Source organism: Coffea arabica, chromosome 2e, assembly GCF_036785885.1.
Source record: "Coffea arabica cultivar ET-39 chromosome 2e, Coffea Arabica ET-39 HiFi, whole genome shotgun sequence".
Lineage (NCBI taxonomy): Eukaryota > Viridiplantae > Streptophyta > Magnoliopsida > Gentianales > Rubiaceae > Coffea > Coffea arabica.
This window is the reverse complement of record NC_092313.1, coordinates 66,958,828-67,021,248: the sequence shown is the minus strand read 5'-3', so window position 1 is coordinate 67,021,248 and position 62,421 is coordinate 66,958,828. Positions and strand designations below refer to the sequence as shown.

Here is a 62,421-nt window from a genome sequence, read left to right as displayed (position 1 = left end):
TGCTAGCAGAACATGTTCCATTTCCTTGCACAATATGGGATTCTCATACATTTCGATTCCTACTCGGTTCCATCTACATCAAGTTCTCGATTTGATTCACACATTTTGTTACCAAAAAACAAAGGTCAATTACAACTGCAATTCACATCAATTTTTACAAAATACAGTTTCAATTTCTCAGTAAACCAATGTCACTTTCTGATCTTCTTCTGCAAAAACAACAAAATATCACTCCAAACTCTGCAGGACTTTGGATTTCCTTCGCTTTTGCTCCTCCAACTCAGAACCAGCAGGACGACCAACATCACAATTATGCTAATCCAAATTTTCTCCCTCTTGCGCATTTTTTTCAACATTTTCTTTAATCTAGTTCACCTTTTTCAGTAAACTAGGTATAAGAACTCTTCCTCTTGCACACATTGGCTCATCAACCCACTTAAAATACTTGCATATATATTCGATCCCTAAAGAAACAAAACAAGAACATTTTTCCCGAATTAGACAGCAAAAAATCAAACAAGCACTAGTATGTTCATATCACAAATATTTCTTACTGACCATAGAGGACAACCAATGAACCTTCTCCCTTGATTTTCATCGCGCCAACAAGTTGTTAATTTTGTTTGCAGCCCATAATCACAGAAGCCTGCTGATAACATCCAATCACCAAAATTTGGGTTAATTCCACTTTGTCCCCCCAAACTTTGGACGATTATCCACTTCAGTCCCTAAACTTCAAAATTGGACACTTAAATCCCTGAACTTATAAATACCTCCCACTTAAGTCCCTAAACTTATAAAATGGAACACTTAAATCCCTAAACCCTTATAAAATGGGACACTTCGACTACCAACGGCATTCAGGATTTGTTAACAATTTTCCTTAAGTGGGAGGTATTTATAAGTTTAGGTACTTAAGTGTCCCATTTTTAAGTTTAGGGACTGAAGTGGGTAATCGTCCAAAGTTTGGGGGGACAAAGTGGCATTAACCCCCAAAATTTGGGCTACTCATTGCTTGAGACTAATTTCTCCTCGGCGTCCTTTATTGCCACTCTTCCTGCCGGCAAATTGAGGATTGAAGATGCTATGGGAGTGGCTAAGAAGAGAGACCATAAGTGAAGAAGGAAGAGAAATAATAAGGGATTTATTCACCATTTAGCTGGCCAAAATACGATGGCTAACGAAGCCAGCAACTCTCCATCCAATTTGGTTTGATTTCTGTCAATTGTCCTCAATCGATCGAAATTGAGCAAGTTTGAGGATAAAATGTGTTTGCATCAACACTTTGAGGACGAAATTGGTCGTTATGCCAAATTTCGAGGATGAAAAGTATATTTTTCCCAAGATCTAATTACTCAACTTGCTCAGAAGTGGCTTATAAATTGTTAAATTAAAGATGATAAACTAAACTCTGTTAGCTAAATTGAGTTCGCAATACTTGAAACAACATGATACATTTTGGGGCAGTATGGTACTTAACCAATATGGGGATACTTCTAAAATCACATTTTATATGAGTGTGAAAATGCTTCACATGTTTGGAGAAGTCCACACATTGACATACAATTCAATGGGGACTAAATTGACATAAAAATGGAAGTCAAACGATTAATTAGCGAGATAAAGAAAGTATAGGGACTAAATCTGTTTACTAGAAGAGTTGGAGGACTAAATCAGCCATTTCCCCGGAAAAACCAATGGGGTTTATGGACTTCAAGAAGGAATATGTTCTATGTCCCAGGAGGGTTTTTACCCACCCAGCAACACCAGGAATTCTCGTTTTTCAAATCCTCATTTGAACAATTTTGCGTCTAATTACTTCATTAAAATTTCAGAAACCACTTAGCCAAGCTGGGAAAAAATGGTGGCGAAAAAGAGTGGCAGAAACCGAGGAGGCGGTGGCGGAGGAACCGCCGCTGCAACGGAAGTTTCTGTCGAGGAATTAGCACGTGTTCCCTTGCAAGCCATCCTCTTAGCTGATAGCTTCGCCACTAAGTTCCGCCCGATAACCCTTGAGCGCCCGAAGGTAATTCAATTCTCTATGCATCTTGAAATTCAAGTGAAAATTTCCTGTTAAATTGCTGCGTATAAGTTGTTTTTAATCTGAATATTTATGAAATTGAAGGTTTTGCTGCCGCTAGTGAATGTTCCGATGATTGATTATACTTTAGCGTGGCTAGAATCAGCTGGAGTTGAAGAGGTTTTTGTGTTTTGTTGTGCTCATGCGAAACAAGTGGCTGAGCATTTGGAAAATTCGCAGTGGTTTGCACAACCGAACTTTTCTGTGACGGCTATCGAATCGAACAATGCGGTTGGTGCTGGTGATGCTTTGCGTTTGATATATGAGCAAAATGTGGTATGTTGATTTAATTGGATGTTTTGTGTTGTTGTAGCTTTGTTACATTATCAATGACTGTTTTTTCTATTAATGAAACCTTAGGATGTCGAAAATTATGTCAGTCAGCAAATCAGTGTGAAACTATAATTGTTATTGTCTGCCAATGCTTAAAATCAAAGGGAAAATGAACCTTAGGGTGAGAAAAAGATCCATTTTGGGTTTAATTTTATTTGATAGATTTAGCTGAAGAATCAAGATAGCATTCTGAGTTGTCATTGATTGTTCACTATTGTTGATTTTATGTTACGTGTGATTATCTATGGAAAAGCTTCTGTTCTCTCCTTCCAAGTAAAACGGAATTATATTTCAATGTGTTGTTTGCAATCTCAGCAGGATGAACAGTCAACTGGCAATATTTGCAGCGACTTGAATAAGGACTTGAGAGTCTCTTGTGGAGTTTTGACATTGCTTTTTGTTCTTTTATGCTCACTTTCTGATTAGAGGACAATTTACAGTCTGGACTTCTACATTTATTCTGTCTGACTTGGATGGGTGGAAAGTCATTTTCTTGGAAGTTTGTAGGGATTACTATACTTTTTGTCAAAGTAGCCTTGAAAAAGATGTTATGTGAAAAATATGTTGAAAAGAAAATTATACCCACTTGATGCACCCTCCATCAGTAGTTCATTTCAAATACAAAATTGAACTTTTGCTCTCTGTTTTTCCTTGTCAGTCCTGTTCTTCCAATGGTCTGTACTTTGCAAAGTCTCTCCAGGAAAGGAGGAAAGGAAAGTACATATTTGTTTCAGTCATTAAATGCTGCCAGCAGTTTAGGAACTTGACTTGATCGATGTTATATGTAATGTATCAGTAAGCTAATTTAGGTGCAATATACCATTGTTCTCTGTGACTAGGATAGTTCATGTATTTGGATCTTCTTATTTATTTATTTATCTAAGTTTTGCTACTGCTTTCCGCCTGTTGTTTATCATGTGATGATTGGCTTTACTTTTACCTCTGTAGATACGTGGAGATTTTGTCCTTGTTAGTGGAGATACAGTGAGTAATATGTCTCTTGCAGAGGCACTTGGAGAACATAAGGAGAGGAGGAGAAAGGATAGCAATGCCATTATGACCATGGTCATAACACAGTCAAAAACATCTCCAACAACACGTCAATCTCGTCTTGGAACTGATGAGTTGTTTATGGCAATTGATCCTGATACAAAGCAACTCCTTTATTACGAGGATAAGTCTGATAAAGGAACAGTGTCACTTGATAAGACATTGCTTTCTGATCATCCATCTATTTATCTACATAATGACAAGCAGGTTTGTATTTTGAGTTATTTTTCACTTGCCTTTGGTATTGTTTGTGCTTTCGACAAAGTTAGTTTTGAGATTTGCTACTTAACGTGGCTTTGCAATAGAAACCGAAAGAGAATCTAGTGCTTATTAATGGTCATTATCAAACTTACTGAGTTTCTTCATCATCATCATCATCATCATCAACTTTTTCCCCTCTTTTTTGGTATTTTTTTGTTGGGGGGGGGGGGTAGGAGGGGGTCAGTTTTCGTCATCTCTGATGTATGGAAGTGCAGCCTGCTACTTCTTTTCTGTGAATACTTTTGTTCTCTGCCACAACATGAATGGATTTCACTAGTTTGCTTACTGCTTTGATATGTGGACATGGATAGACTTGATCTTAAGCATATTCTTATCAACTTAAAAAACTCACTGCTGGGGCAGTTCATGTGGATACCTGTACTTTTAGTTTCCTGGGTATGGTTTATGGTGTCAAAATTGATAACTTTTGGTAATTTACTTGCTAGACAGCCTTGTCAAATCATTAGAGATTCCCCCAAAGATACTGTCTTTTTTTCTTCGTCATTTTCCCCCAGAAAATAGTTATGTTTTTGGGGCGGTGTAATTGGATTTTATGGTTTTTTGCAGGATTGCTACATTGACATTTGCTCTCCGGAAGTCCTGAGCACATTCGCTGACAATTTTGACTATCAACATCTACGGCGTCATTTTTTGAAGGGTTTGCTTGATGATGATGTATGCCTTGCATCTCTTGGCTTATTTCTCTCTCTCTCTCTCTCTCTCACACACACACACCTGCACATGCACAGGAGCAATTTACTGCCTAAGCACTCCACCAATCAAAGTGGGAAGTGGTAGATAAAGTATTTGATAAGGCCTATGAGTAACTGCAGTCTTGTGGATCTCACTGCATTTTAGCTATGTATACAGAGTACTCTGGTCTAAGTACATCTTGTGATACAGTGGTGTGAGTGCATGTCCAGGTGTTTTCTTTGAAGGCTTGTAGTAGCAATGTCTTTATTTTTTGTGTTATTGAAGTAAATAGAAATCAGCTCTGGAAAGAGCTTCTGAGTCAGTGTATTGGAAAAATTACTTATACCTCTTATTCTGGTCTTGATTTTATGTTTTCCTACATTGTCTTACTAATTTTCTCTTGGGTGTGCATATGGACCATTTATTTCTGGAGCTTTTTCTCATAAAGACTCTCTGTAGAGTAATTAATGGGTATTTTTATTTTTAAATCAAGCCTAGGTCTAGTTTGAGATAATGTGCCTTCTAAAAGAGTTGGGTGACTGCATTAATTGATTTGATTGAAAACATGCTAAGCGGAAATCAAATAAATGTAGTGAATTAGTTAGTTTCAGGTGTTAGGTGTATGGGTGGTACTGCACAAGCATGGGAAGCAAGAGAGAGAGAGAGTTATCTACAGGCAAAGAAATTTCACCTTTTGCATCAAAGAAGCTTCTGCTGTAGACTAGCGTCATTGCCTTAAGCAAAAAGCTATTTTCTCCATGTTTGAAAGGGACACTAGGCGATAGTTTGATGGATAAATGAGACATATGACAAAAATGGTGCACCACAATCCCATGCTAATATAGAGAGGGCCAAGCAAATGAGAAATGAGAAATGCTAGCTTAAGAATCTTAATTCTTCTCTCTTAGGGAGGGCCAAGCAATGGTCTTAAAATAGGGCAGATGTTGATGAGACATTTGGTAGAAGCCTCCTGGCCACAAGACCTCTGTCTTTTCAGAATTTTGTGGGAGGTATAGTAACAATCAATTAGGTCTTAGTGACTGAGATGTATTTGTGATGTATCCTGTCATAGATAAATGCATGAATTATTGGTGCCCTTTGCTGACCACTATAGACTGAAGATGAATGTAGAAATGGCATACTTGGAAAGCTAATGTGCACATATAGCAGATATTGCTTTTGCAGATGGTGTAGAAATCTCATTATTAGCAATGCTAGTATGAGTAGTCAGCAGCATGAAACTACATGCTTGAGCAGGTTGCCCATGAGATATAGTAAAATTCAGCATTGCATGATGTAGGGATGCCTGCATCATGTTATAAATGCTTTGTGAAATTAATTTTTTAAACTAACCAAGTAAATCCTGATGAGCTGGATGTTCTTGCGGATATGAGGTTAGTAAAGGTTCCATACAATTGGAAAAAATTAACTATCTTCAATAACAACGAGCCACCATTTTGAGATACCCTTGAACAAAGGTCCTCTATAGTTTCAAAATCAATAAAAGTCCTCTGCAGTTCGTGCTTGAAATTTGCTTGAGCTGTTTTATGGTTGACGGGCATGTCATGCCATGTTTAATGGAAACCTTCTTTTGTGTGCTTAGAAGTATATCAGTAAGCCTTATCTCTTCTTGAGTAACTAAAAGCTATGGACAGGACAAACTGAATGAGAACATTTTCACCACTGTTGGACTAGTTTGACCAGTATAGGAATCCTGGAATAGTATGAACTTCACTCATCTGTGTACTTTTTAGCTAATGTTATTTTTATACACTATCTTTTATATCCTCTTCTTGACTCTAATGAATTTGGAAATGCATGGCATTGTTTTGATCTTTCTTAGAGCTTTATCCATTGGCTGGATTTATTGCAAGAAGTTACCAACATGTGGAACCTTCTACTTTTACACCGAACTACTTGTGTGTCAGAAATATGCCTCATTAATTATTTTTAATGCATGATGTTCTTGCATCTAAGTATGATGGGAGGATTTCTTTTCCTCTTCCTTCTTATATAGTTGCTTTAGATATAAATCCTCATAGTCAATCAGTCTTAGAACTGCAGTGTGCTTGCTCAATATTTGATAGCTTATTGTTTTACTTCTCATCCTCCTGTTCCTCTTATAATTTGTGGAATGTAAGATCTGCATTTTCCAACATGCTTACAACCTCAATGTATTTGCTCATGATATGGTATAAAGCTTAGATGACCTTTTGGTGGTGCAAGAAATGTTGCATCTTTGATTTTATTCTTTCAAGTAGCCAATGCATGCTCAGTGATATTTTGTCTACCTCCTTAAGTTGGTCCTGTGCTTAGGTTTTAGTGCTAATGTTTGGTTTGTTTATCTTGGTCATAAAAGTGGAACCTTGTGATTAGTATACTTGGCTATGCAATCAAGCAAGCCTTTGCAAATTCCAAGTCTTTAAAATCTCTTTTGGTTGATTGACGCATGTATCCTCTCTCTTTCTGATCTTTTGTACATCTTTTCTTTGTTGTCAGATAATGGGTTACAAGATTTTCACTCATGAAATTCAATCAAATTATGCGGCTAGAATTGATAATTTCCGAAGCTATGATACTGTCAGCAAGGACATTATTCAAAGATGGACATATCCATTGGTGCCTGATGTACAATTTGTTGGAAATTCTTCTGCTAAACTTGACAGACAAGGAATGTACCGAGCATCAGGTAAGTAATGTGCTTATTAGCTGGCTGATTGATCTTTTATGAGTTGGTGTCGAAAGAAGTTGATGATGGTGCTTTAGCGTCCACCTCCTGTATTTGATCACTCTGTCAGAGGAGGTGGAAGTGCATCAGATGACATAATGCCCATCTGTTGTGCTTTCACTATTTGTTTTTTCTGAAAATTTAAAAATTAACAAAAATGGATAGAGAAAAATTGGAAGATGTTGATATGGAGGTTTTCTTTATGTTGGTTCTCCATTATTTGTCCCCTCTAGGTGCTGGTCATGGGAGCTAATCTGTCACATGGTCCTCTCTTGTCTTGTTTTCTGTATTAGGTTGCCCTACAAATGAATGTTATGTTACTTGCAGGGTGCACTTATGGGAGCTCTGTCTATAAGCTGATATAGTTTCAATGTTTTACCCTATCTCAGTGACTTTCTTTGCGAGCACGTAGCTGTCACGGCTGCTTTTGACATAAGATATTTTTAATTGACCAACAGAATTGTAGGAATAGATTTCCCATGTTTACCTTGTGTTTCTTTTTATTTTAAAGAAATTTTACTAATATTGCAATAGATAGGTTGCTTTGACTGCAAAAGAATCCATTTCTTAATTCCAGTCACCTTTGTTTATCTTATGTATAATGCTGTAATCTGTTCATAGTTAACCACTGCCCTCCCTTTTAGTTTCCAAAATAGCTAATTTTTGTTGGATTTTCTTAAAGTTTGTTTCTTCTTCTTCCTTTTTGTTCTCCTGAATGAGCTGCTACTCCATGTATATCTTGTAATATGGTCTCCATACTTTTTTAAGTGGAAGCTAATGCTCTGAGCGAACTGGGACCATTATCTTTTAGTTCCTTCTGATGCTGTCACTTGATTATGTTCAGTGGTGGGGCAGTCACGTTCTGCGCAAGTTGGGCCATTTACCGTTATAGGAAGTGGCACTACCATTGGAAGCCAGTCTCAAATTTCAAATTCAGTAGTTGGTGAAGGTTGTAAAATTGGTGCAAATGTTTCAATAGAGGGTTGCTACATATGGCACAATGTTACGATTGAAGATGGTTGTCAACTAAAGCATGCAATAGTGTGTGATGGGGTGGTAATAAAGTCAGGAGTGATTCTGGAACCTGGTGTAGTCTTGTCATACAAGGTTTTCCTTTTTAACTAACGTTTCAATTTCAAGTTCTCCTAGAAGTAGAAAAGAAGAGAAACTTCATAAAATTTTCTGTTGTATGTTATTATTACTCAGCAAACAGCATCCTCTTGTTTACCTGGATGCAGTTATTGAACTTCATGTTTTTTCAGCTTACTATGAAGGCTATGAACATTATCCTTCAAGTAATGGACGAGCTTAATTGGCTGCCGATTTTCTGTGACAGAAATCTTTTTAAGTTTCTGACGATTATTATGTTTCATTGGCATAGGGAAATAATGGTGGTTGACAAAGATCCTTGTGGAAAGATAATATTTGATAGCTCAAGTGTGTGATATTTAACACATAAAAATGCTTGTCCATTAGCATTTGGACAGCATGCTTGTTTTTTCGAGCATGCCAAAGAATTATATCTGTATTCTTTATTATATTGTATAAGATATCAATAGCATGTGTGCTGGTGGGAATACCAAGTGTGGCCTCTTTGGGTGGGTGAAGCTGGTTTGGTTCTAAGAGTGGCAGGGGTATGACTTACTGTTGGCTGTTCTACAGAGTGTGCTGTTTGGGATCGTATTTAACATAGCACCACATATAAGCAAAAGTATTGTATTAAGGTGATGTTTCCAATAGTTTTAGAAGAGAAGGAAAATGAGAACAGTAAAAGGGTATGATGCAGTACATTACTCAAATAATTGTCTATTGATTTATAATTCTCAAAATAATACGTTGAGAAGTTGACATTTCTACAAATATTTGCTTATAAAGAAATGTAAGCGGGATGTTCCAAATAGAAAGTCTGACAAGGTCAGTGCAAAGGAGGGCATATGGTTACGCCATTTTTTGCAAGGCTTGTATGCACTTTTTAAGGATCATTGTGATTAGATGGATTCAAAATGGTACATAGAACTTCTTTGTGGTCTTTTTTGAATGTTTATATGGTGTAAGTGTAAAAAATCACTGTGAAATCTTCATAAGCTTAGTGCCTAACATAAAAACTATGCAGTAATTGTGGCTTTGAAATTTATCCTCTATTGATTAATTTCATCTTTTGAAATCATACCAAGTAAGTTACACAATCAGTAACATATTTGGTGAAATATTCTTATTGCATTATCACGTTGAAGTGCTTTATACGTGAATGATGAATCTTCTGTCCTGATACTCGTTGCTTAATTTGCCAATTCAGATGTGTCGTGCACATATATATTCTTATATGCGTATTAGTTTTTTCGAGCATTCAGAAATTTAATTGGCACCATAGATCTAAGCTGCCGCTTTTTTTTGCCATCAGGTTGTGGTAGGACAACAGTTTATTGTTCCTGCATACTCAAAGGTATCCTTGTATCAGCAGCCCATCAAACAAGATAGTGATGAGGAACTGGAATATGCTGACAGCAGCAGTGGATTCATGGATGCTTCATGTAATTACTTACCTTCAACTATCTCGGCTTGTTTACAGCATGAAATGGTATAGATTTCATATGGTCTATAGCATGAAATGCTAAGGTGGCAATCATGCAACAAGCAAGATATTCCTTTAAGGGAACAAAAATTATATACAGCTAGCTGAGATGCTGAACTCAAGCTTAAGCAAAAATTTGTTTCAATTAGGATAAGCAAAAGAAAGAACATGACCTTGTTATATAAGTGTGATAGATATGTGCCTGATAATAATATCTAGACAGTTACTGTAGAAGTGAGGGGGAGATATTGTGGTCATTTTGCAAATCTGGGGCATGAGCAGATGGAAAGTGATTGATCAAGGGATTTTTCCTTATCAAGAGAAGCAAATCTGGGGGCAGAGCCATTTTGAATATCTGTAGTTTCGGTTGTTTGTGCTTCAAATAGCTTCTGGGTTGGTAGCAATTTTACATTGGAGAAAATCCAGAGATGAGGGAATTGATTAGAGTTGATAGACATCTGGGTGCTGCCATATCAAAGTTTTAACTGGATATCCCGGAATCTCAAATGTTTGGAGCCTACAACCAGGTAGAAAGATGTTGTGCCAAATCAAGTCGTTGATGGGCTTATTCATGAATTGGGGTTGTAATGCTTGGGTGATGTCTGCTCCTGATAATGTTAATATACACTTTTTAATTCATTCACTTTTTTTTTTTTTGGGCTAAACAACCTTGTTATCCTTTGGGCCCCCAAGTATTATGCCAGGTCCATCCAAAAGTCAAATTACTGCTTCATTCGATGGGATTAATGAGATTAGTGTAGTTTGGAACCATCTCTGTGCAGCTCAGCCTATAAAGATCTTAGCTATGACAAGCTAGTTTGGAGATCTTGATATATCCTGTTTTAAAATTGGACCATTTTGAGAGATTCGTTATGAAGTTTCTGCTGTCTTGGTCATTTTGTTGGTGTTATCAAGCCATTAGTATTTGTTAACAGTCAGTAGACTGGAGATCCCAAAGGTGGAAAAGAGAGCTGAAGAACATTGCAGTCTGTGGCTTCCAATGTAGCTGTCTTTTAGATAATGTTACTTCAGATGGACTTGTAGAATAAGTTAGCTAGTGATGCTAATGCATAGTTATTTGTTAGTTTGTTTATTCATGTATTTGTTTATTGTGTTTTTCTTTGTGTTTGGTGATTGCTACTTATTTTAGAACAGACATATTTAAGTTATCCAGGAGTACTCCTGATATTAGCCATTTGTTGTGCAGCACTGTCTGGTTTGCCAGATAAGTTGAAGGAAGAGTCAACTATACAATTATCTGAGTCGCAGCTGCAGGCTGCATCTGAGGTTTGGTTACCAGTTCTATCAATTTGTAACTTAGGTCATAGTTTTTTGTTTTGAATATTTAGATATCTTCTTGGTGATTTATGCATCTGTTATATTCCAATTTTATCGTGACTCGAGGAAATTCTTGTTTCTGTACTTTTCTTGACATGTTATTCAACTCTTGACAAGCGTAACGCAGATGCACATTATCTGTGAAAAGTTCAGAAATGTTTCTTGATTTATCACATTATCATGGTTTCTATTGGTGAACTTGGTTAAATGAGCTGTAAAATGCCCAAGAGGCAGGATTATTGTTTCATGAGTAAAGCAGTCATCTTAGGGGTTCTTTGTTTTCATAAATCCACAGTATGCTTGGTGTAACTTCTCCAGGAGAAAACTTCATTAGGGCTTTTGAAATGTACCATAGTATGATATCGTGGGTAGATGTTTTTAATAAGTTCTTTTGATGCTCAATAAAGTGCCCTGGCATAGCTAATTCTGGGGTTCTTTATCATGTAATGGAGGATACTACTGCTGATTCTGCTGATTTCATGCAATAATAAAGTGCCCTGGCATAGCTAATTCTGGGGTTCTTTATCTTAATTTCGGGTATGCTTGGCTTAGCTTCTCCAGGACAAAAACTCCATTAGGGATATTTAAAATTGTTTATACTGCGTTTTAAAAAGTTTTGTTCTTTTAATGTAAAAATGTTTGTTTTTAAAATGATATCTTCTAGAATGATTGGTGAAATTACACAGAAGGCTCTCTTACTGTATCTTCTGTCTCATCCTAAAGAATGACATATCTGGGTAAGGTACTCATTTGAGTGGAAAATCTTATACTCATTAGCCATAATATTCTTTAAATTTCATGGTCCGTTAGCTTTCTGAGCCTTGATTGATGTGTAATTTAGAGGACTCAGTACCGACTAGTCTATATAAACCTGAAAAGAATTTTTATAGCATGCATAACGAGCCATTTTGAATCACCAGGTTGGTAGTGGTGGGGTTGGTTTCATTTGGTCCACAAGTGAGGGCAGCCATGAAGAGGAATGGAGGCATTCAGTTGCACCTATTCCTGCAGCCAAGCTTCTTGAAATTATGCACACCTCAAACAATGAACTTGAGGTGGTGCAACAAGATGGCAATCTTCCTCCTTCAGGGGAGCTGGAACGTGATTCTGTTACTGCTAATTCAAATGATTATGATGATGATGATGTTGATGTCAAAGATGACTATGAGGTTTTTGAGAACGAGGTATTTGGTTATAGGCATACTGTCCTTTAACGGTTTTTGTTGGACCCAAATATGAATTTTGCATTTACGCTTGCAGGTTGAAGCTACTTTTAAACGGGCTCTAGAGGAGAATATTAAGGAAGACGATGTAATATTGGAGGTCAATTCATTGCGGTATGTTTTACGTTGTTTTAGTGCTTAATGGTGAGATGGTTTCTACATTTATGCAAGTTAAAATGCTTCTTTCTTTAATTCCTGGGGATCTTTAGTTAGCAGAGTTGAAGATATGTCTGCATCTCTAAAAGTAAGCTCCCAGGGAATATAAAGTGAGATGTAGTGATGTTAATTTTGTAGATAGAAGAACAGGAACTATTTTGGTGATGTAGAATCTCTCATGTAAACCAAAGACATGAGCTGTTTATTTAATTCTTGGGAGTACAGTGTACGTAGTTCTGTTGCTGGATTTTCAAGGTAATTTTCAAAAGCATGCATTAAATGCATAGATTTGGAAATTTTACTCCAGAAAATGGTTTGGACTGTTCTTACTTGGCTGCAAAAGTATCATGATACTGGATGGCTCATTTGGTTAGTTGATTGGATGAAAGACGAGCCATCCTAGGATTAATTATCCTAAAATTTCTCATCCTCTTTAAAACAGTCATCAACCATTAGGTTCGTCATTATTGTTAGGATTGAAGATAGTACAGTACTGTAATTGGTTAGTATGAGATAGCTGCTGGACTACTGATAATAGTCAAAATGAGTACAAAACAGTCACTCGACATTCTTGTCCTATCAAGTTGTCATCTGGGTAGTGTCATCTATGTTCACGGGATAATTTTCTTGAAATGGGATGATAGATCCCATGCTTGAAGATGAAACAAGCATGCCAGGATTAGTTTCTCAATGCTTTTGTCATGACATGAATTGGATGAGTTCTAAAAGTATGAGTAATACTTCTATATTGCTGAAAGAATGAGTTAAGTAATTCTAGCCACTTAAATAAAAACTACAGGCAAGTAGTGCTGAATAATTAACGGTCCGTTTGGATTGGTTGTTTTCAGGAAACTTCACTGTAGAAAGTTTTTAAAAAAGTTTTTGGACGTGTGTGTTGTTAGATGTTTTTTCTGTGGTGTTCTTCTCTCTCCCCTACTTCCAAGTACACCACCTCTACCCACTCTCCCAATTCCACCCTGATGCATCCACACCTCTGCCCCCTCCTCCTCCTCCCTCCTCCACCTGTCCCCTTGCCCTCTTTTCTCTCCTCCACCCCTGCTCTGCTGACAGATCTGGTCTGAACCTTGGTTGTGACTGAATCTGGTCCTGACCGCAACCAAAATCTTGGGAAAAGAGGGATGAAGAAAAGAGGGGAGAGGAAGAGGAAGGAGGAAGGAGGGTAGAGGTGGTGGTGGTGGGAGGGCGCAGCAGTGTGGGTGGGTGGGGGTGATGGTTTTGGTTTTGGGGAGGTAGAGGGATGAGAGGGGTGGGGTGGGTGCTGGGAGTGAGAGGGTGCTGGGGGTGGTGGAGGAGGAAGAAGAGGTGATAATTTAGTCTTGGCATGTTTGTTTGGGGTTGTTTTTTGGGAGGTTGCTGTAGATTTCATTGGAAATTGGGGTGGTTTGGTTTTCTCTAAATTTTGTTGGAGATGTTTGTGCCTGGATATACATAAAGACGTGACAATAGAGGAGTGTAGAAAAAGGGTATTTGTGTCCTCCTGGTGAGTTAGATAGAGATTGAGTCCATTGACGAACCTGCATGAAACTTTATCGTATTGTGGTCTTCCTTCTCAAAAGAACTTCTAAATATTTTGGGAAGTGAAACCATAAATTGAGGAGACTCAGTCATGCATACTTAATTGACATTAAAGAAGATAATAATGAAGTGCTGACTTTTTATTTTTATTTTTTTAAATTTTGGGAAGGTTTACATAGTATGTCTTTGTTTGCAGTGCATATTTATCTATTGCATTGCACAAGAACACAAAAACACCTCACTCATGCCACAGAAACACAAAAACACACCCTGACACATTGACACACACAGAGGCACCTCTATATTTGCATACATGTAGGTTTATTCTTTAAAACTAAACCATTCGCTTTTAGTCATGTGGAATCGTTTGTGTCTAATTTAAGTATTCCAATGAAACAATTCTTGCAAAGAACCTATATATTGATGACTGCTTGATCATATCTGATAGCTTAATTTTTTATGCATCAGGTTGTCGTACAATTTGGCAACTGCAGATTGTTCTGGTGCATTATTCTATTCAATGATGAAGTCAGCACTCAGTGCACCACATCCATCACCTAGTACAGTCTTCTTTTGTCTTCTTGTTAACTCTATTTATCTGCTATTATTGTTTGGTTAATTTTCTGGATGTTAGGAGTAACTATTTACTGCTGCTACTGCCTGTACATCAGTATCATTATTTTGTTTTGTTAAGTATATCTCAAGAACATAGTTGGATTTTTTCTTTACACGTTTCTATTTGAAGAGTAAATTGGGTGTACTTTCAGTTGAATTAAGGCCTGAAACTGGAAACTTTTTAAACCAGAGTAACTTGATAGACTTTAACAAATTGCTTTAGGACCTATTAGATTGCTTTTTGGTTAACATATATAGTAATAAATGCAACCTGTTGTATCATGCTAATATATATAGTTGTTAAAACTAAAGCTAGTTTATGAATCAATTTTTTTAAAAAAAGTAGGACTAGATGAAACTAGCCTCATCCTGGGTGATTGAAGTTTGTTCAGAATAAACTGGCCCATTTTTTTTTTTCCAGACTGAGCCTTAGCCTTGTTTTCTGTCTTGATTTTATAACCAGTGCATCACTTTGTATTTAAAATCAGAAGAGAGAGAGAGACAAAGAAATAGGGATAATCAACCAGCAAATAGTATCTTGAAATGTAGTAGCATCATTGTGTTGAATTTTGTTGTTTAAGTGACTGAAGTTGGTACTTCCCTCTTTGTGCCAAGTAACTGAGGAGGATATGCAAATCTTTGCTTGTGTAAAAGCTTGTTTATGCTTCATTGCAGGTGATTTGGTGAAAAATGCTGCAACTGTCATTACAAAATGGAAAAAACTTTTGAAGTATTACCTGCCAAGTATAGATGAAGAGGTTGGTCTATTGATCTCTTCATCTGATCCTGATGAGGTGTTTTACTGCTCAGTTTGATTTGTTATTGCATTGTGTAATTTTAGATTGCAGGCTTTTGGCTGTAGAGAAAGTCTCAACTACTTTAGGCTCATCTTAGGTCCAATTCCAAGCATCCCTTTTACAAAATTATTGTCTTAATGTTCTTCAAAGCTGTGGCCATGGTAGCCTTAGGCCTAATATCTTGCTTCCCCTAAGATCTGTGTCTTTAACAAATGCAAGTAGTACATTTTTGGGGATGTATTGCAAGAAGTAATTGCATGATATTTTTTTCTATGACAAAATGCTGCACTTGTGAGAAGCACAGGTTCCTGTAGATAGTAAAACGCATTGTCATGACTCTTTTTATGAGAGATCTTAGTGATGTCTGTGGCATTTGATGTATTGATTGACAAGTTCTTTAATCACCTTATTGCAGTGATATTCACTTGGAAATTTAAGTGGGTATAGGTTAAGTGTATGTTTCTGTTTTTGATTATTAACTAAAGTTTTGTTATACTTCAGATCGAAGTGATACTGAAATTTGAAGAAATGTGCTTGGAATCTGCAAAGGAGTATTCAACAGTGTTTGTACAGGTATGTTAATCTCCATTAAATTTTTAATTCCAAAAGTTTTCTTAATAGTTTCATCAAACTGCAAATTGATGTGAAATCAGAAAGTTTTTCATAGAAGCTATTTAGAATATTGGTCTCCTTGGATGCTGATAATGAAGTTTATTAAGTGTACTGAGAATCCCAGTCTTCAGAGTTAATGATGTCTTCTTCTTTGCTGCAAATGCTGATTACTCTTATTCTCTAATGTGATCTATGGCTTGAAATTGTATCTTGCATCTCCAACTCTTTTTGCACACATACAAACAAGCACACGTCTTTTACGGAGTGATAGATCTCATTTTGTAGACATTCCAGTTTATACAATCGCATTCTTGTTTCCAACCGACATAGATTCTTTAGTAATTTATGATATAGAAGAAGAGTAGGTAAGGATGAATTTTTACATCTGTGTCCATGAGCCTTCATGTTCGTGTGGACAATCAGGTCATACTGCATTTGCTAGTTGAAGGATAAGTAGTGTAACTTAGCCAAGTAATAGTTGAAAATTAAAGTTAATAGTCATGAGATAATTTATCATATGGTTAGATGACTTCTAGCTGTCACATCATGTGCAGCCATACAATAGTGTAAATGCTTAATTGCTTCAAACATTATGTGAAGTTTTCAATGCTTCTTATCAAGGGCCAACTTTTTTTGCCTTATCAAGTTTTTATGCCTTATCAATTCTTAAAAAAGTTTTTATCAACTTTTTATGCTTCAATGCTTCTTATGTGAAGTCTTCAACTTCATACAATGGTGTAAAAATTAATTTACGAAGTAGTCATGGTTATGTTAGAGATAATTCTATGCCTTATCAAGTGATTCTTCCAAACTTTTTTTAGAATATTCTTCAGACTATAACACTACCAGAACCCGTGCACATGCATGGAAATTTTATTGTTTATTTCCATGAGAAAGGTAATAGGAAAATGGTGAAATAACATATGAACTAAACTATTTTTGAAAAGCTAGGACTTTTGTTTTTGGATCTGTTTTCTTTCAAGCCCATACATTAACAAAAAGAAAAACACAACACACACACACAAATAAAGCTTGGAGAGATAAAAAAACGAAAATTTGTCCAATAATATGAATAGAGAAGTAAAATAACGATTAAACTTTTGCCCTGTAATTTTCAAGTCATCCTTTGACCACTCTTGCCACAACTTTTCTTCTATGGCTATCCTTCATAGCGCGCTATTTCTCCTTTTTTTTTTTCATTGTCAACAACAAAAACAAATTAATTAGTTAATAGAAACATGGATAAATTTGGCAAGCAAAACTCATTTGTAGAGCATATTTTGCTAGGAGATGAAACAAAATTTTGCAAAAAGAGCACTATTGAACTCATTAGATGAAAATCCAAAATTCATTCAGCATTCTGAGACCATCGGGTTGGAGTTCTTGAACGTTCCCAGAGCCTTCCCTCTTTCATCTTCATCGAAGTCTCAAAAATCCTGTTGTGTGATAACTTTTTTCTGATTACCCATCCTCAACCTCATGTTTATACACCGTGAATTTTGGAATCCTTAAAATTAGGCAACCCCATGAAAAATTTGAGATTAGGGGATAAAAATATCCCATGATAGATTTGAATTAAAATGCAGATTATATAATCCTATTTTTAGAAGATAACTTTTTTCAATATGGCTAAAACTATCTCAAACCGCTCTTCTTTTGGATTTATGTTGAAAATTAAGAGACCAATGTGATTAGGACTGAATTTTATCCGTTTGATCAACAGAAACGGGTTTTACCCAAATTCCAGATGATCCATACAAAATCCGTAAATGCTGAGCGATTGGAGGTGCCACGTATGAAAGAGAAAATTTTCTTCTAAATATAGTACTTTCACACACACACATATTTACATATTTATATACGTATATACTTTCTATATATATCTATACATACATATATATATTAGAAATTTCCTTGCTAGCTTTTTATCTTTTTATTAGAACAAGTAGCCTCACATTGAATGCTAGGTACCAATGGCATACTTTCAAACCAAAGTTTGTAATTCACAATTTCATGTAATTGCCTCTTTGCATATCAATAGCAGCAAATGTGTCTTACTTTGGACTTGTTCCTGGGTTCTAGAAGAGCAAGATAGCTGTGTGTTACATTTGTTCTTGTTTCCTACTAGTTTTCTTTAGTTACACGTCCACGTTTGTGTTCTAGCCTATGCTCATTCTCATTTGATGTGACATATTCACTAGTTCTCTGGCGTGGGACATTGATGCTCTTGTTTTTTGGAAACATTTAAGAGTCCCTGCTTATTGATATTTAGAATGGAAAGTTGAGTATTGTTGTGACTCTCCAATTTGGTACAACCTCTTAATTGGAGGAGGTGTTCCCTGCATGCTAATCTACTGATATGCAACGGATGTAGAAAACTTTCAGTTTTGACTGGTTTAATTGCAAGGCTTCTTTGATTGTAAGTAGTTCTATGTAGTAGCCTTCATGTAAGACCAGTTAGGATCCAAACTTTCCACATCTTTTCCATTTTGATGTGAGGAATTATACATTGTTAGATTTGTTTCTAATATATGAGATTTGTTTCTAATATATGCTGCGTGAAGTGAATGACTTTTTACTTTTTTGCTATATAATAACGAGGCACCAACTTTTTTCCTATAGATTCTGCATCTTCTTTATGACAAAGATATCATACAAGAGGAAGCAATACTCAACTGGGCATCTGAGAAGGAAGGTGCTGATGAGACTGATAAGCTATTTGTCAAGCAGGCAGAAAAATTCATCCAGGTAAATAATTGTGTTTGAGCAGACCATTTTGTTTAGCGTTAAAGTATGGATCTCGTCAGATCTGCCTTGTTCGCGTAGTTTTGGTGAATTTTCCAAAATTGTAACTACCTTCTGTGTCAGCATGCTCTAAACTAAATGTTCTTCTTATACTTTTTCCTTGTCACGCCTTTGCCTTCCTTGAGCTTTGAAGGGTTCCGAATGATTTCGATTATTGTTGATGGGGGAATTTTATTCAATGTGATAGAAGACCTAAAGGGTTTTCATGTAGTTTGGAAAATATGTTTGGGGAGGGTAGAAGATATGTTGAGCATTTTTGCTCCCTAGCGAAGTAATTAACAATCTCAAGAAGCTTTGCATGGTAAGTAAGCTATCGCTATCAGAGCCTGCTTAATGACCAATCTGCTACCATGACTTGTTTAGTTTTCTTTCTACTTATGGGAAAAGAGTTAAGTAAGATATTTAACTTCTTGTGATTTCCATTAAAATAAGTTTTCTCTTATCTAAGAAATTTCTCATCACAAGGACACAATATTTGAAAAGGTACTTGAACTTGCCTTCCTTCCCCCACCCTTTGCATCTTTCCTAAGACGAGGAAAGCAAATTGTTTTTATATACCGTCCTAATCTCCCGATAAAAGTAGATCGACATGCCTGCCTTTCTTTCTTTTCTTCTCTTCTTATATGTTGCTTCCAAAGCTCCCAAATATAGTTTGTTCTTAGCGGAGTTAAATGACCGCAAGTGCTTTGTGATCCTTTTCCTGTAGTTGTGCTTGCCAGATGCTAATCTCTTAAACATCTGTACAATTTGGCAGTGGTTGAACGAAGCATCTGAAGAAGAGGATTGATAAAATGTTTAAATCAGGTCACCGATTTTCAAGATCTGTCTATCAGAACTCTTCGAGTATCATCATCAAGTGCTTGAGATCATCACCCCCTTTTCCTCTTACCTTGATTGCTTGGAGGCTGTGTATATGTTCTAGAACTTCATGGAGGTCTTATAACCTGTCTGCCGGTCGTGCACGATCTGACTTCTGGCAACTGCTTCCATCTGCAATTTTAACATTCTGTCTGTGGTCAGACAAATTGCTCACGAGCAATTTCCCATTTTTGTCCATGAACTGAAGGATTATGGAGTGAGTATTAACTTTGAAGGATTATGCTGAATGGAAGTGTAAATTTTGGGTTTTGCATTGTAGTAAAGAATATAACACTAACAATGTAAATTCATTGATGAAAGGCAGTTCATTGCTAATAATCTGTTTTGTTGTCTGTTGTTAAGTGATTGGGGAATTTGTACCCCCTCATCCCTTTTGAACAATTATGCAGTGAATTTAGTTCATCCTCGCCTTTTTTGCCTCAAGGTGTCCGCAGTTTAAAATTGTCTTTTGCGTTTAGAAGGAAGATCTGACGGAATGGAAATCGACTCATAGTGCAAGCATTTTCGAACGAGTTTCCTAGTTGCTCAGTTTGCAAATCAGTTCCAGCTGATTATTATTTATTATTATTATTATTATTATTATTATTATAATACTATCCAGTAGATTCTAATCTTGACCTTGCCTTCTTGATCTCTGATTGACTGAAATGTGTCATGCCTGTTTGATGTTTACCATTCCCTTCTCATGGAAAAATCAAAGATACAATAAAGACATGCTTTATTTTAAGTTCACATTTTTGGCAGATGCTTTAATTTAGTAATATTTGCTAAGCAAATCTTGAAAAATCATGTAGTTTTAGTTTGTCTACATTATGGTACTTTGGGACTAGTGAATTGAAGTCTCAAGTCTGTCAGTACCGTTGTACCGTCATTCAGATAGTCCCACCCAATCCCCCCTGCCATCCCCCTCTCATTTAGATGGGTATGATAAAAGAAAATTAGTCTGTTTGGATGACGTGTTTTTTGAGTATTTATATAAAATTTTACTATACTTTGTTATAAAATTTGTAGAAAATTTTGTAGGGAAATTGAAAAACATTTTAGTGGTTTTGCTTTGTGCTAGTTTACGACTGTCTCCATTTGGAAGGGGGTTACAAATTCCTCTTATTTTGTATGCATATACGTAATAAAGAATTTTTAGATCAGTAGTATCTTTTATATCCCTAAGATTGATATGAACGATACAGATTTTCATGATCTTTAATAGCCTAAGGAAAAGGGATGTTTTTTAATGTCATATTGTTTAAGAAATCCACCCAAACATTAGTTTTTAACGAGACCGTTTTTAACGAGACATTCAAATGAGTCGAAAGATTGATATATGCTACGTTACTACCATTAAGTGAAAAAACGAAATGGAAGAGAATGTAATAAAGAAGGTTCATGATTTTTTCTAAGTAGTAATAATAATAATAACAAAAGTAAGATTGTTGCCCCATTATCACTCAAAACAGTAGAACAACATGATTAGGTATTCCTGGTAGATTATAAATCATGTAAACGCAGGAGGCATCAGCAAGGTTGAAGAAGCAGCTTATAATCAAGGCCGAGGCGGTCCGATTGGTCCAGGCGGCCGCATTGGACCACCAAAGCAGTCTTGTAGCTACCAGCAGCAGCACAAGATACTTAAACTGCAATTTCAAGTTGCAAGATGTACACGAGACACATATTAGGTGGTAATATATGAAATTTTGGAACCCAACCAATAAAAATTAAGAAGATATTGATAATAGCAAACTGACCAATGAATCCTTTACAACAACGAGATTAGAAGCACATTCAAGAATCAAGACCATTGAGATTTAAGAGTAAATGTCAATGTTCAGCCATACAAGAATGAATGTAATGCATTAACTTTGACATCACCAAGAAGTGTTGTAACAAATATACTCATTTCCCACGTCTGAATGCAGTGTAGTCACCACTAACCAAGATGCTATGCAATTGCACAAACCACCAAGAAAGCCTGGCCCTGGAGGTGGTGGTCGCATTCTTTCACAGTGGCCTTTTCTACAACAACATTGATAAGTATTTGAGGTTTACTTTCGAGTATCGTGGTATTTGTAGCCTCAGTTTGCTTAGCCTAGAAGGGCTCAGCTTAAATTAGTTAGTGCTTTATCTGACATTTTCACTTTTCAACAACCATTCTCACTGCTACCAGTCTAGCAGTTACCTTTCAATCCATTACTAATTTGCTCATACTTGTATAATTAGTTGTTGGCATGTTCGTCTTGTAGGGTTCAAAAGTACATATTGCATGCTTGCCTCTTCAAACTGGATTTGAGGACAGTACACTATGGGAATTTCATTCAAGAATCTATTGTTTTATATATTCAAATCATGTTTTAAAAAGATAAGAAAAAATGGAAAAGTAATCCATGCTCTATTGATTTTCTTTTTTGTTTTTGTAATTCTGTTTTTGAATGGTCATAGAACTACACCTATACAAACAGATGTCAAATTGTTTTACTTCATAATTTACCTAACAAAAAACCAATGACCACCTAAGTTCCCAAGTTACAGATTGTGATGCCAGTTAATATTTTCCATACAGCAAATACTCGAAATTATTGAAGTTGTATGGGAATGGGATAAACTGGACGTTGTTGCACGCTATATTTTGAATTTGGACCTAGTTGCGATTTGGTCGAACTTAGGGGTCAAGGATCAATGGTTTGCTGGATTCAATTGAATGACGTCATAAATGCTTATTTAATAATAGATAATCAAAATAATATATAATTCAGTGCATACTTACAAGTTTAAAGTTAAATTTATGGACAACATTTATAGACTATGAAACATTTCTAGGTATGTTGACAGTTTTGTAACATTCGAGGGCATTTATAGACTAAAACTTAAAGAGCGTCTTACTCTAATTCCTTATTCTGTTGCCTCCATTTGCCAGCCGTTATAGTCTGTTTCTTACCTTTCGTCTTCCTTCTCAGCATTGGCCTTCCTATTTGTATCTTCATCAGGTTTGAGGAGATCCTGATTTGGTTCCACAACCCTAAGCAAAAGGTGAGAAAAAACCTTTCATCTTCCAGGTTTCAACTTTCAGCTCTTTTCTCTTCTATAAAGAACAATCAAATCAGCAATATTTATAAATATTAGAGAAATAGATTTTCAAAAATGGTATGTTATAGTAACTATAATAGTAGAGCAATTTAATCATGGCATTTTCAGAGGACTAATGAACAATTATTAGCCGCAAATGGAGAACCTCTCCAAATTAATTATAAGCTGTCAAAAGTTGTAATTTGTAATGATGAATACTGTTTTAGACATTCATTCATAGTAGTTAGTAATATTTATCAAGATATTATATTAGGAACTCCATTTTTAATTCAAATATATCCTTTCTCAGTAGATTCAGAAGGAATTAATACTAATATAATGGGTAGAACAATTTTCTTTCAAATTTCTTACCACCAGTAAAACAAAAGGAACTTTCTTTATTACAATCTTCTTCGATCTATAAGCAAATTAATCTTATGTAACAAACAATAAAACAAATTAGTTTCTTAAAGGAAGAAAAATCCTATTTACAAATTGAGAAACAGCTTAAAAATAGTTCTTTTAAAAAAAATAGATTTAGAAAATCTTATTAAAAGTGAAGTATGTTAAGATTTACCAAATGCATTTTGGGAGAGAAATAGGTATATGGTTAACCTGCCATATGCAAAAGATTTCTCACAGAAAAATATTCCAACAAAAGCCTGATCAATACAAATGAATCATGAATTTCTAGAATTCTGTAATGAAGATATTCAAACTTTATTAGAAAAGAAATTAATAAGACCATCAAAATCTCCATGGAGTTGTGCTACCTTTTATGCTATGAATCAAGCTGAAAAAAAAGGTCTTCCAAGATTAGTAATAATTATAAACTACTTAATAAGATATTGCAATGGATAAGGTATCCTATTCCAAATAAAACAGATCTTCTTAATAGATTATATAATGCAAAAATATTTTTAAAATTTGACATGAAATTTGGATTTTGGCAAATCATTATAGCAGAAGAAGATAGATACAAAACAGCATTTACATCACCCTTTAGGCATTATGAGTTGAAAGTAATGCTGTTTGGTCTAAAAAATGCTCCATCGAAATTTCAAAATATTATGAATGATATATTCAACCCTTATAGCACATTCATAATTGTTTATATCAATGACGTATTGATATTTTCAAGCTCTATAGACCAACCTTTCAAACACCTAAATAGTTTCTTTAATATTGTTAAGCATCACGAAAACAAAATGGTATGGATTTCTAATTTGTGTTTTCATATGATAAAAGTATTTAATAGAGTGCATTTAAGTAATTGTAGAAATTCCAATACCAATTTCGAGTTTGTCGTAACGACCATACAAGTTATGTATTTTAGGCATGGCTAAACTGTAGAGTCTTTTGCATATCATATTAAATCCATCATTGAATGGTGTGAAATAAGTAGTTCTGACCATTTGATTGTAACAATTTAAAATTTTTAAGATATAGACCGTTATCTTTATTGAGGGATACATATTGGTGGTTGCAGCAGCACAGAGTAATTATTTCTGCTATCTTCAAAAATACCCTTAAAAAACACATTACAAACTCTAAAAATACCACATCAAAGGTCTTATTAAAACACCCATATGTAGTTTAAGTTTAATAAAAATACCCCTAAAAAATTCATGTAGATGACCCATTGTTTTTTGTGCGCCAAAAAGCCCTCACTATGGAAGTAATATTTTGTTATGTTGTTTAGATCCATAAAAAACTCCTATAACTTCTCTTTGATTTTCTTTTCAATAAGGATTTTTTTTTCTCTAAATTGCATGAACTTAATGACACACCCTTAGAATTATAGCCGTTGCCCCACACAAAAGCAAAAACATTTGTTCCTAGCGTACCAATAGTAATCTTAATGTCAAAACTACTCTTTTATGGAACAAGATATAGAATTAAATAAGAAAGAATACCAAATAAAGGTATCGATCAAAATACACTTTACGTAGAAAATGTTTGAAAAAAACATGAATTGTTTTTTTTTCTATTTTTTTTCCAGTTTTTAGTTAGCTACTATTTTATTGATTCAATTTTAAAGATAGCATATCATTCCCTTTTGAAAAAAATTAGTTTCTTTTTCGGTAAAAAATTAGTTCATCAAAAACAGATCAAATGATTGGTTTTAAATACTTGAACTATAGATGTCTTTCCCATATAGTTAGAACAATAAATCCCTTTCAATTTAAATGTTAATTACAAATATTAGACCTCATAAAAGCCTTTCATTAGGAATTCTCTTTTTACCAATAATTCAAAAAGAAAACTTTCTTTTGTAAGATGAACAAAATAAATAATACTAGGTTTTCTTTTTTACATAGGGCTCAAATCAGCTAAATGTTCAACATGGATTTGTCACAATACTAAACTAGTTTCGAAAAATTAACCATAGACCATGTAATAGTTAACATTCTCCAATTTATAGAAAATGGAAGTTTAAAAATTCCATAATCTTGTCTTGGTTTATTCAATGTGGACCAGATTTTTGATTAATTACAAAATGTACAAATTATCCTAGATGAGAATAGATAGAAAATATAATTTATGAATAAATAAGCCCTTAAGTACCCTGTTGTTATTTTGAACTGTTTCCAACTATTTAATTTTTAAATAATACATTCATGTTTAATATCATAAGTCTATCTTAGTGTTGGTAAGATTTTGAAGCTTAGTAAGACGGTTGGCAAGTCCAGGATAGGATATTCCACGCATAGGCTCGATTGTTCCCATTAGGATAAATGATATTAAACATGGCTGCATTCTTTAGACAATTAAAGATAGGATCTAGTTCAAAACAATCACACATAGTACAGAGTCATGAATATCATATGCCTATAAACAATTCAGATTGAACTATTCCTGAAGAAAAAATAGAACATATTTATGGGATAGGAACTCTAGATCTCAAAACAGCTTTATTTGTTAAAACACATGAAGAAACCATATCTATACAAGAAGAATTTCAAACAATTCCATTGTTGAATCATACTACTATTCAAAAATATTTAAGTAAAGGTTATAGATATATTCACTTTGGATTAATTCAAGTAGCAGTCAAACCATTAGTTCATTTAGGGGTAGATGCTCCAATTTATCTCGCATTAAGAGATAAGAGGTTAAAAAGATATAAGACTTCATTACTAGCTATGATTCAAACAAATGTATGTAATGGACCAATTTATTTCACTTGCACCGCTGATTTCTCAGTAGATATAACTGATCCACATGTTTTGAATTCTATAGTTTTAGATATTCATTTACAAGGAGATGAATTTGAAAGACATACAAAAAATTTTGCTGTAATTTATAGAATGTATTATAGACCATTGTCTTCACAATTAAATCCAAAATTTATAATGACTCCAACTTTAAAAGATGAAACCACTATATTGCAAGTAGAAGCAGATAGACCAACTATATACACACCAAAGAGATTAAAATGGAACGAAATACAGTACCTATTGAATTTCAAATACAAAATCCACAAGTCCCAGAAATTTAGAAAGAACAGAAGTAGAAGAAATGATAGAAGACCATGATGCAAAAAATTTTATTAAAATTTCCCTCTTTCAGAGAAAGACAGTTAACCTCAAGCCATTCCTAGTTACCAGCCAAAAGATCTAGTTATGAGTCTATTGGCTTTAGTTCTCCCATAGAAACAAATTCAACCTTCAAGTTTAAAACCCCAGTTCCAGAGGTAATAAATGAAAATCAATCTAAATATTCACAAACACATTCACAGATGAAAGCAGAAATAAATGTAATAAATAAAGGTAATTTTCAAATAAATTATAAATATTTACAGGAAGATTTTGATGATGAAGAAAATATAGAAAAAAGAATTTGGTTTTTTCAATGGGAAAATCATTCAAAACGTCCCTCACATTTTGTAAAATGACTTTTTTCATCCCTTACTTTTAAAAGTGTACTTTTACGTCCCTTACAAATTTACATTGGTCAAATTTTGTCCCTATCTAGGTTTCTGACTAGTTTTTGGCCGGAATTCATCACATGCCTTGCATGTGATTATTTATTAGGGGCAAAATTGTCAAATCAAAATTTACATAATCCATCTATAGTCCCTTACATTTCACAGAATGAATTGTTTCATCCCTCACATTTCACAAAATAAATTTTTTTATCTCTCATTGACCACGTTTACGAATGTTTTTTTAATTCATGTATATATCTATTTGATTTCATCTAAACAGTACAAATAATATGTAATATATCTCTATTTGATTTCACCTAAACAGATCGATATATACATGGGTTTAAATCTAATAATTTTTTTTAAACCTATATATATGTGACTTCACCATATGAATCTATTCAATATCTGTAGTCTTTTCTATTTTAGTAATAATTCATTTATTGAGTTTTTTAATAAGAGTATCTAATTAATAGGTGTTAATTCGAATTCTATAGTCATGCTACAAATTGCAGTTTAAATTTGAAATTTTTATTCGCTATTTTTAAAACCAACAGTTGAATTTCTTGCCTTATGATTATTTTAAAATTTGAAAGTGTCAATTACTTACTTCTTTTTGTCATACTTTTCCTTTATTTATTTTTTTTTCTGTCTAAATTTAATTCGATATAAACACTTGATAATGTTTAGAATTAAATGTCTTCTTTTTTTTTTCAATTTTCAAGTAAAAGAAATGAACATGAGTGAAAAACTAATAATTTTTTTTAAACCCCTGTATATATCTATTTTAATTTCACATGAACAGTACGTTCAAGAGAAATCAAATAGAAATGTATTACATGCTATTCGTATTATTTATGTGAGATCAAATCGATATATACATTAGTTTAAAAAAAATTTATTCATACACATGAATAATGAGGGACGAAAAAATTCATTTTGTGAAATGTGAGAGACTATGGATTGGATGATGTAAATTTTGATGTAACAATTTTACTCTTCAAAAATGGTCACGTGCAAGGCACGTGGTGGATTCCGACAAAAAACTAGTCAGAAACCTAGATAAGGATCAAATTTGATTAATGTGAATTTGTAAGGGATGTAAAAGTATATTTTTAAAAGTGAGGGACGAAAAAAGTCATTTTACAAAATGTGAGGGACGTTTTGAACGATTTTTCCTTTTTCAATTATTACCCGATTGTAAAGAAAAATTAATAATAGAATGGAAAAAGGAATTAGAAATAAGAAAATTTGATTTTCCCTTCTTTACTTGGCTATCATTCTATATTTCAAAAATAGGAATAAATGATGTATATAATACACCTCAAATAAATGTACAAACAAATTTATATAAAAACGGAAATTAAAAGATGATCAAATAGTTACATCAATACATCCTCCGTTACAAGAAATTAAAATAAACATAGGACAAGGAGAAATAACAGCATCACCTTTTTAAAAAGGAAGAGAAGCTAAAACAAGTACTAATAATAATGTAAGTATAGAAGATATTAAAAAATTATATCAACAGAATAACTATGCAAATCAAATACTTCATACAATATCACAACATATAGAAATAGTAACTACAAAAATTGATAGTATACAAAGACCAACTTCTAGACTCCCAAACGATATTTCAGCTCCTCATTTTCTACCAAGAAGCCTTCCAAGAGAAAGAGAACAAGAATTAGTACAAAATGTTAATTCAACAGATACAATTTTAGGTAGAATATCTCAAACTTTACAATCACTAACAATAAGTACTCCTAGAATAAATACTTTAGATGAAGTAATTATAAATGAAGAATCAACATAAGAACCTAGGGCAGGAGGCTCGGGCAAGATGCTGAGGAAAACTTACGACAGCGGCAGGAGGAGTTTGACGCGGCTCGTGATGACTTATCTAGGTTGAACCTGGGGGAGGCTCGGGCAAGGTATGCACAGGCATTAGGCGTAGAGTGTGAGTACTGGAAGCAAAAATCGGCACTTAAATGGATTCAGTAGGGCGAAGCCAATACAAAATTCTTTCACTCGTTCGTTAAGTAGTGGCGAAGTGTTAATTTTATATCAAGGATCAAGGATGATGCGGGCTGTTGGCTAGAGGACGAGGAGGAGATCAAAGCTTCGGCAGAGCAGTTCTATGCGAAGTTGTTCCGGACGGAACGGGAGGGCTGGGCTGCTCCAAGCTTGGAATTCTCGCTCCCCTCCCTGACTTGTGAGGACAATATGAAGCTCCAACAGTTGCCAACGCTACAGGAAGTAAAAGAGGTGGTGTTCTCGATGTCAAAAGATAGTGCACCGGGACCGGACGGCTTTGGCGCAGGCTTCTACCAAGCCTGTTGGCCAGTTATTCAAAATGAGCTACTGGAGGCGGTTCACGACTTCTTCAAAGGGGCTCCTAAACCAAGAGGCTTCTCCAGTGCACTGATTGTGCTAATCCCAAAGGTACCGGGAGTGACTAAATGGCAAGAGTTTATACCTATCAGCCTGTGTAACCTAAGCTCCAAAATTATTTCCAAAGTTCTAACGAACCGACTCAATCATATGCTTCCTAAACTGATCTTGCCATGGTAGGCAGGTTTTGTTGCGGCCAGGGGTATTGCAGACAACATCCTCGTAGCACAGGAACTGGCAATGGATATTGATAGGAAGTTATGATGCCTGAACTTGATACTGAAGCTGGATATGGAGAAGGCGTCTGACAGGGTTGAATGGAGCTTTCTTATCTTTATGCTCTGAAAATTTGGGTTTCACGAGTGGGTGGTGGATCTGCTCTTCTGAAAATTGTCAAAAAATTGGTTCTCGGTGTAATCAATGGCTCTCCAGTGGGATTCTTTAAATCCTCAAGAGGGGTTCGCCAAGGCGACCCGCTCTCCCCGGCTTTATTTCTACTGGTGGCAGAATTCTTGGGCCGAGGACTGCATCATTTATTTTGTCAAGATGAGAGTCGTTTCTTTGTCTTCTCTGGGCTGCGTATCCCTTACTTGGCATTTGCGGATGACATCTTGATCTTCACTTGCTGCTCCGAGGGTGGGTTGGCCTCCTCGAAGTTGTTCTTCGACTCCTACCAGGCTTTTTGGGATCAGAAAATTAATACCCATAAAAACTGTTTCATCTTGTCGGCTCGAGCGTCCGCTGAACATGGGGCAAGGGTGGCCTCGATGTTGCAGTTCCATCAGCAGTACCTTTCGTTCACGTATTTGGGGGTCCCCATTTTCAAAGGCAGAACGACGTGCATTCTATTTGATTCCCTGGTGGCTAGAATGCAAGGCCGCCTGTTCCACTGGAGCTCACGGTTACTATCGTCAGGAGGTAAATTAGTGTTACTGAGGCATGTTCTTACCTCAATGGCTATGTACTTGCTGCAAGTGTTGGATCCTCCCCGGGCAGTTTTGCTAAAGCTGGAAAAGGTATGTAAGGCCTTTTTATGGGATAAAAATACTGACTCCAAAGGCATTCATTGGACGTCTTGGGAAAAGGTCAGCTATCCAATGGCTGAAGGCGGGTTGGGTTTTCGCTCCTAGGAGGACATGTGCTCAACCTTTGTTTGCAAGCTCTAGTGGCGGTTGCAGAAAAACGATTCATTATGGGCTGCTTTTATGCACGCCAAATATGTTAGGGGTACACACCCGTTCCAAGCTCAGGTAGCTAGACCTTCCCCTTCATGGAGGCGGTTGGAGGGAATTCGAAGGGCAGCAGAGAGTAACATCAGATGGTGTGTGGAAAAAGTCTTTGAGGTCCTTCTGGTGGACTTGCTCTCCATTAATGACCCACCCCACATGCTGCTCGCGGAGTTCTTTGATGACAGGGGCTGTAATATAGAGAAGCTGAGGCACTGGGTGCCTGCTTATCTGGTTAGTCAGATTCAGAAAATTCAAGTGTTCCCAGAACAACACGATCGTATGGTTTAGGTGCGCTCGCCTCGGGGGAGTTCTCAACCAAGGCTGCTCGGGAGAGCATTCGATTGAAATGCAACACCTCACTAGTGGACGATTTCACTTGGACCAGCTTAGTGCCATTGAAGCTGTCTTTCTTTGCATGGAAGGTGATGCGTAATCTGGTTCCCCTGGATGCGACCCTGAAGTGTCGGGGAGTCCCCATGGCATCATGTTGCTTATGTTGCCACTCGCCGAAAGAATCACTTGTTCACCTCTTCATGACAGGCCCAATAGCAATAGAGGTATGGAGCGCTTTTCGACAGAGGTTTGGAATTATTGATTCCCACTCCTCTTCGGTGTCTGGGATGGTTTTGTCTTGGTTTAGCTCAACTTCACTGGTTACACGGGACCACATAAGGACTGTGGTCCCGCTAGTAATTCTGTGGTTCCTATGGAAGTCCATGAACAAGGCGCTCTTCGAGGGGGCGACGTTTGCGGCTTGTAGGGTTATTGCTTTGGTTGACGGATTTGTGCAATAGCTGGGAGTGGCAAAGATACTCTCTGCGGACCATTTTAGGGGAGATGCGAGAGACCCTTGGGCACGGTTGAGCACCCGATTGGCGAGGAGGAAACACGCACATGCAGTGTCTTGGAAACGCCCTCCGGCGCATCATGTCAAGTTGAATATGGACGCTAGTGTCTTTCACAAGCGAGCTTTTGGGGGTGGTTTACTCCGAGACTCTGAAGGCCGCTTAATCTTTGCTTTTTACAAGGAATTTGGGGAGATGGATGTTGTGACAGCCCCACCTTCCCCTAAGGCGTACCAAAGGGGTTAGCGGACTGTCTGCCCAACTCTCGCCAGAACTACTAGCACGGTTACGTACAGTCTAAAATGTTCCGGAAGGTATTAGCGCGCTCAAACGAAGCAAAAATTACGAAACAAAAAAACGAAAATCGAAACGGAAAGTGAATAGCGCCGGCCACGTCACAATCCGACCAGGACCCAATCGAATACAAGTAACTTCATATAATCCTTGAAATGGACTTATACAAACCAAATATAACACATGAACATGAATACACGCTTATCTAAACCACATTCATTTTTTTACAAATCAAAAGGGAACATTAGAATCCAAGTGCAATTAGGGTTTCCAACCATTGAGGAGCTATACAAAATATCTAAACTAGCTCGATTCATGCTTCAAAATCACAGTTTCAAAAGTGGTTCCCTGTAAGGAAAACAAGGATAATGGAACGGGGTGAACTAGAAGCTTAATGAGGTACCAAAAGTATAACAGTGGAAATCATGAGAAAACACTTTTAGGGCACATATACACATCAAGTAAGAGAAATAAACGAACACCACAATTTAAAGGATATAGGTGGCCCTCAGGAGCCAAATCCCCGTTGCAATACTTGATCCAGTCTCGTTAACTCTCCGTCAACGTTTAATAACACACTCGTGTCCGTAGATCCCTCTTACGCCAAAATCCCGTTCACCAAACATACCCCTTACCGGACCCGAACATCGAACAGGAACAGTAATGGTAATACTCGAGTATACCGGAATCAAGAGTCTCAATACCCAAAGATTCCCCAGGAACAGGTACCCATGGATTGTCAATTACCTCGACCAAGCCCTTGCTGGCTCGATTTAATTAACTCCCCATGAGGTTGAGCTCAAGTTTAACAGGAAGATCATTGGACACACTTCCAAACGATCTCATAACAAGTGCAAGTAACAAATTCAAGTACATAACAAGTACAAATAACAAGTAATAGATTCCAGTTCATTCAGTACAGGCAAGAGAACGAGTGTGATAAAGTACACCCTCGTCTCATTCAGAATAACACAGTTCATAGTTATCCATGTCACACATTTCAAGTATAGATGAACCGAGTAAACAACAATTCAGGGGAGTGGTACACTCACCTATGAAGGCAAAATAACGTCCAGAATATCTTTCCGGGTAACATTCTCAATCATCGATGAACCCTAAGATTAATCAGGAGAAAATATTACAGTTCCTCCAGCAAAAGTTAGGTGAATCGAAGACAATTCAAATACTACTAGTATAAAGTATAAATATGATTTTGAAAGTGAAAAGAGTACATTTAAACCAAAGGACATGAGTAAAATATTTGGAAAACTTATGCTCGCTCCTAAAACTTTGAAATATTCATTTGAGTCGAAGAAATGAAGAAAACGTATTTCTATTAGTCGTAAATTTTATTTTTTCAAGTGTACAAGTTTCGGTCTGATTCGAACTTATATACCTTGATAAAAGAGGGCACAAATATCCTAGATGGTTCATATGGTATTCGCTCTCAAATCGTTACCTAATTCTCGAGTGTAAATTTGGGCAGCACGCCCTTTGTATTTACCTATTTTCCAGCCATTTATGGCTTCATTATTTTCCTCAATCAATCCCTAAGTCGTACACAATATAAATTCACTACAACAGCCATTCAATAGGCTCAAAGTCATTCAAGTACAAGATTTAGCTAGGAAAATGACCGCAAATGAGCTTTAAGCTAAGAAACCAAAAAGGCAGATTCACTGCTACTTAGCATATCGGACATAACCGAAACTACACTTATTGGATTGAAGTGCAAGTTATACCGTTTCAAAGCTAAGACAGAGGGTTATAACTTTGATGAAGACTACTTAGTCCAGTTCTCACCCTAACTAGGTCAAATTTATCAAAACAACCCCAGATTTTCCAGTTCGAAGCTCATTGTGAAATTCAACTAGCAGTCCTGATTCATTCAATCATATCTCAGCACACACAACTCCGATTTAGGTAATTCCAAAGCCATCTGAAAGATAAGATACAAGTCTATAATTCTTAAGAAGACATTGACAACCAATTCGGTTATATTCCTGGTCAAACTAACCACTTACAGAGGCTGATCATCATTTTTGACAGAAACAGGGCAGCAGGGGCAATTTTGTCATTTCACAAGATACCCTGCTCCGATTGAGCTGAAATTTTGCAAGCAGCTAGTTAACATCATTTTCTACAACTTTTATGTTTTATTCTAAGCCTAATTCGGCCTCTAACATGCTCAAATAAAGCCGGACAGAACAGGGAAAATCGGAACCCTAAAGCTGAAATTTTCGCACAAAACTGAAAATTTTCGCAAATAGCTACAATTAACACTCCATAAGTTCATTCTAAACCATACCAAGCCATCATCCATGGCCAACTAAGATTAAACATATAAAAATAGAAAAATTATGAATAAAAATAAAAATTCATCAATCGCTACTAAAAGTCATGAAATAACCCACAAAATCACCTCTTTAACTAACACAAATCACTAATTCAACATTAACAAGACCAAAGAAAGCATTCCTTAGCTACTCACCTTACCAACTCAAGGAAAGAGACAACTTAGCACTTCTCCTTTCCAATCCACTAACTACCTCAATACTACTTAGTTAAGGGGGTTTTATGGAGTAATTTCAAGTTTGATCGGTTGAATTGGAATATTGAGCAAGATTGAGAGCAAGAGAGTTGAAGGTTTCCTTTCTTTTCCTTCTTGAGAGAGTCGGCCACAAGAGTGAAGAAAATGAAGATTTTTTATCAATTTTGGGATATTAGTAAAGTGCATGAATAGTGGTCAAAGTGCAAGATTAAATCACAAGGTGACACTTATCACCTTTTTGGTTGATAATTATCTTTTTGTCTCTCCTATACTAATCCATCTAGGAAACCTCTAATTATCTCTTAGCACCTAGTAAATTACTCCCGATATACAAAACTTAACCTAATTGACCGAATTTTACCGCACTTACTGCACTAGCGGGTCTCACATTCGGTATTCACTCTTAATTTCTCAAAAACTAACGGATACTAGAAAAATAATTTAAAAACTATATTTACTCATAAAATTTATCTAGAAAATTTCCTAATAACAAAAATGTAGAAAAGGCATGCAATTAAATAAAATAAAGCCTAGAAAATTAGAAAATGTCGGGTTCTCACAGATGTCTTGAGGGTAGAGAGTTCATCTTTGCTACATGGTTTTCACCTGTGTAAGGATCTAGTTAGGGGACCCCTGCTGGTGGAGGTAGACTCTAAAAGCCTGGTCAGTCTAATTAATGCGGGAGCGACATCTCGGTGGTCCCTTTGCAATACGTTGCGACACATAAGAGCGCTGCTTTTCTCATTTTCGGCTTCTGTAACACACGTTTTCAGGGAGGCGAACTCTTCAGCAGATGAACTCGCGGGATTGCGATTATCATCAGAGTTATTCTGCACTTCGTTTCAACAACTCCCGAATCTAGTGCGAGCATCAGTAGTCTTAGACAATCGGGAATTCACTTCCCTGCGGTGGCAGTCTATAGGGTAGTAGCTCTCCTTTGGCTAGTTCTGGACCTAGATGATGTCTGATGCTTTATGTACGTTGTTGTTTTGCCAATAAAATCTTAGTTTTGATTAAAAAAAATACATAAGAAGAATCAAGTTATTCAGAAGAAGAAACAGATATAGTTACTTCTATAGAAAAACAATTAATGAAAAAGAAGGTAATCAAATAAATAGAATAAAACGAAGAAAAAATTTTAAAAACAGAAAAGATTGGCAACTAGTAAGCACAAGAAATTATTATCCTAGACCCAACCCCCCTGATATACAATATGAAGAAAGATCGAAATTTCATACTACAAAATATGATGGAGATTCAATATACAAATGGAATATAGATGGAAGAGCAGAATACGAAGTATTAAATACTTTGCAAGAAATGGGAATGACTAGATTAGCATATAAGCTAAAAAGTATTTAAGAAAGAAACATTGCAACCTTATTAGTTTCTGGTTTTACAGGACAATTAAAAAATTGGTGGGATAATGCCTTAACTCTTCACGATAATTATCAATATTAGGTCATACAATAGAAATAGAAGATGACCAAGGAAATATTCAAGTACAGTCAGATGCTGCAAAATTTTTAATTGTAACAATAGTAATGTATTTTGTAGGAAATCCAAAGGAAGAATTAAATGCAAACAAAACCTTTTTAACAAATTTAAGATGTCCAACGTTGTCAGATTTTAGATGGTATAAAGATATATTTTTGACTAATGTATTAAGAAGACCAGACTGCAATGCTTCATTTTGGAAAGAAAAATTTATAACAGCATTACCAAGTTTATTTTCATAAAAAATAATGGATAATTTACAAAAAGAAATGGGAACTGAAGTTATTTCATTTGAAAATATTACTTTTGGGCAATTATTTGCTTTTGTTAAAAAAGAAGGTCTAATTTTATGTTCAGAATTAAAACTCCAAATTAAGTATGGTTCAAAAATAAAAGAAGAAGGATCAATTTGCGAAGCTTTTGAAATTAAGAAAATAGAATCCCCCTCAGCATATAGAAAGAAAAATAAAAAGGAGAAAATATAAAAAATCTAATAAAGAATCTTATTATGAGAAAAAGAAAAGTAAAAAATATAATAAAAAGAAAATTATTTGCTGGAAATGTGGGAAAATAGGACATAAAGCAGATAAATGTAGACTAAAAGCGAAACTAAATGAAATATGTCCAGAGGAAAAAGATATAAAAAATAAATTAATTAGTTTATTAATAAATGAAAAAGATCAAGAAACAGAAGATGATTATTATAATGATATAAGTAGTTCAGAAGATCAAGAAGAATATAATTGTTTAAATAATCCAAAATACCTAAATATTATTACCAAAAAAGAAGATAAAGAATTTTTATTAGATATAATTGATAAAATAGATGATCCTATAGCTAAGAAAGAATATTTAGAAAGACTAAAAAGTTTAATAATACAAGAAGATAAAATGCCAAAAATCATCGAATCATTTAGTATTTCAAAATTAATAGATAAATATTCTAATATAAATAATATAAGAAAGGAAACTACTAAAGACCTTCAAACAGAAATTAATAGTCTAAAGGTACAAGTAAAACAATTACAGCAAGAAATAATTAGTTTAAAGACCAAAGATTTAGAAATAGAAGCAAAAATGTCACTAATAAATAATAAACAAAATATAGATGAACCGTCTACCTCAAAAACAAATGAAATAATAATTTCTGAAAAGCCAATAGACGAAAAACAATATTTAAACATAATAGAAAAAATGACATTTCAAAAATGGTATGCTTTAGTAAAAGTAATGGTAGAAGAATTCAAAGAAACATATGTAGCCCTATTCGATAGTGGAGCAGATTCAAGCTGTATAAAAGAAGGACTAATTCCAACTAAATATTGTGAAAGAACTAAGGAAGAATTATTGGCAGCAAATGGAGAAAAATTGCAAGTAAAATACAAATTTACTAAAGGATCAATATGCAATTATAATTATTGTTTAAAACATAATTTTTTAATAGTTAAAAACATAAATAATGGCATGATATTAGGAACACCCTTTTTAATTCAAATATATCCCTTCACTGTAAATTATGATGGAGTTTCTACAAATATTATGGGTAAGACCATTACATTTAAATTTTTAACACCAATCAAACAAAAAGAATTACAAATATTGCCATCATCCTTTATGTATAAAACAATAAATACTATTCAACATGTTAAGCAAAGCATAAATTTTATTAAAGAAGAAAAATCTTATTTAAGAATAGAAGAACAATTAAAAGAAGTAAACATGAAAACTAGAATTACAAAATTAGAAGAATTAATAAAAAAGGAAGTATGCGCTGATATATCCAATGCATTCTGGAATAGAAAACAACATATGATTAATCTAACTTATGAAAAAGATTTTAATGAAAAGGATATTCCAACTAAGGCTAGACCAATACAAATGAGTTCTGAATTATTAGAATTTTGCAAAAAGGAAATACAAGCTCTAATGGATAAAGAATTAATAACACCATCAAAATCACCCTGGAGTTGTGCAGCTTTTTATGTGATGAATCAAGTTAAAAAAGAAAGAGGAGTTCCAAGATTAGTAATTAATTATAAACCATTAAATAAAGTTTTACAATGGATAAGATATCCAATTCCCAATAAAAAAGATTTATTAAGTAGATTATTTAATGCTAAGATATTCTCAAAATTGATCTAAAATCAAGATATTGGCAAATAATAATAGCACCAGAAGACAGGTATAAAACAGCATTTACAACACCTTTTGGACATTATGAATGGAAAGTTATGCCTTTTGGACTAAAAAATGCCCCCTCAGAATTCCAGAACATAATGAATGATATATTTAATTCATATAGTTCATTTAGCATAGTATATATAGATGGCGTATTAATATTTTCTGAATCATTAGAACAACATTTTAAACATTTAAATATATTTTTAAAGGTAGTTAAGAAAAATGGATTAGTAGTTTTAGCATCAAAATTAAAATTATTTCAAACTCAAATAAGATTTCTAGGACATGACATTAATAAAGAACCATAAAACCTATAAATAGGGCATTAGAATTTGCAGATAAGTTTCCAATGAAATTAAAGATAAAAATCAATTACAAAGATTTTTAGGATGTTTAAATTATAGTGTTGATTTTTTCCCCGAACTAAGACAAGAATGTTCGATATTGTTTAATAGGTTAAAAAAGAATCCTAAACCATGGAAAGAAGATCATACCCAAAAAATTAGATATCTTAAAGAAAGAATTCAAACCTTACCATGCCTAAGTCTTCCTCATCCTAAAGCTTTTATGATAGTCGAAACAGATGCATCAAAATTAGGATATGGAGGAATATTAAATCAAAAATTAGAAAACTTGAAAGAAGAATTAGTTAGATTTGAACATGGTTAGGACCTCAAAAAAATTATTCTACTATTAAAAAGGAAATTTTGTCCATAGTATTATGCATATCAAAATTCCAAGATGATTTGTATAACAAAAAGTTTTTATTAAGAATAGATTGTGAATCAGTAAAAGAAGTTTTACAAAAGAATGTTCAAAATATAGTTTCAAAACAAATTTTTGCTAGATGGCAAGCTATTTTATCAGTCTTCGATTTTGAAATAGAATTTATAAAAGGAGAAAATAATTCTCTTCCTGATTTTTTAACAAGAGAATTTTTACAGGGAAATGAAGCAAGAAATGATAAAAACCATTAGGAAAAGACTTTATGAGGAAAATCAACTTCAAAAATATGCTCGTTTATCCTCTCGAAATCTCATTTACTATACCCCTCAAGGGAGAATCCAGCCATATCATATCCATAGATATGATGAAGTCAAAATCAGAAGATCAAAGGCAATTCTTAATCTTAATGAACAATGCTACATCAAGAAGAGAATGATTGATCAAATCATTCTAGCAAAGAATTGGGAAGAACAAAATAGAAGAGATTCTGGAGAATATCAAGTTCTGATTCAAAAGAAGAAAAAAGAATTAAGGTCTATTATTTGTTGAATTGTGCAGGAAAATGAATTCAAAAGCAGAAGGTTCAGGCTCAAAACCAAAGACTCCAAAAGATTATGAGATAAGTCTTACTCAAATTCCTGTAACCCCAAATAGATTCCAAACTCTTCAAGATTTCCCAGCATTAAGTTATATTCAGGCAGCCAGAAACCCTGCCAACACTAAACCCAATCAAAACCCTTCAAAACCTCTAAACCAATATAAACCTAATGAAAACACCTACTTCACTAAACCGTTCACTCAACATATTACTTTGACCAGATTCCAAGAAATACCTCCCTATAATGCACTCATAAATCTCACTCAAAGATTGTTTCCCTCAAAATGCTTTTGGCAACTAGATGATTCTGCAAAAAAATTAGATTATTATGAATTGATCCTTACGGATACTCAATCCATTGAAATTTACCCCATTCCAGATAAAGAAAAACCAGAAGTAATCAGTCATTCAAACCGTATCATTAGAAAGGTTTGTTCACCAAATGAATGGACTTCTTTATATTCAAAAAAGTCTTTCTCAGTAAGATTCATTCCAGATGGATTTACATATCAAGATTACAAAATGGCTTGGTATCGTGCCTTTCTATTTAGGCCATTCAATCACGCATGGTTCTTTACATTCAAAGAAAGTTGCAACAGAGAATTTCCAATTTGGTTTCATCATTGGTGGAATTGGTTCGGTCCTCAAAAAGAAATTCTACCTCCTAGAGCATTAATAGGATTTCAAACATATCTCAAAAAGGCCAAAGGAGAAGAATACTCAAGACCAATCCTATTTCATATAGAATTTAAAGTTCCATGGATATTTTGCTGGAGTTTCAAGATTCAACAAGAATTAGAAAAACCACTTCCAATGTCACTAGTTCGAGAATTCAAGATTAAATGGTGGGCAGGATTCAATCTAGATCTATGTGATCAAGAAAATATTCTAAAATTTCTCGAGACAGGAGAAAAACTCAAATGGTTAGTTCATGAAGCCTCAAAAGTCAGTACTCCAACTACTCCCCAAAAGAAGGAATCATCATCAACTTCAACAATAGAAGCAACAGCTAATGAATTTCTACTCAAAAAGATGATGCAGAATCTAGAGATGCTCAAAGAATTCATGAGTTATCTTCAAAATCAAGCAAAAGGACTAGAACAAAAGACAAAAGAGGCATCAAGCTCCATGTCAGATTCAACATCAGATTCAACTTTTGATCCTTTTGGAGGGCCATGTGTTCAAGACCCAAATATCTTTTAAAGATGTCGGCCACATTTCAAATAAAGATGTCGGCCACATTTCAAAGAGATAAGGTGTCGGCAATCAAATGCAAATGAAATTCAACTTTGTAACATCTATAAATAGATTGCAAATCACGAAGAAGGCATCGGGTTTTTTAGAAAGTAGATTTCAGCCTAGAAAAAACTTCGAGTGCTCTTTCTTATTTCTTCCTTCCCTATACTCCCAATTTCAATCCTTGTACATCAATGATTCAACAAGTTCGAATTCATTAAAGCTTCTGATTTTCAAAGACTACTCTGATTACTGTAAGTTTTATTACTTTATACTACTCTGATTATTGTTCGTTTTACTTATTTAAAGTTTTAACATACCCTGGGCTTTATCTGTTAAAACACATGAAGAAACCATATCTAACAAGAAGAATTTCAAACAATTCCATTGTTGAATCATATTACTATTCAAAAAGATTTCAGTAAAGGTTATAGATATATTCACTTTGAATTAATTCAAGTAGCAGTCAAACCATTAGTTCATGTAGGGGTAGATGCTCCAATTTATCTAGCATTAAGAGATAAGAGGTTAAAAAAGATATAAGACTTCATTACTAGCTATGATTCAAACAAATATATGTAATGGACCAATTTATTTCAATTGCGCCCCTGATTTCTCAGTAGATATAACTGATCCACATGTTTTGAATTCTATAGTTTTAGTTATTCATTTACAAGGAGACGAATTTGAAAGATATACAAAAAATTTTGCTGTAATTTATTGAATGTATTATAGACCATTGTCTTCACAATTAAATCCAAAATTTATAGTGACTCCAACTTCAAAAGATGAAACCACTATATTGCAAGTAGAAGCAGATAGACCAACTATATACACACCAAAGAGATTTTTATATAAGGTGTATTATATACATCATTTATTCCTATTTTTGAAATATAGAGTGATAGCCAAGTAAAGAAGGGAAAATCAAATTTTCTTATTTCTAATTCCATTTTATCATTCTATTATTAATTTTTCTTTACAATCGGGTAATAATTGAAAAAATCAAATTCTTTTTTTTTGTATTTTCTTCATCATTAAAATCTTCCTATATATATTTATAATTTATTTGAAAATTAGCTTTATTTATTACATTTATTTCTGCTTTCATCTGTGAATGTGTTGGTGAATAATAACTTATTATAACTTAGTTTTCATGTTTATCTAATTAAGAAATAATTTAGTTCTTTCTATATTGTCTGATTAAGAAAGAAATGTTGAACATGGATTTGTCACAATGCTAAACTAGTTTCAAAGAATTAACTATAGACCATGTAATAGTTAACATTCTCTAATTTATAGAAAATGGAAGTTTAAAAATTCCATAATCTTGTCTTGGTTTATTCAATGTGGACCAGATTTTTGATTAATTACAAAATGTACAAATTATCCTAGATGAGAATAGATAGAAAATACAATTTATGAATAAATAAGCCCTTACGTGTACCTTTTTTCCCTCAAGGCTGTACCTTTTTCTCCTTTTCTTGCAATCTGTGCATCTTAGTGACAAAATCAGATTCAGTTTTGGGGTTGTCAAGTTAATTGGGTGAAATTAGAAAAAAACTGAAAAACTTAGGCTACAAATGGATCCAATTGTAAAACAATCATGGGGAGAAAACGAGAAACAAATATTTTATGAGGGGGGCACTTTGAATTACGAAGAAAACAACACTCAGTCACCGACTATGAGATTCCTCTGCTTATTTTGAAATGCCCGACCGTTAATTCTCAAAATACCATCTCCTTATATAAACCCTCATATTCTCCCCTTGCCTTTCCTCCCTTCACTTCTCTTATCAAAGCTGATATTCACCATCTCTCTCCCTATCTCTCTATCATTTCAAAATTTTTCTACTTTATTTGATATTTTTTCCCAAATTATAACATTCAAATTGCGCCCAATTTTATATTTTTTTCCTAAGATTTTCAGAGTTTTCTTTGAAGAAATTCTTGTTTTCGACAAATTATTTGTTTTCCAGAAGAGATTGGTATTGGGTGTGTGTTTCTGTGTGTGAAAATGGCGGAGAAAGTAATACGCAAATTCAGGCTTTTTTATTTGTTCATACGCCAATTGAAGATTCAGGTAAACTAAAGCTATTCATTTCACTAATTTTTTGTTTTTCTTTTTGAAATTCAATTTATTTTTTGTAATAAATATTTCATCGGAAATATTTGATACAAGGTTGGTTCTTTCTAAGGATGAACAAGAGAATAATAGTTGCAGAGTTCAAGGATATGGTACATGCAAAGCTGAATGTAAACATTACTAAACCTCAAGTTTATAAGACATTCATGACAGCAAAAATTTTGATCCATGGGACCTTCAAAGATCAGTACAACAGATTGTGGGATTATTGTGATGAACTAATGAAGGCAAATCCTGGTTCTACAGTGTACATGAAGACTACATTAGATAAAGATTCCGGAAAACAAAGATTTCAGAGACTTTACATTTGCTTCGAGGCACTGAAGAGGGGATTTAAATCTGGTTTTAGGAAGATAATTGGAGTTGATGGTTGCCACTTGAGAGGTCCACATCCGGGTGCGTTATTAACTGCAGTTGGAATAGATCCAAATGACTGTGTTTATCCAGTTGCATACGCAGTAGTTGAAGCAGAAAATAAGAGGTCATAGAAGTGGTTTATTGAATTCTTGAAATATGACCTATCCATCAACGATCAAAGAAATTGGAGCTTCATAAGTTATAGATAGAAGGTGAATAAAATCAGATTACATTGTTTGTATATGTTTATTGCAGATATATGAATTCTTACTGATTGTTTCAAACCTGCATTTGTCTTTTTTGCAGGGTTTAGGATCTGCAATTCAAGAAGTCATTCCTGATGTTGAGCACAGACATTGTGTAAGGCACTTGCACAACAACTTCAAAAAATATCATCTGGGTGAAGCATTGAAGGAAAGATTTTGGACATGTGCAAGGTCATCGTACATGAGGATGTTCGAAAATTAGATAGAGTGTTTAAGGGATTATGATGTAGCTGCTTGGAAGTGGTTAAATGACAACACCTCTCCCTATTACTGGTCAAGATCACACTTTCGAGTGACTGCCAAGTGTGATATTCTCCTTAATAATTTATGTGAAAGTTTTAATTCGGTCATAATGGATGCAAGGGAAAAGCCAACCCTTGGAATGCTTGAGACTATCAGAATCTATCTAATAGAAAGGCTTCGTACGAAAAGGGAGTGGATGAAAAAGATGAGTGATAAGATTTGCCCAAAATTTCAAAAGAAACTGGAGAAGGAAAAAAATAGAAGCAGCTGCAAACATTGCGAGATGGTCTGATCAAGATAAATTTGAGGTTACACACATGTATGGAGGCAAACATGTGGTGGACTTAAAGCAGCAGACCTGTAGCTGCAGGAGATGGGAGTTGACTGGATTGCCATGCTGCCATGTGATTTGTTGTATTTCTTTAATAGGTCAAGAGCCAGAAAGTCTTGTTCATCATTACTACTCACGAGACAGTTACTTGAAGGCTTATGGGCCAGCAATTGCTCCTTTGAGTGGGCCAAATGTTTGGGTGCAATCGGATAAGGATCCTGTCTTATCACCCTTGAGGTTGAAGTTACCTGGTCGGCCAAAGAAAGTAAGAAGAAGGGAACTAGAAGAGCCTAGGCCTAATTCAAAGGGGTTTACCAAACTTTCCAAATCTGGCCTTGTTAGAATGGCATGTAAAAATTACAATCAAAAGGGGCATACAGTGAGAAAGTGTCCACTGCTGGTACCTTCTAATGAGCTTGGTGCAAATGCACGACACTTGGCCATAACAAGAGAACTTGTCCACAAAATCTTGAGACAAGGGAGAATGCTACATGTGAATTACCCCCAAAACCTGGTAAATTGACCTATCCCTCCACTGGTTTTATGGTGTAATACTTAACTAATGGTGCTTTGATGAGTATAGATCAAGTGTTTGACAAGGAGCCGACTGAAGTACCTCCAGAATCTAGCTCAATGCCAGATGTTCCAACTGGTCAGCAATAGGATTTTTCCATGTATTTGTAGTTCATAATAATTTTATTCTTGTACTTGTTAACTGTTTAACTTTATTTCATGGTCAGGTGATAAAGCACAGGCTGCTATTGATGATGTATAGGTTATTGATTTACAGCCATAAGCTCAAGAAGAACTACCTGAAGTGCGAAAGAAATTCACCAAGTGTTCCTTCTGTCATGGCTTAGGACATAATCGGCAAACATGTGGAACCTGGCAAGCTCGAGCATGGAGAAAAAGGAAGGCTGCTATGACTGTTTTTGATCCATTCCCTCTATCAAATGGAAAAATGACTAGGAAAAAGGAGACAGTAAGTTGAAGTAATTTATAAAGTTAACAGCATGTCTTGCACATTTGCTGGACAATGATTTTGACATGACTTAAAAGGAGACTGTTTATGGCTTTTGACATGTGATTTTTTTGTGCAGGCACATAGGCTGTTGGATGAAGAAGATGATATTGTTGCCGGTCAACTTAATGCAGCTTGGGAATAAAAAGCTTCTATTTTGCGGGACATGCTCTGTTTTGTACATTAAGAGCTTTTGTTTTGTCATAAAGTACTAATTGGATTAACGATAGGAATTTGATGTATTTTGGTTAATATACATGTGTCAACTTCTAATGATCTGATGTGGCTGCATTTTGTCTAAAGAGAATTAATGCTTTTGTAAAATTCAGCCTGCTATATTGGCAATGTCGCACCTATGTTGATGACTATGAACTTCTATTGGCACTCTTCTTGTACCATTTACTTTGACTTTCTTCTTGTTGTTTAGCATTTTATATGATACATTTGGTAATTGTGCCAGTAGGGATTGTCAAAATTTAAGACGAAACTCTATCAACTTTGTTATACAACTTGAGGTGAATCTCTGGTAAAATTTTAACAAAGACGTCTTTCAAGGTAATGTCCCCAACAACTGACAAAATCTCTCAATCATTTTATAAAGATATTGTTGGAGATAATGTGCCCAACAACTTTGACAAAATCTCTCAATCATTTTACAAAAACACCAATCGAGACAATGTTCCATTTTAGTACATAAACATGTTCCATACACCAATGTCTACATTCCAACATTACAGCATTCAAATTACATGAAGCAATTACTCAACTTTTAACTTCATACAATAGGATCTAATGTAGCATTTTTAAGTTGACATTCCTTTCATTGCCACTGGGTAATAGTACAGCAATAACCATAATACATATGCAACCCACGACCAGCATTAGCCACTTCCTTGCTGCTTTCAACTTCCTAATTTCACTTTTGAGCACCTTGTTCTCTTCTTCAAGCTTACACATTTCAATTTTCATGAAATTATTTTCTTCCTTAGCTTTCCTCAAATTCTTCAAATTTCTCGCCATCATATTTTTTGTTATCAGTTGCATAGGTGGATCATACCACAGAAAATAATTGCAGGCTTTTGGTGTCTACAATGACCATTAATTCCAGCCATTAGTTGTAGTAAATTATATAATACATCAAATATACAAGCAATATGTTGTGATTAATTGTAAAAATTACCCCGTAATTTATGCATCCATGAAATCTTTTGCCTGGGTTCGCCAATGTCCACGAAGTAACAATTCTACATTCTTCACGGCAATGACAAATTACTGCCTCATCCCCATTGTAGAATTCTACCCTTTCTCCCTTCACCCCTGTCAATTGCCCACTTGCTCGGCTACCTAGATTTGAGTGTTGGCTGCTATATAAACTTGAGGCGGAGTTGTCCAAGTTTCTGGTTGATTGCATTTCACTTGCAAATATCCAAGTTCAGTGACTTGCCCTAATTCCTATGAGCTCTTCTCTCCCAATTTTCAGAGGTTTCTTTTCCTTCATGATGTCAAAGTTGCTATTATAATCCCTATAATTAGACAATTAAACCTGTCATTCCAATTATACCCTTGATCCGCCGTGGAAAATACATAAAATGTGTTGGCGCCTCCCAATAAGTCTTACATTGAACCCGATAAAATTGTTTGAGAACTAAATTGGTGAAACAAAATCGTAAAGAATGAAATTGGTTTAAGTGAAAAAGTTTAGAAACCAAATTGGCGATTTCCCATTCTCAAAATACCATCTCCTTATATAAACCCTCCTACTCTTCCCTTGCCTTTCCTCCTTCACTTCTCTTATCAAAGCTGATATTCACTATCTCTGTGTCATTTCAAAATTTTTGTACTTTTTTTTATATTTTTTCCCAAATTATAACGTTCAAATTGGTCCTAATTTTATATTTTTTTCCTAAAATTTTCAGAGTTTTCTTTGAACAAATTCTTGTTTTCCAGAAGAGATCGGGATTGGATGTGTGTTTCTATGTGTGAAAATGGCGGAGAAAGAAAGATGCAAATTCAGGGCTTTTTTATTTGTTCATACGCCAATTGAAGATTCTGGCAAACTAAAGCTATTCATTTCACTAATTTTTTGTTTTTCTTTTTGAAATTCAATTTATTTTTTGTAATAAATATTTCATCGGAAATGTTTGATACAAGGTCGGTTCTTGAACTTTCCTTTTTTCACTTAAATAAAAATTCCATCCAGAATGTGTGATATAGATTTTTGGGGTTTTTACTTTATTCAGATAGTGGTTCAGCCTCTGAAAAGTGCAGCAAATTCATGGACTTTGACTAGTTAAAATGTTAGTGGAACATTCAGGTGAATAATGTCTACTAATACCTTTAATTTTTTTATTTTTCTTTTCTAAATGGTGTTTGAATTTTATCAATTTATTTTCTCGATATTGCTAATCTTTTATGACTAAATGATCTTTTTTGCTTTTTTTTATGTACGAGTAACTTTTTTTTATTTGTTTTGTGACAGATTTATGGACTTCAGAATTTTGGGAGATAGGAATTTAGTTTATTGACATAGAACATTTTTTAGAGTAAATTTGAATTTATAAAAATCTGGATTTAAAACTGCTATAGCACAGAAAGTCTTTCAGGGTTAAATCTTGATTAGGATTTTCCAGGATCTGTAACTTTACTTGGAGGATTAGGTTTTTAGGGTTAAAGCTTGGTTAGGTTTTCTAGGATATGTAACTTTACTTGGTAGATTAGGGTTTTAGAGTTTGTATGGTTTTCAATAGCTTCAAATCTGAGATTTTTAATGTGCCTTTGATCACTTGATTTGTTTGATAAATTTCGAAACCAGATCATATAGAAGGGGAAGTTATGTGCAAAATATTTTGTTTTATTTTTATTTTTTTTCTTTTCTGTGGTTTGTCAATTTTGGTCACGTACTATTACATTGGAGGAGTTAGTTTTAGATTCTAACACTTTTAGTAGTCACTGTTGCAGCAGTAGCTACTTTTAGATTCTGACACTTTTGCATGATTTATTAATAAAATGAATACTTTAAGTTGCTTGCTGTTGGTGGTCATACTTTGAGAGTGACTAGATATGAAGCTATGCTATTTAAAAACTTTAGTAGATTTTGAATTTGTGATGCTTGTGCCTTTTACATTGGTGCAATAGACCAAGTAAAGAATTTCAGGTTGCTTTTCTTTTGTGGTCATCGTTGGAGAGTGACTCTATCTTTTAAATTTTTTTTATTTAATCATCTGGGAAGACTTATAACTTTGCAGGGGTATTGTCTTTTTACTCGATTGTCATCTATTAACCATGTTGATTGATTATTGATCAATGACTGTCAAGAATGTTTTAGATTGCTCGCTTGTTATGGTCATAGATTTGAAGTGCCTCTGTTTTGCATCAACATATCTCTTGCATCATGTCTTTTTCGATTGCTATATGTCTGTTTCCATGTCATAGTTCTTTTTTAAGTCTAATGGTTCTTGGCTATTCATTCATACTTTTTCAGAGTCCTAGATGCTAGTTGTGGTTGGTAAAAAGTCCAAATCTGTTCCAATTGTAATTTGCTAAATTGGAATTCAGTTTTCCAGATAAGTTGACTTATACTCTCATGTTAGTTTGATTGTGCCACGTAATAATGTCCAGAGCAATATTTCAGGCTTTTCTTTCTATATAAACATGAGCTATTGTTGGATTTAGTATCCTGATTTTAGTTAACAGACGAATGCTGAGTAGCTTTGCTGCATACTCGTGAATTATTATTAATGTATGAGCTTCAACGAAGATGGACTCCATGTCTAACTTCTATTACATCCATCTACTTTATTAATTTAAACTCTGTTTTTAGTACATGTCTAATTATGCGCCTTTGTTAGGCCCCAAGACAACCTAAGAGAAGGGTAAATTAGGTTGATTAAAAATAACTAATCAGGTTATGGACACTTTTGGCTCAATACGAAATTTACCCTCTTTTCTAAGAGATCACACAATGAATTAATCAATAAAGGTGGAATATCACTTGAGAGAAGTAGAAGAGATATGCAATTTAAGGATCACAAGATGATAAATAAATAAAAAGAGAAGAATTGCAAACTAATTGACTACCAACCTCCTCTTACCTCGAAGATCAATTCACAAAACATGTTTCTTCAAATTGATGTAATACAACCAATCTTGTGTATAAAGGAAGGCTCACTTCCTCCTTGTCCCAAGTTTCACTCGGTCAAGTTAAGAAGTTTTATAATCCCTCAGGATAATCCTCACAAAGTTACACTTGTGAGAACTCGAGAAAATCAGGTGTGTGCTTTGCATTTATTTTATTAGAAATAACGAATAAGTGGTTAAATTAAATGTCCAATTGAATTTCTATGAAATCGAGAATTAGAAATATCCTAGATTGGTGTAGAAAAATTTTTATGAATCAAATAAACACATGGTATGTATATTGTAAATTGTGTCATTTGCATATATTACTAGACACGTAGCATATATTATACAGTTGAATAAATTATATGTCTAGTTGATTTTCCTTTAAAACCGAATGTATGAAAATCTCCTAGATTAATGTACGAGAATTTTGTAAGGGTATATAAATTATAACAAATGAAGTTTGAAGTCAATGCATGAAATAATAAAACCGCAGCCCCTTAGTGAGCAAATAAGTTAATACCAATGACCTAACTAACCCTGAATCTTGGTTAAACTACTATGCAACCTAAGGAAGCCATCTTCTGGAAGACAACCGAGAGGAAACAAAGAGAAAGAAATTTCTAGTTGGGCGGTGACTGAGAGGAAAGAAACACAAGGCAGCTTGCTTTCTTTCTTTCCAAAAATGGAATCGAGGGGGTGGAACTAAGAGTGAGGGAGAGAAAATTTGGTTAGCTTTATCATCTACTGATCATAATCAAGAAGAGAAAGGCAAGGAAAATAGGAGGGATAGCTGGTGCAGACCTTGAGGAAACAAAGCTGGGAAAATCTGGTCAGTTTAACTCTTAAAGGAAAGAGGTAAATTCTCTGTGATCAATACTCATTTATTGAGTATAAATGAATATATATATATATATATATTATATAATATATATATATATATAAACAAGCTGCAAGATAAGTTTTAGCAGAGGAAATGAGCTTCGATTGAAGAAAAATTCTGGTTTGAGGTTAAAATGATTATTTGACTGAAGTTGTAGCAACCGGGAGTTAATTACATGAATTTCAGCTCATTAGCAGTGTAAAAATGGAAAATATAATATAAGAAAAGCATGTAATATGGTTATCTCAGGTATTATTAGAAGTTTAGTTGAAGAAATTTGGGAAAAGTTGGAAATTGAGAGGACCGATGGAAGATCCTTGCTGGATTTTTTCCAGCTTCATCCGAGTGAGGGGGGGATGGAAAAGTTTAAGCTGTCTTTGGTGAATAATGACTCTAAAATTCTGTGTTAATCTGTAATATGTTGTATAACATCTTGATTTCTTCATGCATGAGAGGTTTGAGCATAAAATGGAGGGATCTAGTAGAAGAAACTCGTCTTTAGGCATTACTTGCTGCTACGAACCAGCTTTATAGTCGAGAGAGGATATAAATCTTGGTTCAGCTTTTCTCTTGGATTTTTGGCTATAAATTTCTATGTTTTGCTTAAGATGGTCTGTAGTTGAATGATCATCCCCTGCATGTCTAGTTGGAGCATGAAATTGAAAAGAAAATTATGAGAAAACACCACATGTTAAACTGCTATACTGCTGTAAATTGTAATTAGTTGAAGACAGATTGTTGTGCGTAGCTTTTGGGTTGAATAATTTGTTGAAACTAGATGCTATTTGCCTTGGTATATGCTGGAGTGAATGTATTTTAAATATTTAGAGCTTTAAGCAAGTGAAAGAATAGAGTTTTCGTCGAAAACTTGAAGTAACGTTACTAGTTTTGGTTGCTGACCGAGAAAATGAAACAGATTGTGCTTCTGACCGTCCCTTTTTGGCCTTGAAAATGCGATAACTGGATGTCGATATCTTCAGAATAAATGTAGGTCTATGTCTTAGCTTCGAAACGCTATAAAATTCGCCTCAATCCGATAAGCGTAGCTCCAGTTGTGATCAAAATATCAGAGGGTGGCAAAGCTGCCTTTCTTATTGCTTTCCTTTTCTTCCCGGATGCACTTTGCTTTGATAATGGCCATGAGGAACCAAATTTGAACCAGCATTTCCTCTAATTTCCAACTTTGTAAGCTTTCATAAATGATAGCTACGGTTACCCTGAGATTTAATGGCTATATACAGCTCCACAAGTAGAGTTAAACTAAAGCAAATGAGGGGAAAACTCATGATAATTATGTACCTAAATTGGCTTCTAATTAGTTAATATTGTCTTCACAAATATTTTAAAGACTATAAAATTTGAGGGGCTGGTGTAGTGGAATAAAATTTAACTTACAAATAACCTAGAGTTTAATTAATTAAAAAGGGGACCAATGAAGTACTCCTAAACCGCTTATAATCTTGAGTGGAAAATGATTTACTCCTAAAATAAATATCTTATAAATTATTAACTTGCAAAAACAGGTATAATTCTTGATTAAAACAATAAAGTCAATGAGTTTCAAAATAAAATGATAAATGAATATTGAAAATATTATATTTGTACTTTAAGGTCAAACTAGAATCTGTTTTAGCCTAGACGGAAGAAATGAAACGTTTGCTTGTCTTAGTCCTTGCACATTAGATTGGAAATGAGTTAATCTTAGCTCAAGTGTTTATATGATATTAAAATTTGGTGTATATGTACATTAACCTTGTTTTAAAGCTACCAAACTTAATAATCTTGAAGACAAACGTAAGGAAGGTTGCTAGATTTTGGTGATTCGTTTTATAAGCTTAGGAACTTGGGTTTTAGTTACTTAAACCTTAAATGGTTGTATATAAAATGAATATTCACTTTAGAATTATTAACTTGTACCAGGAAGTAGCCGTGAACCAGGAAACCAATTCGAGACTCGAGAGTAGTCATTTGAATCTTTGGTGAGTGTTTTCCGAATTTATGTGTTAAACTGCTTATGTGTACATAAATGCAATTATATGGCAAATGTGCTTATTATGAAATATTGCTAAGTGATTCATTGTGAAGTGTTTTCAATTGTCCCTCGCCTTCTAAGTCGAGGGTGTACTTTATCGCACTCGACATAGTTGAGGTTAAAGGTTGATATTTGATCAAGTGATATTGTAAGTGTGCATGACTGTAAGCCATGTGTGTACCTTATCACACTAGCTGAACTGGGCCCCAAAACCCTCTGTTCAACGGACTATTCGAGCCAGCAAAGGGCTTGGTCGGGTAGGACGGTAGCTTTGGGTAACTGTTTCGGTATACTCGAGTATTACCACGGAGTAGTAGATTACTGATATTGATATGGCCATCCAAGTGAGGGAAGTGTTTATTATTTTGGAGGTTATAAGGAGGAGTTCGGTGGAGTGTGTAGTGCATTGAAGTGGCTCTAATGCGAGCACCGTATCCTTTTAAAAGTGATTGTTTGGTGATGTGCTTCCTCAATTGCTTAATGAAAGTGATTGTACAGTGAAATGTATACTACTCGCTTAATTGTACTGATTTAAGTGCTTATTGATTGTTACTTGCATGGAAACCTCACGGGCGTAAGCTCACCCTTTTAACTTTGTTTTCCTTACAGGAGTTGGAGATTGAAAAGTGAATAGATGGAATTGGAAAGTTGTTTTGGGAAATTCCATCACTATGTGTATATATTGGAGTCACGTTTTCTTTTGTATTTTAAGATGGTTGAATCTTCTGTTTTGAGTTGATGTAATATTAATAATGGATGTTTAGAACGAGTATTTTGTTTCTTTTAGTGGACAAATCTATGTTTCAAGCTGATTGGAGTGGTACTTAAGAGTGAATGTTCAGTTGTTCAATGATAATGTTATCTCTGAAGTTCATGTAAGTGATTGAGTCCTGGCGAGAGTCATGCAAGCGATTCGCTAACTTCTAGGGTAGGCCCTAGGAGAAGGTGGGTTCGTCACAACACTATTGAAATATTCTTTCACAAATGAAAAGTTTACAAAAAATCTTACATTACAAAGAGTACAAACGTTACTTGGAGAGTATTTTCTCACTAAAACTACTCTTGATCTTTTTGTATTCTCAGTGTACAAAAAGTATTTTTTTTAAAATTTCTGACCATGCACTATTTATGGGAGACCAAAAAAGTACTTCATTAAAGCTTCCAACGGATAGAAAGTAGATGAAGAGTCAACTAGCCATTGGGAGTATCGGAATCCGATGCTTGCGTCCGAAAGCGGAAAGGAAATTTGAAAAATCATTTCATTTCTTTCGGACGTCTGGTGATGATGTTTTTCGTCCGATATGATCGTTCGGTACTTGCCCTTTCTATCGGATATCCGGTATTGTCATTGTGAGCGTCCGACAGTTTTCGACTTTCTTTTTTCTTCTTTCAATTACTTTTTAAATCAAATTTCTTCAGAGTTGAAAATCTTTCGCATTGAAAAAATATTAGTTTGAATTATCCAATTATTTTGTAAATATCAAAAAATCGGGATTAAGATCATCATTCTCCCCCTTTTTGATGATGACAAAACAATGGATGATATTTAAAAAAAAGAGCAAAAACTCCCCCTTACACATAGCATCCATAACCAATTCAAAATCATTCAATACCAACATGAGAAAAATCATGAGCAAAGTAATTTTCATCATAGTCAACATAATATTATCAAAAAATCCTTCTTCTACATAGCAACCATAATCAATTCAAAATCACCAATTCAAAATCATTCAGTAATTTCTCCACCTTTTTATCATTATAAAATCAGAAAGTAATTGCCATCAAAAGTAACATCATCAGCTAACATCAAAATCAATCAATGACAACCATCACCAACTAATATTAGCAGAAAAATAATATCAAATGATGTCAATTCATATCAACCAAAATTCATTAATGATAATATTCAAAAACGTCAAGGGAAACACAGTACGAAACATAAAAAACATTACAAAAAAAAAACTGAAAATGCATCCTAATATAAAGTGCAAATGTCCCTAGAGTGCCTAAAGTGTGATCTTAGATGGTCCGGATATTCTCCTTGCAAGACAAAACGAAGAGGGATCCAATTCGTCTTCGGTCTCTTCATCATCTGCTTTACTTCCTTATGTGGCTGGAGCCTTGTTTTTTTTTTTTGAAGTTGGGGGACGATGAGGAGTAGGCTGAGAGCTCGAAGCATCTATTTTAGCAGTGGGAGGAATGAACTTAGTTCGTGGTTGCTTTTCATGTGTAGGTTCTTTCTCTTATGGGACAGGAGGCATAAGCAAATTTCTTTTATCCAAGAATGCAGCCTGTTGCTCAGGTGTCATGGTCATCATTAGACCATCTTCAAGAAGAAAAACATGATTCTTGAGATCCTCAAGTAACCCAATGATTTCGTTAGTGGATGAAGTGGGTTGAGAAGAGGATTTGCGAGAATGAATGGAAAATGGTGAAGTAAGACGAGACTGTTTGGAAGGTCTGGGAGTAGCAGAGGTTTCATGACGACTTTTGGTTCGAGACTCCAAAATAACTTCCTTATAACACTAGTGGCTATCAAAAAATCTGATATTTTTTCTCTTAAAATATGCTTTGGTGAAAACAGAAGAGGAAGTTTCTTTTGGAGATATTCTGGTGAAAGAAATTTTAAAATGAGCAAAAATTGGAGTTAAAAACTTTCCATAAGAAAGTTTCTTACGGCTGTCAGTAGTAACTTTGAGTAGAATTTATACATGACTAAACCAAAGTCAATTCGAATTTTCTCAACAAAGCAATAAAACAAGTAAAGTGTCATTTTATTTGCATCAGTCCTATGACCATCAATAGGAGCCAACAAATTGAAAATGATTGTAAAAATGATCAGATTTTGAGAACTAAGATCCTCCAATTTGACCTCAACAGGTATGTTAAAGCAAGTATGAAAGTAAGTCATCAGTTTTTCAGTGTGAAAATGATGATAAGCAGTTGAAAATTCTTCATCTGAGAAAAAATTCGTAATTTTACTACGACAGTCTTCTTCAATTTTTGTTCTCAAAACAGGATTGACAATATCAGGAGTAAGAAGAATGTCCACTCCATTAACACGAGAAATAAATTCAGTATGAGAGTTACCTTTCCTAAAATTAGTAAAAAACTGATGGAACATCTCAGGGAAGTAGGTGTTGGGTAGGGACAGAATATGAGACCATTTTTGATAATAAAAAAACTTAAGAACAGGGTCTAAATCAAACTTACGGAATTCAGAAGGAATGATGGTTTTTTGAGTGATGAAACCTTTTTGTGAAATCCACTCAAATTTATCTATGGCAACATCATCGATGAATCTGGGCAATGTAGTAGATTGTGGCTCGATTTGATCAGTCCGTTTCTATTTGGAAATGTGTTTTTCAGACAGATGAGCAGATTTCCTTATTGATGGCACCTCAACTTCTTCATCTCTAAGTGAGGTTGTGCGTTCGACACTGAAAGCCCTGCCTCTCAATCGCACTATAGTGAAATGCCGAGTGATTTTCTTGCAGAATGTGATGAGAATGTGGATGAAATGGACTAATTGTGCTATCTAGATGAAGATGAATGTTCGAATCTGCCAAAGTGGGTGAGTTTTTTGAAACTACGTTTTATGATGAAATTTGGGATCGGATGAATGTTTGACAGTTAGAAAAAGGTTTAGATGCTAATCTGTTTGCAAAAAGACTGTGAGATTGTTTGTAGAATCAATTTTTAGAAATTTTTCTTGAGAAGAAACGAATTTGAACTTTTGAAATTTGAGGGAAAAGAAGGGGTGCGTCCGAGAGAGAGAAAGGATATCTGAACCAAATGAAGGAAAAAACCCTTTATAATATGCCCTTATTAAGTGTCAGACGGCCGAACGAAAGGAATCGTCCGACACTATTGTCCGATGCAAAATTTTTTTGAAAAATAACGTAGAACACTGTCAGACACCCGTTCATCGACTATCGGACATCTAATAAAATTTAATCAAAAAATTTTAAGATAATCTTTTCCAAAACGTCCAATTTTATCTTTAAAAATACAAACTGATCCAAAGATAGAGCTTTTGTAAAAATATCAGTAATTTGATCTTTCGAACAAACATATTTTACACAAATTCCACCTTTTTGGACAAGATCACGAATGAAATGATACTTTATATCTATGTGGTTTGTCCTAGAATGTTGAATGGTATTCTTTGTCAAATTTATGGCACTTATGTTATCACAATACGTGCACACGCAGTCATACACTAGTCCAAAGTCATTCAAGATATGTTTCATCTATAACAATTGGGCACAATATCACCGGTGACTACATATTCCGCTTCTGCTGTAGATAAAGAGATAGCATTTTATTTCTTGTTAAACCATGATACCAAACAATTACAAAAAAAATAACATGTACCACTAGTATTTTTTCTATCTATCCTACACCCACTAAAATTAGCATCCGAAAAATCACATAAAACAAATTCATGACATTTAGAATACCAAAGACCATAATTCAAGATTATCTTTAAATATCTAAAAATTCTTTTAACAGTATTTAAATGAAATTCTTTAGGGCAAGATTGAAAACGAGCACACAAGGAAACGGTAAACATAATATCGGATCTACTTACTGTTAAATAAAGTAAGCTACCAATCATACTTCTATATTTTTCTCATCAATTTTCGTACCTTCTTCATCTTTGTCAAATTTGATGGATATACACATAGGCGTTCCAACTTGCTTCGAATCCTCCATTCCGAATCTTTTAAGAAGTTCCTTTATATACTTTGTTTGATTAATGAATGTACCCTCTTGAGTTTTAAGCACTTAGAGTCCAAGGAAGAAATTTAACTCTCCCATCATACTCATCTCAAATTCATTTTGCATATTAGTGAAAAAATCCTTGAATAAACACACATTAGTAGCACAAAAAATAATATCATTGACATATATTTGCACAATTAGAAGATCCTTGGAGTTTTGTTTAGTGAAAAGAGTGGTATCCATAATACCCCTTTTAAAATCATTCACAACCAAAAAATCATTTAAACGTTCATACCAAATTCTTGGAACTTGCTTTAACCCAAACAAAACTTTTGAAAATTTAAATACATGATTTGGATATGTCTCATTTTCAAAACCGGGACGTTGGTCAACATAAATCTCTTGATCAATAAATTCATTTAAGAAAGCACTTTTAACATCCATTTGGAATAATTTAAAATTCTTGAAACATGCAAATGCGAGAAACATTATAATTGATTCTAATCTAGCTACGGGAGCAAATGTTTCATCAAAATCTATTCTCTCTTCTTGCTCATACCCCTTAACCATTAGTGTAGCTTTATTTCTCACAACTTCACATTTATCATTCAATTTATTTTTAAAGACCCATTTTATACCAATAATAGGATGACTTTGAAACCTTTTAACTAGTGTCCAAATTTTGTTTCTTTCAAATTGATTTAGTTCCGCTTGCATGGCCAAAATCCAATTTTCATCTTTCAAAACATCATTAACATTCTTAGGCTCAAAATGAGAAACTAAAGCAAAATTATCCATTAATTGTTTAGATGAGGAGCGAGTTCTTACTTTTTCGGATGGGTCGTCAATAATGAGTTCTTTGGGATGATTTTGAACAAATTTTTAAACTTTTGGAAGATCATTAGGTATACTAACACCCTTGTTATTTTCTTCTAACGCTTGATTTTCTTGAATATCATCTTCCTTTGATTTCTCTTCTAATGGAGTTTTTTCTTCATCTTGAATCATGGGTTTCTTAAATTTTTTTTGAACACCTACATAATCATCTTCATAACAACTCTTGGAAATATCATTATTAGTTTCATCAAATGTGACATGTATGGCTACTTCTATAACAAGAGTCTTCTATTATAGTCCTTATATCCTATTTTTATTTTCACAATAATCCAAAAAAATACCTTCATCGATTTTCTTATCAAATTTTTCAAAATGCTCATTGATATTTAAAATAAAGCATTTGTAACTAAAAATTTTGAAATATCCAACAATTGACTTTTTATCAAAAATAACTCATAAAAAATTTTGTTCAAAATTGGTTTCAAAAGAACTCTATTTATTACATAGCATGCCGTATTTACGGTTTCGACTCAAAAACATTTTGGCAAGTTGCATTCATTTAACATGGTTCTTGAAAAGTTCTATTCTTTCTTTCAACAACACCATTTTGTTGAGGGGTTCTTACAATTGAAAACTCATGTGTAATTTCATTGGGATCACAAAATTTTAAAAAGTCACAAAATTTAAATTTCGAACCATTGTCACTTCTAATTTTAACAATATTCAAACCAAACAAATTTTGAAATTTTGCAAATAGAAAAATAAAATTTTTGAAAGTATCATTTTTATGAGTAAGAAAAATCATCCAAGTGTATCTAGAGTAATCATCAACAATTATTAGGCAATATCTCTTATCACCCAATCTAGCAATTTGTGAAGGACCAAACAAATTAAGATGTAAGAGCTCCAATGGTCTTGAAGTAGAAACACAATTTTTGAGTTTAAAAGAGACTTTGGTTTGTTTTCCAAATTGTCAAGCATTACAAATTTTGTCTTTTTCAAACTTAATTTTTGGCAAACCTCTAACAAGATCCTTTTTGAAAATTTCTTTTAACAAATCTATATTGAAATGACAAATTCTTCTATGCCATAATCAAGGATTTTCATTTGAGACTTTAAGACATTGAAAGTTAGAAGAATTAATAGTTTCAAGAATCACAACATAGATGTCATTGAATCTTTTTCCTTTGCAAATGATGTTAAACTTTGAATCAAAAACTAAACACTCATGTTTCTTGAACAAAATAAATAAATTTGTATCACATAATTTACTAGTACTTAGCAAGTTATAACTCAAATTATCAACCAAAAGAACATTATGAACGAACGTCTCACCATTCTTACCAACATTTCCCACTCCAATTGTTTTAACTTTCATATCATCTCCAAATATCACTTGGTCACTTGATTTTGGCTTGAATTTAATGAATTGTGATGGATCACTAGTCATGTGTTTTGAACATCCATTATCTATGAACTATTTTGATTCCTTAATGATGTTCACCAAATTCACCTACACAAGAGTTCAAGAAATAATATTTGGTACCCTTTAATTTTTGGGTCCTTGAGAGTTAGCGTCATGTTTAACTATTCACATGTATTTTGTCTCTTCTCATATTCTTTCTCACATAGCAATAACTTTTTATATGACTTTTTTGACAACAAAAACTACACATAACCAAAGAGTTCTTTGCATGAAAAGGTTTAATAGATCTTATTTTTTTTTCTTATGAATAGTAAATTTATTTGCACCAGAATTTAATTTCTTTTCATGAGTCCTAAGGTGAGACTTTGATCCATTTTCTTGAAAATAGTTTTATTTTTTATGTTGGAGAAACTCATTTAGATTGTTCATTTTTCTTTTCAAATCACCTTGTTCCTCTTTGAACATTTCACAAAGTCTTATTTTTCTATTAAGCTCATTTTGTAGATCAATCTCACCATTTTTAAGTAATTATTTTCAGTTTTCAGCTTTTTATTTTCTTGAAAAAGACGTGTATTGTTCTGAAGAAGAAAACTAATTTTGTGTTTTAATTCCTTGTTTCTAGTATAAAATTTTTTCAAATTATCATGCAATTTTTCAATAAAGGATTCAAGATCATCATCAGTTTCATCGTCACTTTCAAGTTGATAGTTACAAGTTGTTACCTCATTATCTTCAATGGCCATGAAAGCCATTTGAACAGATTCTTCTTCCTCTTCAATTTCACCATCAGAGTTGCACTCATTCCATATGATTTGAAAATTGTTGAATCTTGATTTTTTTTCAACTTTTCCTTCTTTTTTCTTCTTCATTGGACACTTTCTTATGTAATGTCCAAGTTGGCCGCATTCATAGCATTTGTCACCTTACTTTTTGTTGGTCTCTTGATTTCCTTTGTTTCTTGCCTTGTTGAATTGATTGGAATTCGATTTGCTAGGTCCTCATTTTCTGAGTCTACTTTTGTTGAGGATTCTTTTGAAACTTTTTGTGATGAGAGTTAGGTCATTATTATCAATATCCATATCTTCATCATCCAAAGAAATCGAGTCATCTTTATCTTGAAATACTTTTAGAGCAATGCTCCTTTTTACTTTTGCATCTTTTTCTTCTTGTACCTTGGTCTTAATTTTCAACTCATAAGATGTTAGAGAGTTTATAAGAGATTCAATGGGCATTGAACTTAAATCTTTCGTCTCTTTAATAGTAATCATTTTACTCTCCCAATTTTTAGACAAAATATTCAAGATTTTTTTGTTTTTCTCTCCTAAGAAATATTCATTTTCCAGAGCCTCTAAATCTTTAATAAGATCATTAAATTTACAATACATTTTATCAATATCTTTATAAGGTTCTATCTTAAATGACTCATATTTAGTAACCAAGATAGATTTCTTTTGTTCTCTAACATTCTCACTACTTTCATTAATTTCTCTCAATTTGTCTCAAATCTCTTTAGCCAACTTATAGCTTTTGACCTTGATAGATTCATTTGAGTCTAAAGTACTATATAACACATTCATAGCTTTTGCATTTAAGATGAGATGAGTTCTATCCTCTGCAATCAATTCATTTCTTGTTTTCGGTTTAGATCTATGAGTATTTTCATCTTCTATTGAGGCATCATATGGATCTTTATTAACAATAAATCACAATTAAATGTCAATCAATTGCAAGAAGATAATCATTCTCTTTTTTCAATTCACATAATTTGACCTATTATATATTGGAGGTTTAGTTACAGATTGTCCTCCAAAAAATATGGTATTATTGATTGTCATCTTTGCCCCTAAATCGCTTGAACTTAATTTTTAAGAGACCAAATTCTGATACCAATTGTTAGACTCGAAAACAACTTAAGAGGGGGGGTGAATTAGGTTGATTGAAAAAAACTAATCAAGTTATGGACACTTTTTGCTCAATACAAAATTTACCATCTTTTCTAAATGATCACACAATGAATCAATCAATAAATGAGCAATATCACTTGAGAGAAGTAGAAGAGAAATGCAATTTAAGGATCACAAGATGATAAATAAATAAAAAGAGAAGAATTGCAAACCAATTGACTACCAATATCCTTTTAAAATCGAAGATCAATTCACAAAACAAGTTTCTTCGAATTGATGAAATACAACCAATCTTATGTACAAAGAAAGACTCACTTCCTTCTTGCCCTAAACTTCACTTGGTCAAGTTAGGAAATTTTACAATCTCTCAGGATAACCCTCACAAAGCTACATGATTGAAATATTCTCTCACAAATAAAAAGTTTACAAAGAATCTTACACCACAAAGAGTACAAATGTTCCTTAGAGAGTATTTTCTCACTAAAACTACTCTTGATCTTTTTGTTTTCTCAGTGTGAAAAAGTATCTTTTTAAAGTTTCTGATCATGCACTATTTATGGGAGACCAAGAAAGTGCTTCATTAAAGCTTTCAACGGATAGAAGGTAGCTAAAGAGTCAACCTAGCCGTTGTGAGTATCGGACGTCCGATACTTCCGATGCTTACGTCCGAAAGCGGACAGAGAGTTTGAAAAATCATTTCAATTCTTTCGAACGTCCGGTGATGATGTTCTTCATCCGATATGATCGTTCAGTACCTGCCTTGTCTATCGGACGTCCGGTATTGTCATTGTGAGCGTTCGACAGCTTTCGATATCCTTTTTTCTTCTTTCAATTGTTTTTGAATCAAATTTCTTCAGAGTTGAAAAGCTTTCTCATTGAAAAAATATTAATTTGAATTATCCAATTATTTTGTAAACATAAAAAATCTGGATCAAGATCATCAGCCTTTTTTGTATTTGTTTGTAGTTTTTGTGAAGACTTATGCTTTTAATATTCACTAACTAATGCCTATTAGTGTACAGGGTTTAAGGTGTTGACTATTGTGCTTTCTAGGGTCCATTAATTGGCTGGTTTATTTCTCTCAAATTATTAGCAATCTGACATCCAGGGACTAACTGATCATGATTTTTAAAATGTATACACTGTTGCTGTTATGTCGATTCTTTCAAATTGCTTGCGTTTCCTTAGATCTGAATTTGAGAGTGCTTCTTTCTTTGAGTTTTTTTCATGGGGATACTTGTAATTTTTGTCATCTTCTTTATGTCTCTTAAGCTATAGTAATTTTGTTTTCACAATTCCAGAATTGATAGTGGTTCTAAAAATGCAGAGCTGTTTGTTTTTCATTTGATAAGTCATAGTTGGGTTTTATTAGTGATTAAATTGGGATGCTTTTAGATACAACTCTTCTATCAGTAATTTTTCAATTATATACATGTCCAATGTCTTAGGACAGTTTTGGTCTGTCATGTAGAAGAAAAAGTTATTGTTGAAAAGTTTACTAACTTTAGGTACTAAGTACAAAATAGAATAGATGCAGAATCATCCATAGTTTATGGGATGATTTTTGAGGTTTGAAGAAGATTGACACCTTGTTTAAGTTCCCTTAGATGGTTCCGTTACTATATCATTAATTGAAGAGCTTCAGCTTTTCTGTTTGGGGTCATAGATTATTTTTAAGAGGACTGGCTAAATAATATTTTTCTTTTTGAGCATGGGCAATGTTGTTGTTTGGCTTTTGAGATTTTAGTAAATGAATTTTGAATTATCACGTTGCAGAATCACGATTTAGGATTATAAGCTTAGAGGAGGATTAATTCATCGTTAAATTCTTCTGTGCATTTTTTTCACCGTGCCTTTTAGAATTAAAGATCATTTTCTTTTATTAGATTAGTTAAAAATAATCTACAT

The 62,421-nt window shown here is 34.1% G+C and overlaps 2 protein-coding genes and 2 long non-coding RNA genes across 5 annotated transcripts; 3 read left to right on the top strand and 1 right to left on the bottom strand.

Annotated features, from left to right (window-relative positions):
• Positions 1-1,721: 1,721 nt before the first annotated feature.
• LOC113732713 (uncharacterized) lies at positions 1,722-20,080 on the top strand. 2 transcript variants are annotated; one of them, XM_027258647.2, is made up of 15 exons: positions 1,722-2,026; positions 2,126-2,356; positions 3,362-3,670; positions 4,292-4,399; positions 6,917-7,106; positions 7,990-8,252; positions 9,547-9,676; positions 10,925-11,004; positions 11,976-12,239; positions 12,316-12,392; positions 14,439-14,530; positions 15,261-15,343; positions 15,884-15,955; positions 18,617-18,742; positions 19,554-20,080. In XM_027258647.2, the coding sequence occupies exons 1-15, from the start codon at positions 1,862-1,864 to the stop codon at positions 19,584-19,586; spliced, it is 2,223 nt and encodes a 740-aa protein (XP_027114448.1). In that variant the 5' UTR covers positions 1,722-1,861; the 3' UTR covers positions 19,587-20,080. The 2 variants fall into 2 exon arrangements, with proteins under 2 accessions (XP_027114448.1, XP_027114447.1); XM_027258646.2 differs by having other exon boundaries at positions 15,261-15,379.
• Positions 20,081-21,085: 1,005 nt separating this feature from the next.
• Positions 21,086-21,695, bottom strand: LOC140037351 (uncharacterized). The gene is made up of 2 exons (XR_011841277.1): positions 21,608-21,695; positions 21,086-21,309 (listed from the first exon to the last, which is right to left on the bottom strand). It is a non-coding gene; the product is annotated as an uncharacterized lncRNA (long non-coding RNA).
• Positions 21,696-29,380: 7,685 nt separating this feature from the next.
• On the top strand, positions 29,381-31,086 carry LOC113729337 (uncharacterized). The gene is made up of 3 exons (XM_027253644.1): positions 29,381-30,079; positions 30,242-30,523; positions 30,715-31,086. Exons 1-3 carry the CDS (start codon positions 29,381-29,383, stop codon positions 31,084-31,086), a joined length of 1,353 nt encoding a protein of 450 aa, XP_027109445.1.
• An 18,194-nt stretch (positions 31,087-49,280) lies between these two features.
• On the top strand, positions 49,281-52,497 carry LOC113729617 (uncharacterized). The gene is made up of 3 exons (XR_003458161.2): positions 49,281-49,561; positions 51,507-51,565; positions 52,228-52,497. It is a non-coding gene; the product is annotated as an uncharacterized lncRNA (long non-coding RNA).
• The last annotated feature ends 9,924 nt before the right edge of the window (positions 52,498-62,421 follow it).

Coding starts and splice junctions, on each gene's coding strand:
- LOC113732713 (XM_027258646.2), top strand. CDS start 1,862: ATGGTGGCGAAAAAGAGTGGCAGAAACCGAGGAGGCGGTGGCGGAGGA. Junction 12,240..12,315: donor ATGAGGTTTTTGAGAACGAG/GTATTTGGTTAT, acceptor TTACGCTTGCAG/GTTGAAGCTACTTTTAAACG. Junction 15,956..18,616: donor ATTCAACAGTGTTTGTACAG/GTATGTTAATCT, acceptor TTTTTCCTATAG/ATTCTGCATCTTCTTTATGA.
- LOC113729337 (XM_027253644.1), top strand. CDS start 29,381: ATGGAGCTTTCTTATCTTTATGCTCTGAAAATTTGGGTTTCACGAGTG. Junction 30,080..30,241: donor TTTTGCTAAAGCTGGAAAAG/GTATGTAAGGCC, acceptor TGGCGGTTGCAG/AAAAACGATTCATTATGGGC. Junction 30,524..30,714: donor ACTGGGTGCCTGCTTATCTG/GTTAGTCAGATT, acceptor TTTGCATGGAAG/GTGATGCGTAATCTGGTTCC.